General features: G+C 38.3%; 3 protein-coding genes across 7 annotated transcripts; all 3 read right to left on the bottom strand.

Annotated features, from left to right (window-relative positions):
- Positions 1-43,169: 43,169 nt before the first annotated feature.
- pdcd10b (programmed cell death 10b) lies at positions 43,170-48,541 on the bottom strand. The gene is made up of 8 exons (XM_056743973.1): positions 48,383-48,541; positions 47,637-47,797; positions 47,438-47,491; positions 44,865-44,982; positions 44,572-44,698; positions 43,975-44,053; positions 43,727-43,809; positions 43,170-43,622 (listed from the first exon to the last, which is right to left on the bottom strand). The coding sequence occupies exons 2-8, from the start codon at positions 47,724-47,726 to the stop codon at positions 43,541-43,543; spliced, it is 633 nt and encodes a 210-aa protein (XP_056599951.1). The 5' UTR covers positions 47,727-47,797; positions 48,383-48,541; the 3' UTR covers positions 43,170-43,540.
- A 362-nt stretch (positions 48,542-48,903) lies between these two features.
- On the bottom strand, positions 48,904-57,844 carry golim4b (golgi integral membrane protein 4b). Of its 5 annotated transcripts, XM_056743915.1 has the most exons (14): positions 57,454-57,844; positions 56,313-56,387; positions 56,103-56,152; positions 55,929-56,015; positions 55,176-55,326; positions 54,822-54,904; positions 54,646-54,729; positions 51,379-51,421; positions 51,085-51,303; positions 50,817-50,890; positions 50,111-50,221; positions 49,748-49,801; positions 49,580-49,669; positions 48,904-49,480 (listed from the first exon to the last, which is right to left on the bottom strand). In XM_056743915.1, the coding sequence occupies exons 1-14, from the start codon at positions 57,638-57,640 to the stop codon at positions 49,442-49,444; spliced, it is 1,347 nt and encodes a 448-aa protein (XP_056599893.1). In that variant the 5' UTR covers positions 57,641-57,844; the 3' UTR covers positions 48,904-49,441. The 5 variants fall into 5 exon arrangements, with proteins under 5 accessions (XP_056599893.1, XP_056599889.1, XP_056599891.1 ...); XM_056743911.1 differs by having other exon boundaries at positions 51,085-51,421; XM_056743913.1 differs by having other exon boundaries at positions 50,817-50,872; positions 51,085-51,421.
- Positions 57,845-58,513: 669 nt separating this feature from the next.
- Positions 58,514-62,783, bottom strand: ptx3b (pentraxin 3, long b). Its single transcript, XM_056743925.1, has 3 exons — positions 62,500-62,783; positions 60,687-61,205; positions 58,514-60,206 (listed from the first exon to the last, which is right to left on the bottom strand). The coding sequence occupies exons 1-3, from the start codon at positions 62,624-62,626 to the stop codon at positions 59,593-59,595; spliced, it is 1,260 nt and encodes a 419-aa protein (XP_056599903.1). The 5' UTR covers positions 62,627-62,783; the 3' UTR covers positions 58,514-59,592.
- Between the last annotated feature and the right edge of the window lie 3,373 nt (positions 62,784-66,156).

Raw genomic sequence — 66,156 nt, 5'->3', positions numbered from 1 at the left:
CATAAAGAATGATCGCTTTAGTTGGTCCCAATATGGCTTTCCTATTAGTTCAGATCTGCTCGAAATGTAGCCGGTCGACGAACAGGAAGCCCAAGGACGCGATTGTGAAAAGAGGATGGCGTCAGAGCCACAGATCGGCTCTTATCGCTCTGACCCTGTTTACTTTTGCTAATGTTATACTTGGCAGGTTCCATCCTTCACAGGCCATCCATCATTTACACAGTCTGATGTTCGTAACTGCATTTCTGCTGCCGGCATCCGAACCCGCCTGTCCTAGAGAGAGGCTTCATATCCACCTTTCCTCTGCGATAATTCACAAAGCTTTTGTCCGAAAGGTGAGCACAGACAATCCTCTTCATGCCACTCCAGTAACCCTCATTATACGCCTCTGCCACCCAATCCCACGGACGGGCCAGCAAGCTGATCTGGTATGCAATGAATGCGATGGCGGGGCAGTCAGCTGCCCTGCTTCATACGATCGTGCGCCTCGCCAAGACAAAAGTGGCATTTAACCAAGAGACAATGAACGAAGAGAAACGGGCAAACGCGAAAGGATAGCTTATGTTTAATGGTTGCTGGAATCGAACTAACCGGCACTTACTTTCTTTGATAGTACTGTGTGATTTTTTTATGGGAGCGCTCTTAACATCAAGTGGCATCATTATGAGGTTAATAATGACTTTTCAAAAACGCTCTCAGAACAGCCATTCAACAAAACAGCGGTGTAATAAATTCCGATCACGACATATGGTCACAATTGTAAAAAAAGTTGGTAATGCACCACGCCGCAGATAATGCAATCCCAACACGTAAATGAGCCACAAAGTACCTGCGGAATTTCAATGCGACGCAATTAGTCAGCGAACGGTGTGCGCCGCTGCTCTCTGACATTTGCATTTTTACTAGAGACTGTGGCCTTTTCCTCCGGCTGTCACGCGTGTATAGTGTCCGCTCAGACGTGCCGTCAAAACCCCTGTCCCTTGGGGAATTCAGGGACACCCCAGTGCAGGCAGTTGTCATTTTGCTTAGTTGAAATGCTGGACAGCTTGGACATGGTTCAAGTGTTCTGTTGTCGTCAGTGCTGTTCTTTCCCGGAAATGTTGTACCAAAACGTTTGTACTTGAATATATTTCACCATGACATGAGTTAGGCATGTTGTGTGTTGTATAACCTTCCAATACTGAAATACCGTTTTATATTGACCGATACGTCTGGGGTATTATGTTTAGTGATATTTGCTACGTGTGGTATTTTCTTTAACCTTTCGCTATATATTGAAGTTGTTTGTCTGAGAAAGAAAGCAGAGCTAGAAATGTCTCAGGGACATTGGGGCAGGGATAGAGAGAATGAAAGAAATGCAAAGGGTCTTTAGAGTGCAGAAGAACTCTGACGAAGTCCATCGAGAATTTGATGCTCAAATATTGAATTTCCTTAAAAATATGAGATAATTTCTCAGCAAAACTACCGTCTACTGCACATCCTACTGATACTATACTTTACTTTATTTCATGCGACTGCATTCCTGTCTCACTCTGTTGTTTCCATCGGGCCCTGCATTGTTAGATCATCTCACAAATCATGCCTGAACGATGGACTGCGGTTGCAAGCGTAGAAAAGATAAGAGGATATTACCTCACGCCATGTTGTGAACTTCTTTAAATGTGCGAGAGCAGCCTCGTGTTTTGTATGCGGCGCAGGTGCAATATCTCTGTTTGAAGCGCCTCTGACACCACGCTGAGAGCTTTGTCTTGGGAAAAGAGTGGAGGGTGCTGTCAAGGCAGATCTTTTCGTTTCGCCTTCCTACTTTCTTCATCAGGAATTAAAGTGTGCCATCGAGGAGAAAAGTTGTGTTTTATTGCCACTTTTATGCTCGGTAGCATCTTACAGGAATTGTGTTGGGCTCTGTCCGTGGTGCTGAAGCATTTTCTGCAATGGTGTCTGCTGCGCTGTGCAGCTTTTGCAGCGCGCTGTTTTCCCGCAGCGAGAGCTGTTTTTGTGCATTTCAGGATGTGTTGAATCCAGCACACGGCGATGCAGCCATCAGCACTGTCGCTGAAGTCCACCATCTGCTGTAGTCCTTGGACGTTTACGAGAAATCTGTCAGCGTAATTGTGTGTTTGTCTTGGCTGGGAGGACATTGATCTGACCCACTGTATCTAACCGAGCAACAGTCACTGTCGGGGTAATTACATGTTTTCATTAAGAAAACTTGATGGGCGCGCAGAGGGCAAGGAAAACAAAGCAAATTATACGTCTGCGTTTGTTTATATATTTATCTTTCAAGGATTTGGAAGTAATGCTTTTCAAGCGTGATATCTGCCATGGGCGTTTCTGGAAAAATCACTGTATAAAGAACTTTAAACAGCTTTGAGATTGCTTTTAAACTGGGCTCCGCTTTTATTACGCTGATCCGTTATTCTCAGCGGAGAATTCAGCTCAACATTTTAGCCAGTAGCGTGTTTCTTGGGAATATCTCTTACCTGGTGAATAAAACCATTAATGTCTTTTTTCGTTTTCGAGAGAACGATACAAATGGAGATGCGCTCAAAGTCTCATTATTTTAAAAATAACATTTAAAATGCTGAAGTTGACACAGATGTGTTTGTGCCTGTGTCACAATGAGCCGCTTTGGGCTGGTGGGAATTAAATAAGGGAAAAGAATAGAAACAGAAGTAGAAAGGTCTTTCGTATCACGTTCAATCCCTCCTTTTATTCCATCAATTTTAATAATGCGGTAATGATGGAGTTTAATCTCATAATATAACACTAGTTTCCACATTAAGCTAATTACACGAGGTTCTGCTGAGATGGATAAGACCAAAACTGGAGGTGAAATGTACAAGCCTAACATTATCTTAATTATTGTTTTCCGGAACGACAGAAATAGTTTTCAACCTGGAGCGTTTCTGGATGATAAGGCCTAATAAGAAATACAATAATCGGGACGGTTTTTACATTTTATATTGGATGACACAGTGTGATTACAACTAGAGGATAATTAGAGTTTCGTTCCCTACCGGCACGCATAACTGAGAAATGAGATCCAGGAAAATGTCCTTCGTCCATTTCGTTTTCGCCTGAAACATACTGTATATGTGGAGAGACACTGTATTTTTTCATTTTCCTCCATCTTCCTTGGTTGAAATGAGAGTGCTGACCCCATTAGATAAAAAATAGAAGAGCGGACAGACTGCGTTCATTTCGAGAAGAGTGATTAATTACAGAGACAATGAAATATAGATCATACCGACTACGACTCCAGCCGGGTTTACTCAGTGTCAGGCTCTTCCAATTTTGATCAGAGGGAGAGAAATTCACCGGCGAGCTATTTGGCACAGGTTTCCTGATCATTAACATTCTCTTCAAAGAGTCGCGGGGGAAAAAATCATGCGGCTTACCGCGAATTCAACCCAAAAAGAGAGCGAACGCAAGCTGTGACTTACAGTGACATGCTGAGTTAGATTTATCTCGGGAGATATTTTGTTTTTGCAGAGTGTCGCAAGTCATCTCGAGCTTGTGGCTCGTATAAATGGTGTTCAGAAATGAGATCTCGGAACCAAATCTGAATGAACATTTGCTTGGGCCGACAGACCCACGAGGCGAACGAAATGGAAACGAGAGGACCTGGAAGATGAAAAGCCGAGAGCTGATATATTTTGGACGGCTGAGATAAAGGACAGATCATTAGTCAAGCCTCTTAATATAACCACATGCACAGGAGTGCACAGCACTGTCAAATGTCAGACGTTTGAGATCTATTTCCACGTTGTGTGTACATATTTCACAACTCTTACTCTCATTTCACACTTTAGAGCTCTCTCTCAGCTGTGGAGGTGTGACCTCTAGCTTGCACTAATTAAATATTAAGGCGTTTGTGTGTGAGTGTGTGCGTGTGTATTTGCCTTATACTGACAACGTGCCTTTGGGGTGTTCTGCTTTTTCAACATTTCGGTTCTTCTGTGCTTTATTTTTTTCTTTGTTGCTGTTTTTTATTTATTTCTCATAAAAAACAACGACTGATGTACGATATGTTTTGAAAAGCACAGTGAAATGCAATAGATGCATCTCTGACTGTTATTCAGAGGCAGATGGGATCAGAGTTCTGATTGTAAATAACACGCTAGTACACACTTCAAATCTAAGCACATGCACGCTTCACTTAAATGCACAGTCAAATATTTGCATGATTACATAGTGTTTACTTCACTTTATAAAATGGACAGCTTCGTTGTTAGTGAAATAAGGAAAACAAAACAAACAATAAGATTTCTTAACATTAATACATGTCTTAGCTAAACATGAATCAACAACAAAAAATATAGTTTTTTAGTATCTAAAAATATTTGTTGATGCTTGTGAATGTCAATACAATTGTTCACGTTGGTTTATTCTGCATTAACTTATGTTAACTGTTACAACTTTTTATTTAAAGAATGTATTAGTAAATGCTGAAATTAACATCAACTAAGATTAAAGGAATAGTTCACCTAAATGACGTGAATGCTAGTAACCAAAAAGTTCTTTGATCCCATTGACTAACATAGTAGGAAAAATACAATGGTACTCAAAAGTGCCCAAGAACTGTTTGCTGTCCTACATTCTTAAAAATGTCTTCTGTGTTCGACAGAAAAAAAAAATTGATTATTAAAACTAATATGGAAGTCAATGGCGGGCAAGATCTGTTTGGTTATAAGCATTCTTCCAAATATCTTTCTCTGTGTTCATCAGAACAAAGACATTTATACAGATTTAGAACAACGTGAAGGTGAGTAAATAATGACAGAATTATCATTTTTGGTTGAGGAATCACTTTAATAAATGATCGATTCTAGTGTTATGGGTGTGACATCTTGAAAATGTACATCACAGTCAAACCTTGAATTATAAATCCTCAGAGAATGTATTTATTACAGATATATGGAAGAATCTGTTTATTTTTTTTTACTAAACATCTGATGATAAAGTCCAGACATCAGAAAAATATCACACTATAGATAAGATAGATAGTTTTCAATTCACAAGTTTTTGAAGAGTTAAATCCATGCGTTATGAATGTGATTAAAAGGACGCACATTTTTGAGAGACAACATAAATTAATTTGCCCATTTATATGAGGAAAATGGAAGGTTATGGATGTGATAATTCACTTACCTGACTATGAAACACTATATAAACAAACAAGACTTTAAAAACTTTAAGACAGACTTTACATGTGTATTCAAACCACCAAATATTGACATCTATCAGAATGGGGAAAACCTTTGGAAAAAACATCTTTAGGCTGATGTATTTTTTAAGTGATAATCCACCCCGAAATTAAAATTCTGTCATGATTGATTCACCATCTTTCCTTTTTAAACCTATGTGACGTCTTTCTTCAGCATAACACTAAAAAAGATATTTTCAAGAATGTTAGTAACCGAACAACGGCGGTACACATTAACTTCTACTATACAGACACATAAAAAATGCATGTGAATGGATGCCTCCATTGTTTGCTTAGCAACATTCTTCAAAATATCTTCTTTTGCAGAAGAAGGAAAGTCACACAGGTATAAATGACAAGGGGGTGAATAAATAGACAGAATTTCATTTTTGGGTGAAATATAACTATAAGTATTGTTCTAAAATGTAAGTACTAAACTTTAGACATCCAAAATCACTGTTTTTCAGGAAATGGAAAAAAACATTGTACTTTTTAAATGATGAATACTGTGTTGACAAGCACTTTTAATAAGTTTTATTGGTTAGATATTTGCAAAACCCAGTGACAAACATAAAGGGTGAGTTATAATAATGATTTTGGAAGAATAATAAGATATGGAGATACAAGGTTTCAGAAGGACAGCAGCGAAATGTGTTACCAAAAATAGATTTCTGCAAGGTTTATACACTTTCACTTAAGGTAAAATAGTCTTTAAACATAGACTTGGGTGGGATATGTAGTATATTGACAGTGTACTCCATAAGTGGTTGAATAACTTTAAAATGTATACGGGTCAAAGACGTTAAGATGTCTCCATCAAAAGAAATGTACAAAAGTGATTTTATGTCCATAGAAAGCACATTAAATGTAAGTATAATGACTACTTTACGGTTTATGGTAAACCCTAAATGTCAAAATTTTGTTGAAATAATGTGACATTGTCATTTAGTGTAACAGAATATTTCTGTACAAATTCAAACAACATGCTTTTTCTGACTTGTACATATTAAAATATATAAGAATAAGGGAGCATATTACAGTTTGTTGTGCTTTAAATGAGTAAAAAAATCGGTAACACTTTCCTTGAAGCATGTGTGTATAATGCATTATAAAAGTAGATTTAAAGCATTGTAAGGCACCCTTTAATGCATTGTAATGTCTTATAAATAATTGTTATTACAGTTAATACCTTATGACACTTAGCAATTCATTGTTACACAACACATTCTTTCCAACTACATATAATGCATTACAACACACATTATAATAAATTATAATGCATTTCACCTTTTAACAACTCTTTATAATGAATTATAAATGCTTCAAGAAAAGTGTTAACAAATACATTTATTGACAAATGGGCAAAACATAAGAAAGTGGGGTGAAAGTCATTAGTCTTTTAATATGTCATAAATAGATTTTTGTTGTAAATATGCCAGACGAGATTGTTACACTTAATGACATTTTAGTAAATCAGGGGAAAATGTATGATATTTATTTTTTGCTCAGAAAAAACAAAAATGCAATTAAATTAAACAGAAAACAATTTAAAGCAGTATAACACCTATTGATTTTATGCTTAAACCCTTATTCGTCTTTGACCCATAAGCAATTAGATTAAAAACGTCTGGCTGTAAAACACAGTACCTCAAACAACTGGAACAAACCCACATAGTGAATTATTGGTTTAAGGACTTTACGGCAGAAACTAGAAGGCTATTGTGCTAATTGCTTTGTGTCAGAATGATAATAAAAGAAATGAACGGCGTGCTGCAAAACACGCTCCTGTGCAATTAAACACGTGACATTTTGACTGCTTGGGTCTTCATTAGGCTTTCTGTCAGAATGGCACAAAAACCTCTCATCAGTAAGCGCGACCCCAAATACTGATATAATAAAGCACATACTGTACTGCTAATATGCTTTCAGAGTCAGGATTAAGAGTTTGAGCTACAGTATACTTAAGCCTTATCTGGCCCTTCGTAAATCACTATGAAGAAAATTAACCCTGAAATATCATTGTTAATTGAATTATAGTGATATATTCCATTACATTGAAATTTTAGTACCATGCTGGATTTATGGATTAAACATTAGTATGGTATATATGGAGTATAATGTCAGCCTGTAATGTATTTTTGCGAGTCTAGTTGAAATTCTGCGCGGAGCTCAGTCCTGGAGTACAGTGAAGTGAGCAGCAAAGGTGAAGCGCTGCATTAGTTCGTATGAATTCTTTGGCTAATGTCTGCAGAATGCAGATGACGGTTTGATGGTGTCGGGGGGATGAGTTTGCATTATGACTGAGACTTCGTAATGAGGGTGAAAAGATTGGTCGTCCGCTCATTACATTGAAACGTTATTTTATTCAGGGGGTCCCATAATACACGACAAAACCTGAATGACTTCCTCACTTTTAATGCATTGCTGTATCTATGGTGGCAGAGTTTAGTCAGGCTGTATTTAAAAGACCCATCCTCGTTTTCTCATAGCGGTGTAGCTGATGGTCCAGATTATGACTAGTCTCAATTGCAGAACGGTTAGTTTCGGCGACATCAAGGAATCTTCTCCACTCTTAGGCTTCCTGCCAGTCGTCTCTTAACTCAGACTGCTGGAATAACAGCCTCGCAGTATCAATTATTCCAGTCTGTTTCCCAGCCTGACACTCGCCATTATCCTCTCAGATATCATCGCTGTCATTGAAATGGAGCCAAGGCGGAAGCGTTTGTCTACCTGGGAATTTGCGCCTGTTCAACCCTGACATGGAATGGATGCACATATGTCACATTAAAATGATGCCTCGTCTATCCAGCCCACGTGTTCTGTAGCCTTTCTTCAGCAACATGTTCCCTTGTAATAATGCACAGAGTTTCCACTTCGTCTAGACTTTCCTGAAGACCGGGGATAGGGGGTCAGGGGGCCAAATCCCTCGAGTTCAGGTAAGGTGCCTGCTGCCATATCATAATGTTGCGCTCTGTGTGATATTCCAACCTGATCTTACTGGAATTCGTTACTGTTTTACAAGGTGGCTCATTTGTATGAATTTGTATGCTGTGAGTTGTGTTAAGTAGAGATGGGTACCGAGAAACTGTACTTTTTTTGGACAGGTACATAATTGGGTCGATACCAGAGTATCGATAAGATTTGTGACAAACGATACTGTAATCGATTCTTGCGATTGTTTTATCTCTTTTTATTCGGGGGTTAAATGGCGAATTAGAAGCTGCTGCCTGTCAATTCCATCAAAGAATGATGTCCGAATGGCAGAAGTTTGCGCAACGTACCTGTGATATCTAGGGCCATATGATTTCCACGATGAATTTGTAATCTGCTTGTTTTACGTGTTTATGAGTGAAAGAGTGGCATGGTTGTGCTTGTGGAGCTTACCGGGTCCCCATTTCACAGCAAAGAAGCTTCCGTCAAACACCCCTTTGCGGCATACCGTAAAAATAAAAGTCCTTTATTTGAGAACAAGTTATAGCATTGTTTTTAAGAATTTGTTAAGTATATTTACTTACTTTAGTAAACGGAATTAAAAGTGCTCATAAAATTATGAAAAATAGCAAAAATATTACTTGCTTAAAAAATTGTACTTAAATTTATGTAGACATAAAACCAGAAGTGAAAAAAGAGACTTGGTTTACCAGCCAAATAACCATAGTGATGTGAAGTAAATATGTTGAATTATATTATGATGTGCTCCTAGGCACATGCTTAGTGCCGTAAGTGGTATGTTAAGGAACACACACACGTTTGGTTATGTGGCATTTTCACTTTGCTCAGAAGCATTTGCAAACTGCAGTTCTAAAGCTCACCTGTAATAAAAACATTGAAATATTTAACATCTTATCACATCATGTGTTTTTGCATCAAATTATAGAGCATCGTATCGATAACAGTATTGATAAGTACCGGTAACAAAGAGCAGTATTGATATTGGTATTGATAACAATAAAATCTTTCCTCCGGGAACTCATTTAGACATCTAGAAGATGTCTGTAAGATGTTTATGATTTAGAATGGATGTAAAGCTGCTCTTTCTAAGATGTTTAGCAGATGTTATTAAGCAGCAGATCTTCAGATCTTTAGCATATGTATTTCAGACGTTCAGACGTCTCCGAGATGTATTGCAGATTAGCAAACTATGTATTGCAGATGTAAATGTAGACATCAAATAGATGTAGGTCAGATGTATTGTGCTATCTGGAGTGTACTTATATTTACTTGTTTTCCCTTGAAAAAGTGAAGTAAGGGATTACTCTTGATTTTTCTGTAATTTAATTACAGTTACTTCTCATGTAATTAAACTAAATACTGTGTGTAATATATGTGTGTGTAAGAGTGGAATTGACATTGAAATTTAAATTGTAACTTTCAAATCTGTGCTTTAATGTATAATTCTAACATTTGTAATACTTTGGTAAGTTAATAATACTACTAGTAGTTTTATATTATTTATCTGAACAAATTAAGAGCTGTTTGGGGGGGGCACGGTGGCTTAGTGGTTAGCACGTTCGCCTCACACCTCCAGGGTTGGGGGTGCGAGTCCCGCTTCCGACTTGTGTGTGTGGAGTTTGCATGTTCTCCCCGTGCCTCGGGGGTTTCCTCCGGTTTCCTCCCCTGATCCAAAGACATGCATGGTAGGTTGATTGGCATCTCTGGAAAAAATTGTCCGTGGGGTGTGAGTGCGTGAGTGAATGAGTGAGTGTGTGTGCCCTGCGATGGGTTGGCACTCCATCCAGGGTGTATCCTGCCTTGATGTCCGATGACTCCTGAGATAGGCGCAGGCTCCCCGTGACCCGAGATTGTACTATTGAGATTGTACAAATTCATACGATTTAGTCAAAATTAGCGACATCGTATAATTTGAATGTTTTTGGCGTGAGATCGTGTTGGATATTCAGACAGAATTTTTTGAGAACACTATAAAAAAGAAATAATTGAGAATACATAAAAAGTTACGATTGTTTTTCTAATCAAGTTCGTTATATAAACGTTAAGTTTGTTATATTATTAGAACAACCCGGGAAGCATGCTGGGAACGTTCATAACTTTTGTATGTTTTTTAATTGTTTGTTGGGTCACCAAAAAGAAAATGTTTAATTCAATCTTATCTAGTATATAACAATCTGCTTTGACTTAAAATAAAAAACGACTTTATTTGTTTGCGAGAACATCTAGATTTTTAACGGTGCGACAAAGCAGCTCATAACCTGAAAATACACAAATTCAGTTGCTCAACCCCAAACCGCTCGATGACTAAACAGAATCTGTTAGATGAATGAGTGACATGTTTTCCCAATGCTAGTTTCTGATCTGACTCAATTTCTATTCAGATCGAAGCAGCTACATAGTGAACAGTAATGTTTACTCCAACATTTTGATACGAATTTCACGCGCCAGCGCATTTTAGCCGAACTGACCTTGACTAGACTGCATGAAAAGAAGATGACAGTGGCAGCTGTATGATACGCCGTGGTGATGTCTTCCGCAGTCTTATTTAGGCCTGGTCCCTGAAGTCATTTGCAAGGATAATTAGAGAGGTACACGAATTGTATCTGCGGAGCTTCTCCACCCGTCCTTAATAAAATATGAAGTTTTTAATGACAGTGTGGTGTTATGCACAATTCATTATTCAACGCTTTACGTAACCTTTATGTAAATCCTAAATTAAACCCAACTTCAATATAAGTTTGAGGGACGGAATTGAATTCATGGTTGTTATTGATGTGGGTTCTGATTCGGAGCGGGACGGCCCGAAGAAATCCAGTTTAGAGGATGAGCAAATATGAAAGACGGCCCTGTGCGAAGCCCCAGCGCAGATGAAAAAGGGGAAATAAATCATTCAGTGGAGTTTGTTCATGTGCTGGGTACATAAATCCCTTCAACGCAGATTTCGAAAGATTATGGGTGTAGTTCAGTCATGTTTCAAAGCCTTCCACCTGGATACCAGATTTTGATACCAGAGCGCATTTGCATATCCCTGACAACAACACGGGGAGCTTGTTGTTTTAAGGGAATTAACCTTTGATGTTAATGAGGCGCGTTTCCAAAGCATATTACAGCGCTGGTATCTGAACTCCGCGCGCTATCAGCTAGCATCAGTCGGCGCAAAGCAAACCGTTGTCGGTATCTCTCTCTCCCCGCGTAAGGCCACTAGCCAGGTTTTGTATCCCACGAGACCGAGAGGGAAGAGTTCACTGAATTATGGATGTTTTACAGTGCCAGGAATTCTGTGGAAATATTCTGCAAATAAGCTTTAAATCACTGCAGTGTCGACGGAGATTACCTCGCAACCATTGAAATGCTGAACATGCAGCCAAAAACTCTGCAAAGCCGCAGAGAAAGTGTTCGAGGGTGATTTTTGCAGGCGGCGCGGCAACAAAAAAAAGCTAACGCTAATTTATTTGTTTGCTGAGGATCTAGGGCAGTACTAGCCCAAACCAATTAAAACCTTACCAGGGTTATTAAGGCGGAAAGATTGAGAGGAAAAATGAATGAGGTACATTCTGTCGATCCTTTAGCACGCTGTGTAATTATTTGTTTCCTGCATTCAAACTCCTTTCACTGGAGGAATGACTGTGGTTGTTTGCCCGAGCGTAGCTGTGCTCTCTCCACAGACTTCTGCTGCCCATTGTTAGACAGACAGCCACAATATGTTCTCGCCACAGGCCACCTTTCTTCTCCTATTGGGCTATTCCTCTGCATCACTGTTCCTCCAATGGCCCAGTTTGATCCTCAGAGATGTTTTGACTTCATGAGAGAAAAAAGTAAAGCTGTATTTTCAACAAATTTGGAAATGGAAGAATTTAATTTGCTGTATGCTGGGTTTCACAGAGGTAACATTCTCCTTAAAGGGACAGGTCGTGCTTGCACTCTTGAGGAAAAGGTGCTTCAGAACCTTTTGGTTCCACAAAGAACCTTAAACATCGGAAGAAACTTTCTGCCTCACAAAAGGAAAAATAATTATTTAATCAAGATGTAATTTCTTTATTAGAAAGTCTTATTTTTAGACAAAAGATATAATGAAATTTCAGCGAATTTGTGCTTAAAACAAGCAAAATATCTGCCAATAGGGTAAGAAAATAATCTCGAATTAAGGTTTACCTTTTTTCTTAGTCACTAAATTCAAGATTATTTTTCTTACCTCTTTTGCAGATTTTTGCTTGTTTTAAGCACAAATTCTCTGACATTTCATATTTTTTGTTATAAACAAGACTGGTCACTTTTCTCATAAAAGAAATGACATCTTGATTCATAATTTTTTTGCCATTTTACTGGAAAACAAGACAATACACTAAGTGAGAAAGTAATTTTTGCAGTGTGAGCTACTTGAAACCTAGAACACAAAGGAAAATATTTTGAGAAATGTCTTGGTAGTTTTATGTCTATACAATGGAAGTCTATGTAGTTTACACTGCAAAAATTGTTTTCCAGAACGAATGTCTAAGAATTCTTTAATCAAGATGTATTTTCTTGATAAGCAAAATGACCAGTCTTGTTTTAAGACAAAAAATAAAATAAAATTTCAGCGAATTTGGGCTTAAAACAAGCCAAACAAATCTGCCAATGGGGTATGAAAAATAATCTTTCCTCTTTCGGGTCACTAAATACAAGTATAATTTTCTTACACCGTTGGCAGATTTTTTGCTTGTTTTAAGCACAAATTTGCTGAAATACCATATTTTTCTTCTAAAAACGAGAATGATTTTCTTAGATCATTTTGCTAAAAGAGAAAATGCATTTTGATTCATGAATTTTTAACCATTTTTACTGGAAAACAAGACAAAAGTACTAAGTAAGAAAGTCATTTTTTGCAGTGTGAGCTACTGGACACCTGTATACCACTCTCTCTTCTGTGGAACACAAAAGAAGATATTTTGAGAAATGTCTTAGTAGCTTTGTGTCTGTTCAATGGAAGTCGATGTAGCTTAGTGTTGCTCGGTTATCAACGTTCTTCAAAATATCTTCTTTTGTTTGGAATGACACAATGACAAGTAAAGGATGAAAAAAGTTGTATTTCCAGGTGAACTTCCGCTTTCAATGTACTGTTTTGCCTTCGAGAAACAAATCCGAGTCCAACATTTCTTTGCTCATATCGCTGGTATTTGTAACCCCGCATTGCCATGTGCAATACAACATTCTGACATGGAGCAACAAAGAGACCGCTTGACTATAGAGGTAGGTACTTTCGCTAGTGAAGATTTCTCCCCCCGCTGCTGCAGTGCAGAGAAAGATCCATCAAGACTGCACTTGATATGTCTATTTGCTATATTGTTCATACCTATTTCATCATCACGGCCACCACCACAGAAATTGCATCATTTTTTCTGCTGAAACGTTTAGAGCCTTTGAATCCAGTACTGTTTTCCTCAGGTAATTTGCACCAAGTATAACTGCAGTCCTTATTTTTAGCATTTGTGTTTTCGATTTCATTTCAACACCCAAACAGATTAGCGAGAGAGAACATCTTATAGCATTCGGCTTAATAAATGCAACGCTATTGCAGCGTTCCAGCACAGCGACTATTTGAGAGTTTGCCATGAGGTATATGGTGAAGTTCAGAGAACTCCACGAGTTGCTTCACACAATGACTTTCGTCGAGATTCATTGAAAATGACTTCGGCTGAGTACAGCCGTTGCAGACACAATGTCTGTGCACTACTGTAATTATCATCCGCTGATTTGGACCATGCTGTACAATTTACTCTTTCTCTCCCCCCCCTCACATCCATTATTGTTGTTTGGTAAAGTAGAAATACAATTTCACAGCTCAGAGGCTGGGTCACCACTGGAATTGTGATTAATAATAATTCACAGCGACTCGGTCCTCATAATTACTCTTTCCTAATTGTACAAAATATTAACACATGACATACAGACATTAAGACGTTTGGAAAAGACGAGTGCTAGGATTGTCCAGTACTTGTGAATTAAACGGAATGATGTTTTAGGAAATGATTTGGTTCATGACCTCTCATGTAACTCCAGCGTTATGGATGTGACATAGAAACGCTCAAGAAAGTATTTGCTACCAATATATTGAACCATCTGTTTATATTTAACTGAACCCTTGTTGAAAGGGTCTTAACGTCAGAAAAATATCAGTCTGTGCACAAGTCTTCTATTTTAAAAGAGGAAACTGTGTTATGGATGAGACAAAAACAGGACAACATTTTTGCAAAGAAAATACTTTGTGAGATTTATTAAAGTGTGACTATTACAATGTCCTTAAAACGACATTTCATGGAGTGTGTAATGCTGCTGTGTGTGAATGTGAGCAGTCTGCCAAGTTGTAAAACTGAAAGTGAATGAAACACAAAGTTATTGGATTGGGGAAAAGGAGTCGACTCCGAATCACGCGAATCGAAATTACGAGTCGTCTGTCGATCTAATTTCAGTTCCAGGTCAGATTTGCGACACTCCATGTAATGCCCCCCTAGATCCATTTGCAACACGGCACGCTGAAGACCAATCACAGCAGACTAGACCATCTGACCAATCAGATCGGAGTAGGCAGACAGAAAGGAGACAGATGATTCGAGGAACAAATCGTTTGAAAGTCAGTCAAGAAGTGAGGTAGCAATAACTGCCTAGTATTAGTCAACAAAAGTGTTTTTACATCGAGTATGTATATAAAGTTGTTTTTGGATACTCCATAAACCAAAGTAGGACCTTAAAACTCACAAAGTATTTACTCTTTAAATGTAAAACCCATCAAATGGACAAAGGATGCCCCTGCAAAGACCATAAAATAGGTAATTTAATTTAATTTTCATGTGTCGATTCATGAGGAATATGTGCCGCTAAGAATGTGATGATCTTGAAAATTGCACTTACCTGACTATGGAAAATTATGCACTATAAATAATAAAAATGCTTTAAAAACTTTGACACCTCACATAGGTATTTGAACCACTAAATGTTGACATCTGTGCTATCAGTATTGGAAAAACATCTGGTAAAAACATATTTTCTTCGTGGTAAGGTTGACATTTGCATGGAATTTCCCATACCATTTGTGTACAAATATTTATAAATCAAAAGAAATTCCTATTGAATTATTCAAAAACATTCACATCTTAAAGGGAAAGTTCACTTTCTTTCTTCGACAGAACACAAAAGAAGATATTTTGTTAACTGGACCCCATTCACTTGCATTGGTTTCGTGTCCATACAATAGAAGTGAATGGGGCTCAGTGCGGTTCGGTCTCCAACTTTCTTCTAAATATCTTATTTTGTGTTCTGCGAAAAAAAAAGAAAGAAAGTCATAAAGGTTTTAAATGAGAAGAAAGTGAGTAAATGATGACAGAATTTCTACTTCCGTACTTTGAGGCCTTTCCGAGAGAAATGGAATTTCTAAAGATAAAAATGGTGGGAGTGGCTTTTGTATTTCTCTGCCATTTCATTGGATGTATGAAAACAGTTGTTGCATTTTGAAATGGAGGTGTCAGATGACTGACAGGAGTTACCGAATGCTCCGCCCGAGCCGTCGAACACACTTAAAAAAAGAATGAACCACATTGGTAAACTATTTACACTAAACACAGGAATATTTCATGAAAAATAGGCATTGTCATTTTTTATTTCGAAGGTACTTTAAGCTGTGACCCTTATTTATCCTCTATTCAGATAACAGAGCCAAAACCATTTGGCTTTCGGGTTGCTTGATAAAGTCCTCAGTGCAGCGAGTTTAGTTTTGACACTAAAGTTATTCATTACTGCATCCCAAATTTGGTAATTGACCGTGATGCTGTTACATCGCCAACATCACAGTCTCACTTCAACACAGCGTCAATGTACATGAAGTTCAAACACTTATTTTCTCTGTTAGTTCTGTCCTGTCGCTCATCCCTGGTTATTCTTTCCCTCCAACAATACACCGAGGGAGAATAATCTGATTCTTTACACAAGCAAGCAGCGTTTATTTATCACGTGACCAGTGTTGCTTGGCAACGCAAAGCCTTCAGTTTATCCACCAGCACAAGTAATAAATCCATTGTACAGAAAAACAAAGTCGCTTCCAGAGATATGCAAGGCATTACATTTGTTTCTCACTGCCACTGAGCTCGGTTTAACATCTGATACAGAATTATAACCTTCATAATGTAAACTGTGTCACGTTTTCACTGATATATTCTTGTTTTGCTTACAGCATCGGAAGAATATTGAAGGGGGGGTCGAAAAAGAAATGGGGGGACCCGTGTTCTATTAGATGCACGAATTTGTGCCTTCAAACCACAAAAGTTAGATTTCAAGTTCATGGTGCTTATTTTCACCTGCCGGTAAGGAGACGCTCGCAGTTATCGTTCACCTGAGGAGGGAACCATGGCAACTAGACCGCCGGAGCACTTTTCATCCATTTCGGGTCATTATCGGATGGAAAGCAGAATTACACACATACTGCATTATTTGATTAATGTCGTTACGTTTCACTTTATTACACATTTGCATTGCACAAATAAACTTTAGTATCTTTTTAAAAGTACCGATGCGTTGCTGACTATTCTAAGGTCGGCAAAACCAATTGAAGCTGTGCGAGATGTATATATATATCATTGTATAATTTGCCGTCCGGCTGAAAGCACACGGTTTTACGGCACAATCGGCTCTGTGTTTCAGTCCGTAGATTAAAGCAGAATGGCTCTGTTATCAAAGATCTGCCTCTTGAGCTCTGAATGAACGTTGTCGACGTGGTCCATCTATCAAATCAACAAAACGAGTTTTCTGTACGGGAGCCACATAGACACCTGTGAACCTGAGAGCAATCCAGACTCTTCCAATATCAGATAAGAGAGAAACAATAGCTATCTCTAGATACAATCTTCCCAAAGTGGCCACTTGATTTTTTTCTGATTGCCCCTGTGCTGTCTGCCGAAGGACTGTGTTGAGATCCTGTCACCGGCGTGAAAACCCCCTGCCAAAAAACAGGTGGACAGAGGTCATCTTGGCACTAATCTGTAAGAAATACCTCTGGATATGGGGTGTACTGTATATTGCCACGTCAACCGCAAAGAGCGAGAAAGAGAGCCGGCTTTGAATGTTTTCTGACTCCCAGCAGTTTCTCTACTTCTCGGCTGCGCACATTGGGAAACGCGATCGAACGTGACCTTTTTCCTACACAGAAGTGGGAGTATGTTTTTGAAGGGTTCATCTCGGGGCCTTTGACTTGATTACTCAAGCTGTGTTGTTTGTGCTCGCCGGCACCGTAAAAGACGGCGAAACCTGGAAACGCAGAGAATCTGAGAGACGCTATTCATGTCGAGGGAGCGCAGGTCATTACAGATCAGAAATGCGTAGCCAATATAACTGCTGAAAGAAAACAGGTGTGATTTGGTGTGCAACACTCTGTAAATGAAATTGAGTCATTTGGAAGCAAAGCGAGATGCTAAGCAGACGACCAAGGCGGAGATGAGCAGTCTCGACCTTGTCTGCGGGTCTCCGGCTGCCAATGCATCTGAGGTCGGAGGACGGAAGCGTTAAGTAGGAGGTCCCCACAAGCCCTTAGCTGTGCCGGAGAATTCACAAAGACGCTAATTGAAAATAATGCCTCCTACCTGTATTTCATTTATTGCTTTTCTCTCCTGTAGTGGTGTGGCGGGTTGACGTCGTCTGCATGACTGTCTGCCCGCAGTGATTAAAATAATGATCAATCACGGCGCGCTGGATGGGCCCTCATCACGCTCGCGTTCCCTCTGGGGCTCGAGCGCATCGACAGGCGCGGTTGATCCATTCACTAATGATTCAGAGCCGAGTTAGAGTCAAGACTCATTACGATAACACACGATGTGTTCTTTGATGACATGCTATTGCTCCGAGGAGCAGTTATTGAAGAAGCCCCCAATGAAATCAACCGCCAGACGCCATGTTTGTGCGTCATGATGGTGCAACCTTGAGATGCGAAGGAGAAAAATGCGACATGAAAAGCTGCGTGCGTTTCTGACTCCAACGCTCATTCTTCATCACACACAGCCACGGGTCTTTCCTACAGTACTTGAATGTACTTGCTTTTTATTTGTCAATGAGCTGTCTCTAACACTGAAAGCATGTAAAGGTGGTGAAGTAAATTGTTTAAACTTGGTGTTCGCAGAATAAAAAAAGAAAGTTTGCGTGACTTGAGTTGGTTTGTGTATTTATCAGAGCTAAACGTATCCTGAGTGAGCGAAGATAAAATGTTATGTTAACTTAGAATCTGCCATGTTTAAATGAAGCTATTTCTAATAGGCTTTATCAACTTAAAAAGTTAAAATGTAAATTGTATCTGTAAAAAACCCAACTTCAAAATGTTCTCTTAAGAAAATCAATTAAGTTTCTCGAACAAATATTGCATGGATTTATTATTTTGTGTAAACTGAACAAATAGTTGCTGAAAAAGATAGTTTTGTTTACTTTGGACTTCCTTTGGATATTTGAGGTTTTGTTCAAAATGTGGCAAAAAGTTTGCCCTACTTAAACTCTGAACAAACGAAAAGTTCCCAAAATGCATTGCGACATGTTAAACATCTTACAAATAGTACTGTTTTTGTGTTTGCAAACATTACTTATTCTGTTCTTGTTGTTTGAAAATGCTAGTTGCCTCATGTATAGATTTTTTTAATGAATGATGTGTTTTTCCAGTAACGCAGTGCTCTACCTGTTTAATTTAACATGTACCAGAAAATGGCTTAGTGTATCAAATAATAATAGTTAAGTGATTATTTTAAGTCGCGAAACATTTTCTTGCATGACAGGACAATAAATGACTCCATTCAACAACACAATCAACAACTGTGTAAATCAAACTGGTAAACTGTATTGATGATATCCACAATTATTCATGCCCCAATGCATGCAGGGAAGAAAGCAAATTGAACGGAACCACAAAGCCATTTTTCATTGTATATGGCAAAAAACCCAGATAAGTCTAATTTGCCTGCTATGCTTGGTTTGGTTTGAAAAATTGGAGCGAATCATAATTGAAAAGCTGCAGATGCGTAACTTGTGTTGTTGGAACATGTGTAAAACATTTAAACAATTAAATACATATTTTCTTACATCTAAAGCGTTATTTACTTTGGGTTACTCCACCCAAAATTTTAAATTCTTTCATGAATTACTCATCCTCAAGTTGTTTCAAATCTGTATACATTTCTTTGTTCTGTTGAACACAAAGATGTTTCGAAAAATGTTAGCAATTGACATTTCTTGATACCATAGCAGAAAAAAACTATTGTATCATATTTTAGTTCTGTTGACACAAATGAAATATTTTGAGGAATTTAGGACTCGTTCTTTGACTACCATTTTTAATTTTCCTCAATGATATCCCAGAAATGTCGGTTGCTAACATTTTTCCCAATATCTTTCTCTGTGTTCATCAGAACAACGCAATTGATAAAGGTGGAACAACTTGAGGTTGAGTAAATGGAGAATTTACAATTTTGGGTGGCCTATCCCTTTAATAAGATTTTGACAGGACAGCAAGTCAGTGCACATGCTCAAACATCCATGATGCTCACATGGATGACAGAAGTTGCGTTTCCAATTCGCAACAATCCCCACAAATTAAAGTGTCAAAAAAGGTTAATGTATGCTAATGAAAAAATGCTAAGTCGCATGTGTGTGCCATTCATGTACCGTCTACATCAGCATTCTCCTTTAGTACTACTCGCTCTACCTCTCTCGCGCTCTTTTATTTATTCCTTATTTTATGCAGGCGAAATGTGTGAAGCTCTAAGCTCCTCGTGGCCGCAGCATGTGCGAAACGATAGCAAATAAATCTGCCATAGATTCTACAAACCATTTAGGAATCGCTTTGGAACTGTGTACATTGCATCAACCGTTTCCCATGAACCCAAAGCATTAGATAGATAAATCCAGTTCTCCGAGGAAATTTACAGACCAACTCACCGCCTCATTAACCGACAATCTGTAAAAAAAGTATAACCATAAGCTTACAATCAAATTGTCTGATATTTTTAGGGAAGCTAAAAAAGGCTCTTCGTGTACGACGGATACTTTGTTGTTGTCCCCGCAGCTTGCTTGCATTGTAGGGATGATGTGTACTGCTGTGTGTGTACAGCTGTGTTGCTTCTGTTTCGACATGACTCCAGAGATGTTGCTTGACAGTAACCTACTCCAGCATTTCTAACATACTTACAGCAACCAAAACAAAGAAACGCACGGAGATCGATTGCGAGTATAAATAACGCTAACTAGCCATTTGTTGAGGTGGCATACCTGGAAACCATCATTCACTTACTATTGCACATTAAGTCAATACATTCACATTAGTCCGATCTATCGTCATTATCATCCGGTGTCAAGTGTGAGGTTTAACCTCCGTAGGCGTGAATTACCCTCCATACGTTTGGGTTTCATCTTAATTCGTTTACGTTATTGCTAATTCGTTCAGGTTTGTCTTTCACATCTTTTGAAGTCGGCTGATGGAGATATATATCGGCTATTAAGAGTGTAACTGCTTTCTTGCATCGTGCATTATGTGATTTTGCTTTGACATTTTGCTTTGTGTTATCGCCATCAAAATGACAGTATGATAATCTATAACCGTTCCTCCTGGGACCAGAGAAAAACAGTATTTTCCAGAAGATTCTTCTTACCGTTTCTAACTCGCATCCTGACTGTTGTCTCTTACTGTCTGAGCTTGTACGCATTTAAAATCATTAAAATACTTTAATTAAGCTCAGCATGCAATAACAATTTCTGAGTGTTTAATTAGTTTAATAGTTTTGATTCAGATGTATTACTTTACAACGCTCATCAAGGATGAATTACATTTCCTATTTACCAGCGGCTTTGACGTCGCATTCTGCAGAATAAACGCATGATTACAGCATCAATAAAGGTTGTGTTATATCGTTTGATTTATCAAGCTTCAAACATGTAATGATGCCCATGGGGGTATTAAATTGAATTTTGACCAATACAGCATCTGTTTCCATTCTTTGAAAAACAAGGAATAATTCACCCCAAAATAAAGATTCTCTTATATTTCTCATACACAAAAAAGGTGCATCTTCGAAGCCAAAGAACCTTTAACATCTGAAGAACCGGTCTGTTTCACAAAAAGTTCTTTGAAGAACCTTTGACTGAATGGTTCTTTGTGGAACCAAAAATGGTTCTTCTATGTCATCGCTGTGAAAAACCTATTAATCACCTTTATTTTTAAGAGTGGAGCCGGTTTCTTTAGAGGAACACGCCTGGCCCGAACTTCCGGTCCGTGTTTGGCTATAATATAACAATTTATTCTTTACTTACTGTAAATGGTTTATTTAAAAACAAAGTTATTCGAGTGTGCTGTTAGTATACTTGTTTAAAACTTAAAAGAAGCACGTATAATTTCAGCCTACTTCTTATTCACTTATTTTTTAGGTGAAATGACACTTAGGTGTACTTAATCGACTTATTGAATCCTTTACATTTTTTCACTCCTTTCTATTAATTACTGAGAGAATACTTCAAAGTGTACTTTAGTAACTAAAATGTGCTATTGAACTAGTAAACTATCACTTAACCTATGAGTCAAATCGTAGTTACCGTGAAAACGTTAAACAAAGTTGTAAACTTTGTACTCAAAGTTTTACAACTTTTACACGTAAAAGTATAGCCTATACTTACATGTACTGGTTAACGTACTTAAAAACATACTGGTACTTTATCCTTAAAGGGATAGTTTACCCAAAAATGAAAATTCTGTCATCCTTTACTCACTTAGATTGTTCCAAACCTGCATGGACGATATTAGTAAGATTGTCTGTAACCAAACAGATCTCATCCCCCATTTCCTGCCATAGTAGGGAAAATAATACTACGGGAGTCAATGGGGAATGAGATCTGCTTGATTACAGACTGTAGAAAGGTTCATTAAAAGGAAGGAAGGAGGCTGGAACCGGAAGACAGTAAAATCACTTTAATATAAAATAAACAAACAAAAACACGAAAGGAAAATGACAGCTGGCGAATAAAACATAAATACAAACATATTTACCTCTCTCTTCGACGGTCCGGTCGCTTATTCTCTTATAAGCTCCCGATCTTCTACGTGATTCTAGACCGGTGTGCCTACTGCTGGCTCGAACCACGGTCTCGCCCCGCCTACTCCACTACACAGACATTCTTACAAATATCTTCCTTGTGTTTAGAAGAACAAATACTAACATATTGAATCCATCACGAAAGTAATCCAAATGATTCTAGTTGGTATATAAATGTCTTCAAAAGCCAAATGATTCATATTTGGAGATTTTTTGGAGAAATGGAAACTAAATATGGCACGTCGATAACCTCAAATCTAATGTTCTCTTGAATAAGTTGCATGTTTCACGCTGTAAGTCATATACATTTGGGATGTCGTAATAGGGTGCGTAAAATGTGAGAGAATTATAATTTGTAAGGGAACTATTCCTTTAAAGTTCAAAAAGAATGTCACTGAACTAATTTGCAATTACACATTTTATCATCGGTAAAGTGCAATAAATCCCACAAAAAACCTGACCTCAGTCACTGCGCATAAAAACTTTGATCAAGTTAATTTATGAGGATTTTTTGATGGATGCCTTACAGTGGGAGGAGATTTAACAAATAGTGCTTCAACGATTTCATGACAATTATATTGGATTACTCTTTAGCATGACAATGCGGTCTATGAGTCATCACGGTTAATTAATGCCTCACAATACCCAACGTTGTATCACGCCGCAGGAAGTCCAAGACTTCCAAAAGAAGTATCAGATGAAGTATTCTCCGAAATACCCGCTTTTAAATAAGCATTCACTTAAAACAGAGCAAAATGAGATCGTGAGAGAGGGTGAAAAGAGCGAGACGGCTGAAACCACCGCTACACCATTGAGCAAAAGGCCTGTTTTGTATGTACAGACACAGAGCTCATTACAGAAGAGGCAGAAGGCAAATCCTTCAGTGCCCGTAGGCAGGGATTTACTGAGGAGGAGATAAAAGCCGGTTCATGATCTCAATAGAAGTACATGCTTGGTGACTGCACTTAAACACTTCATTGTTCTGCCGTTCGGTTGAAACGGTGTTTCGACTGAGAAGTGTGAACGTGATTGTTTCTGTCAAATTGAGGAGAAGGCTGTTGCTGTGGAAAACGCACCGGGAAAGTTAAAGGAGTAGTTAACTCTCAAAATAAATGTTCATGATCATTTACTCACCCCCATGTGATCAAAGATGTTTATTTGTTTCTTTAGTTGAAAAGAAATGAAAACATTAAAACATTCCAGCATTTTTCTTCATATAGTGGACTTCAATGGACTCCGAACGGTTGAAGGCAAAGCGAGCATTTGTGTTTATAAAGCATATACAATTTATAAAATGACCGATTGTTTCGCTAGATAAGACCTTTATTCATCGTCTGGTATCATTTAAAGTCCTTTGAAGCTGCACTGAAACTGTCATTTTGACATTCAGCCGTTTGGAGTCCATTGAAGTCCACTTTATGGCGAAAAATCCTGGAATGATGACCTTCATTTCTTTACGACTAAACATAAACATCTTGGATGACATTTTTTTTTCAGTGAAATACTCCTTTAAAGAGTGTTTCATACACATGCAAACGGTCATTGTCAAAACCTTGTGTGTGATTCCAAAATGTGTGACCTCTAGTCGTACAAACACGATTCATTAGGGGTTCAGTAAAGGCTTCTGCCTAAAATTGCTGCGCCAAGTCGATTTTTATGCATTTGCATGAATACGGGGCTTATTTTTGCTCCCTCATCCACCGCACGCATTGATTCCTAGACGCGTTCGATTTGCTCTCCTCGTTTTTTTAACTGTGCGAGCTGTCTGTCGTCCCTGGATGGTTCGGAACGTAGAAGCACATCAAGGCGAGCGTGCGTATGTGACAAATATCTGCGTTCAACTACGGCGGAAGTCATAGCACTCGTGTAGGCCTGCTGCACATTTTCCCCTCGTATCTGATAATATAGACAAAAATCAAACCTCCAGTCTTAGGATGGGTGAGAAACAACAATTAAACCGATTGTTTTCCACCATATTGTGCTTAATACGAAGAAAACGAAGTATAGGGGTTAATAGGCCCTGCCACAGAGAGCGGTCACGTGGAGTCGTAATTGTACATCCCTCACCGGTTTGGCATTTAATATTTGTAGGCCATTGGAAAAAGATGGAAATTAAACAGTTCGGATTCATTAGCTCGATGTGTCGCGGCAATGAGGAAGTAATTAAAGCACTACATGCGTTACGGTGCTCCACTTAAGAAAGAGGCCACGTTCTTTAAAATTGTGCCGTAATGAAAAACAGATCAGCGGATTTTTGGAAGACACAAGCACTCCAATACTTGCATTGGTCCTAACGTTATCCAATTTGCAATAAACACACAACCTTCTTCATCAAAATGAAGAATTGAAACGAGCTAACAAAGCGCTCCGCTCTCACCCAATAGAAATCAAAAGTACAGACAAGAAAAAAGGGAAGAAACGAGGGCATGATTTCAGGCTGGGGCTGAACAGCGTTTCGCATTTCCACCGCATCTTATTTTTTTGTTTATTGAAGAGGGCGAAAAACTCATTTGATGGATCGTAATAAACCTCCCTGTTTCTTGAATACACAGATCAATTATCGACTGGGGAATCAAAACCGTAATCTTTTTTACCTTCCTTGAGCGTTGACAAACAAACAAACCTCTGTCTGGGAGTCCAGATTTAAAAGAGGACTATGATCGCAGAGGTCGAATTGAATTCGTCTATGTGCATCTGTGAACACTTTTTTCCCATCTTCATTGTGTCACGACTGTTCTGTGTTTTTCCTCCATCTGTTGCCGGAGAGCTTTAGCGGCTTCACCGACGTCCACCCTTGTTCTGACCCGACGGACACCGAACGAATGAACACCGCGGTCGTCTGAAACGGTTTAGCACCTACTTACTTAACCGAGCTTTTATCACGTTACAACCCATCACGCTCGCTGAGATCTCAAAACTTAGGACTTTTGACAATACCTAGAATAACAAAATCCACCAAAGGTGGACGAGCTTTCTCATACGTAGCACCTAAACTCTGGAATAGCCTTCCTGATACTATTCGAGGGTCAGACACACTCTCCCAATTTAAATCTAGATTAAAGACACATCTTTTCAGCCAAGCTTTCACTTAATGCATAGTTAATGAACAGCAGCTACGCTAATTATTCTCTTTATTCTCTTTCCGCCTCTGCCTCGGGATGCCCATCCCGAGGTAGGAAGAAGTTCCACCATGTCCAGACGACCGACAGATGCCCATCCCGAGGTAGGAAGAAGTTCCACCATGTCCAGACGACCGACAGATGCCCATCCCCAATTTGAGATTACACCAGATACAGCTGCAGACTGACTGACCATCCCAGCTCCATCTAAGGCAATTCCACCAGCTGCCAAGAGAAATATGACCATCGGACCATCCCAGCTCAGACCACTACATCCCCAACCAAGAGCAAAGACGGACTATTTGTCTTATTAATGCTGAAGTTACAATATTTGGTATTAAATGCTAAACTAAAATCACATGTCACCAGTCTGAGTGCAGCTATGACACGTCAGAGGGGATCTGGCCCTCCCGGTTGAGCCTGGTTTCTCCCGAGGTTTTTTTCTCCATTAATCAATCATTGGAGTTTGGGTTCCTCGCCACAGCAGGGCAGTGTTGGCCTGCTCACCGGGAGACTGCATTCATTCATTTATTTATTTAGAAATTAGATGTTATTTATTAGAATGAACTTACTCGTTGTATAAATACCATGCACTGTGCTGTGTTTTAACTTTTCTGTTTTTCTTGTTTGCCCCTGTAAAGCTGCTTTGAAACAATACACATTGTGAAAAGCGCTATATAAATAAACTTGAATTGAATTGAATTGAAATGAAACAAGCATCAGACTAGGTAAATGGCCGGATGTGATGTAAGCGTGAATTGGAGTTCAGCAGGTCCGTGACATCCTACAGCTCCAAGATATGACAAAAGCGTGTATGCGGTAGCTTGGAAACAAGCTCAGATAAGCTCTGGGAACTGTGACAGCAAATTAGCATTGTTCAGCTGTATAATGCTGTAAATCATGCACGCCCCCCCGCCGATGCCTCGCTTGTGTGCTCTCTGCTGAATTCATAAACACAGACGCTTGGCGGAATTTTGAAATCTGCCTATTTGATTAACGTCAAAAGACAATAACCATCAATTTCTTACGCGGCGTCTAACTGACAGCGAGCTGCCCGTAAGCAAAAATATTAGATTTCTTATTAAGCAGCTGCTTACAGGAACTGTGGCACATATCACGGTAGCTGGCAGCTTGTTGTCTGTTGGTAAATCTGTTATTACTGTAAACAAGTGGCAATCGCGACGTCCTCCGGAGAAAACGCAATCCGAGCCGAACTTCGCGACCTAGATTGCTTAAGCATTTGCGTTCGATAAAGAAAAGAAAGCGTGCGTTGGTTTTTCTATGAACTGGCTTTTCTTTAAACCCGGTTGGGTAATACGAAATCTGATTTATTTGATCAATTATTCTGTGAATCAGATGTAGAGTACCCCATTGGCAATAAACAGTACTGTATGAGTTTTGAACAAAGAGGAATAATTATTGATCGTATATCCACATGCGGGTTTAAGCTGGAGCGGAACGCCTATCAACGCCTGTCTGTGGTGCCGCAAGAACAGTGCTGAGAAAGTCAATGAGGGAAAAAGAAAGCGAGAGAAAGTAAGAGAGGATGAGAGGGCGCACGAGAATCGACTCCTCTGTAAATCAATTCTCAGACAGGTTTCTCAACAGGCTGAAATCCTCTATCATCATGATGAAGTATGAAAACACAGAGGAGGAGAAAAAAAACGCAACTTTTGTCAAGTCTAACACATCAATAAACTTTCCATATTTCTCTAGATAAGAACACCCGCACGTGTGAGAGATGCATGTGGTCTGAGGTACGGCAGATTGGAGGCATGGCATTCCTAAAAAAACGTATTGTTTGTGGTCACGGTCACGGTTTATCAAAAAAACATTTCTTACACCAAAAATACATGCATTAAAGAAGCATCGCTTGCGATAATTTATCTGGTTTCCCTGTGGATTACTTTACGAAAGAGAAACATCTTAGAGAGTTGAGATCAAGGGTATGCGAGCGCCATGTGCCAAACGCCGGGTTTAGCTAATCCTGTAGCATACTATTTTAAAGAGCGTTCTCATCAAATATCTCCAAAGCGTATTAGTCGGGTTGTACTCGACGGATGTCTTTCTGTGGTTTCTGTAACCTTGTTTACACCTGTGACTGTGAGTGAATTATTATGTGCAGCCATTCACTTAACCAGAGCATCACACCTGTGGGCGAGTTTTGTTTATATCGTATTGATGTCTGACGAAGGCCTCGCAGGAAGGCGGAATATCTCAAGGACTTTTCATCCGATTAAACTAAAACGATTCTTTCATGCAGAATAAATGGCGCATTGAAATCTTGATGCATTGATGGGATTTCAACTAAAACAGGAAGTTCGGGGCTCACTGAATGGCTCCTCCCCTTTTAAACAGCCAATAGCATGCACTTTACCTCACAGGCTGGAATTTGAATAACAGCTGAAGTACGTGATGATGTCATAAAAATCAAAGACTCATACTGCCAGAAGCGAGAAATGTACGTTTTGAATGAACGTATCTTCTAAACGCGAATGTTGAAAATGTTTTGGAGCAAACGAGGTAATAAACATCTTTGAGGGCAATATATTAAAACTGAATCCAAAAACCTTCCCTTTATATTTCATGGGGACCTTTAGGATACAGTTTGTAACCTTTTGTCCTTTCTATCTCCATCTCTCTTTGAAAAATAATGTGTGGTTCACTTGCCGAGTTTATTTCTATGGGTCATGACATTGTGACCCAACAGCTAAACTTAAAAATCAATATTGTAAAGTTTGTGTAACCAATGTTTTATGTACTTCCTCAGTATTAGTTTATTTTTACTCACAAAAGTGGCAGATTTCAGCTTTAAACTAGGCTAAACATTTTTATTCTTGGCTCTGCCTCCTCCGTGGTTATTCGAGCACTGTCTTCTTCTTGCCAACGATCCATCCAGCATGTCCATTTTTAGGACGATGTTGCCCGAAACTCATCTCCACTTCTATTGTTCAGAAGAACTCGAGAAAGTTCACACTTTTAGGACGCCGCCGTGGCTTGTATTCCTAACTCGGGGGGGAAACTGAATCTATTTGGTGAAAATGAGTCTCCCGGAGGCTGCAGATGGCTCTCGCCGGGTGACATGCTTTTGATAATTGCTACTGCGGAGAGGCCTAAGGTTACGGCAGAGTAACGGAGCATTCGGAATGAGAGCCATCAGAGTGCTTTTCATTAGCCTCCTCCAGTCTCCTTATCAATTAGCTCTTTTAAACCGCGCATTCACAAAGCTATCCAGACGCTCGCTGAATGCCGAGCGGGACGTGAATCCGTGCTATCGTCGAGTACCCTCGTCAAGAAAACAGCCAGACATCTCACCTTTGCAGAGAGTTATTCCAGCGGGAACGGGCTCACGTTGGAGCCTTTTACCTCGCGGTTGTCTAATTGTCGCGATTACGCGTCATTAGTTATGCAGACGCGATGGATCGACTTTATCGGCTCGGAAAACACGGCGAGGCGGGAGTCTGAGAATGCGAGTGCGTTTTTGTCCCCGCCTGACAATGAGGTCGCAATTACAGATTTGCCATTTCCAGCGACTCCCAAGCCTATTGTTTTAAAAGGTGGCGAGGCAGTGATTGATGCGGATGTTGTTGTAGCTTTAATAGAAGCCCTGTCAGCGGCGGTGAAGACGTGATGGCCGCATTGTGTTCGCCAGGGTATCCATCTATCAGATTGTCATATTGTGGCATGCCTCGCGCCGATAAGCTAATTGCCTTTTATCAAATAAAAGAAAGCGAAAATTGGGCGATCGATAAGACCTTCTTTAAAACCGCCTGATTGCTTAAACATGGGGGAGACCGTGTGAACGCGTAGGAAGATATTAGAAATGTTTGGAGGGAATAATAACTCGATGTGCTGATATAGTTAGCGCTGAAACGGATCTGTCGTACACGCAAGAGGTTTCATTTCACATTCAAAGCATGCGTGACAGGGAAACACGGCGGGCTCACTATGACTGAAGATGACCCCTAACTTGTCTTATTTGTTTCAAATTGGGTTCCTCCGTTCTAACACAATAACTCGTGATTATAACCAAAATGGTACAATGCATATCTCACGTAAGAATGAGAAACAAACACATATGCACACGCCGTTGCTTGCGTTTTCGTAGCCGACAACATTTGGATAAGAAAGGATTAGTAGGATGTAATTATTTCGCCTCGGCACCGGACCTCTAGTCACGGCTATAAGAAGATGCGGCAATGAGCTAATTTACAGTATTGTCTGAGGGCCTATCATGGCTTCTTATTAGGCTCCGTGGCAAATCCTGAGCTAAATGATCTGTGTCCGGCCTTCAGAGAGAGAGAGAGAGAGAGAGAGAGAGAGAGAGAGAGAGAGAGAGAGAGAGAGAGAGAGAGAGAGAGAGAGAGAGAGAGACCACATCCTGCAGCAAAACTTCTGCCAGCGTAAATGAGATGCAACATTTGAAGAGAAATCCTCTCCTCCATGTGAATAGAAACGCAGGGACGTGCACACTCGGCCGCCCATGTATGCGCTCATCACAAACCAAACCCTGAGTCATCCGCACGCAACACCTGTAGAAAGACAACTTGTAGTTTCAAAAGACGTACAAGTTATAGATCTGAATATGTACCACATTTACGTCTTGGAAGGTCCACATTTAAGTTCAGTTTTTGGTTGCAAAAAACGTTCTGAAGAAATAGGATAACCGATGAGAATGTGTTGGTTTGAGTGTGTATTACTGTTTTTTATATGGTAACTATTGTATTGTGTTAGCAAATTCTTTCAGTCTGTGAAACATTAACGTTGGCCACCAACACCGTCATGAGCATGAAACTGTAGTGATGAAAGGGGTGGGGTTTAGCAGCATGGAAGTTTCTCTAATAGGTCAAATATAATTGCTGTGTCCGAAAACGGAGGATTTGCTGATTGGAATCAGCTGGAGGGCACTGACAAGTGTAAAACAATTATACAATTAACTATAATAAAAAATATATAATACGGTAAGCTACAGAAATAGACTAAAAATGTACAAGTTGGGAATAAAGTAACAGTATGATGGCAGTTGTTTTCTTCTATTACGAGATAAGATAACAGATATGACATAAGGTATCATTCTATTTTTAAATATAAGTAATATTTTTTATTAAATAAAATAAATTAATTCATAATAAATACATATAAATAAACATAATAGTAAGTAAATATATCAAACAGTTGTTTTGTTCTCTCTATAATCAACTAATACAATCTGACAAACTGTGAAAAACAATTGTCAGTTTTAGAAAACAATTCATAACGCTACACGTTTATTAATTGGTAAGCGTCATGTTTTTAACCAATGTCAACCTACTGTCAGACGCAGGTTATAAATGTCAGTGTCTGAAAGAGTTTTTTTAATTTTCTTCTTCTTTCGCCTTTAATCGACTCGGATGTAATTTGCTTTATAGGGAATATCATTTCTGACAAAGCAAATGTTTCCAAGTAATAATTTTTGATTTTATAAAGCACTGGACAGCATCGACCAATCAAAGTCATGTACGATTATTAGATGTTCAGTTTATTTATTCATTTCATTTCAGATTTCTGGGAACAAAGCAGAATTGTGAGAGATCTCTTTATAAGAAGAAGGCATTTGTCCAGAATCCCGTCTGGTTTAGTTTACTTTTATTTTAAAATCTTACATATATATATATATATATATAATTTAATTTTAAAGATATTCGTTTAACATTTTGATTGGATTACAGATGTCCTGTTGGTGGTATTTTGTACAAATGTTTGTGTAGTGTTAAAAACTAAAACAGCAAGTTCTTCTGGACCAGCGTTGGATCAGCATTGTTTACGTTTTCAGGTACCAATTCATGTAGTTATTATATTAGAAGATTATATATTTAATTAACCGTCTCCAATGAAGAAATGTCCTGGTAATCGAACGAGTTCAAGGCTTCTATCGGTGATGGATGGTCCCCTTAAGAAAAATGTGTTCATGTGTAATGCTATCTTGTATGATTTAGTTAATAAATATGATATATTGTGTTAGTTTTAGCAATCAGCATATAATGTTTGGATCTACATAATAGCATATTTAATATTCATAAATGTTTATAACTTCGGTTGCAGACTCGCTGTCAACTTGCTCAAGTGTTGTCAGACTAGCTTTGATTCTTCCAATATGGCGGTTGAATTATGTATAGACCATTGTATTGGACGCGCGCATCCGGCCCGAGTTAACTTCCAGTCTAATGCTAGTGACTAATAATATAACGATTTATATTTGATTTAATTTAGATTAACATTTCATTTTATAACAATTGTATTAAATAAACATTTTGATGAATTTTTTTGCATATTAATTTGATTAAATAAACAATTTGTTTGGGTCGTTCAGCTTAACGGCAAGTAACGGTACTTCTACTGGTGACCCAAAACAATACAGGCTAGGCCCAATTTTATCTTGCTAGCTAATCTAATTTACTTGTTATTTATTTTGCTTGTTATCCGAAATTATCTGCGGGGATTTTATTTCTTGGGGATGTGAACCAGAAGTTGAGTTTAGGCCACAAAAGTGCCCATACACGGTTACATTTGTTTAAGTTGTTGCTTTCGTGTATCGGCCTTCCATTGGTCACACGTCATCACGTGAAACAAATTCGCAGGTCAGAGTTCATCAAACCAATGCCTCGTATAACCGCCACTTTCAATACAATCACATTGACTTTAAGCCAAAACCTACAGTTTATCACATAAATGCCAGATCCACCTAATCACTATGCTAACATTTGCAGCCCCAATTGTGCCAAACACAGAAGCGTTAATTAAGCTAATGTTCTTGCAGCAGACGCACACAGTCGCACATGCAGTCACGCTGTGGGAGTGATTTGTACGGCACCATGTGGGGCTCTAATCTGCGGGTTGCAGCGGGACCTTTACAGGCTGCTCGCCGGGCCCGAGTGGCATGAATCAGGCCCAAATTCAATCACTCGTCCAGGCAGGCCCGAGCATTTCCAGCAGGCCTCCAAATGCAAGCAGACGCCTTGGGACTCGGGAAACGGCGTCAGCTCCATCTGCAATATGGGTGAGGACAAGTCGGTGAGGGAGTTATGAGCATTGCCGTCTGCCATCTCGCACATTAGTGTCACAGCTAAACTAAATAAGGACTCTGGGTTCGAGTGTTTAGCTGAGGAGTAATTTAATTTAGGGAACAACGTGGCGTTGTAAATCACCACGATGAGACGGCAGACTACGGTCGGAGGCGAGCGTTTATCTCAGGGCAATGAGGAGCAGATCACAACAGTTGAGTTCAAAATAAATCACGCACAAAGATTATATTTCTGCAGATAGCGTTTGGTTCTCTGCTGTTCTGTCCGCAAAAAGCACAACGGAGAAGAATGTGGCTGTGCGACATTCATTTTTCGAGCGAGTTAACTTTCATCCGGTCATCGTTGAGGGATTCTGCGGCGGGTTAGAGGCGTGGAGCGTTGCTGCAGAGAGCACAGTATTAACCGATTGCATCAACTAATCCTCCAACCTATTTGCCGCGGAATATACAGAGCAAGACACTGGAGAACGTACGCGCGCCCGACTCAGTCGTCTGTGAAATTGATAAGCCACAAGAGATCGACCAATTCTTGCGAAATGTGCCGAGCCACAAACATGCATAAAACACAGCAGAAGGCTGAAGAACAGAAAACCAGAAGCCATACGTGTCACCATACACGGGTAAATTGTCGGCACATCTCATGGAAATATAATTCATCATCCCCGGCTTCAGTCCTGGCATATTCATTTTTCTCTCTTCTCGCTGTGAAGGATTGATTGTAGGCATTGCGATAGGGTGCATAGGTTGTCCCTTGAGGCCAAACTGACAAGATTGTATCTCCCATTAAAACCGGAATGAAATGTCCTCACAATGGAAGAAGAACCTTCTGGGAGTGAAATCGAACGTGGAGACTGTGGTGCAACCTTTACAAAAATAAACATACTTCAAGTTAAGTTCAAGTATATTTTGAGCATACTGTAGGTGGTAAGTACTAACATCAATATATTAGTTGTATACAGGTAAGTGTACTATTTCAATACTACTTGAGAATTAGTGTATACTTTTAAGTACACTCTATATTTTAATACTTTGGTATATACTACACAAGCACTAGTTGACAACTATGCTTTCGTTTGTACTGCAAGTACAGTATAATTGAACTTATAAATATAATGAAAGTGTACTAGTTCAAAACGTAAGGTGATTATACATAATACATTATTATATTCTTACTACACAAGTATACTTAAAATACATTTTTATTCTCATCTATTTAAATATACATAAATGCACAAAGCAAACACTGAATACACCTTTATCTGCTATTAATATTTGTTGATCATCTCTTGTGGCAATATTTTGTGGTCATCTTTATCCAGAGGTGTAAAGAGTACTTGAAAAGCAGACTTAAGTAAACAAAGATACCTCGCAGCGAAAAACTCACCAGTCACCAATTCCTAAACGACTTCAGTAAAAGTCTTAAAGTATCTGAATTTAAGAGAGCTTGAGTGTTTTAGTCATACAGAATATAGGCTCAAAGCAGCACTAGTCCTCAACACTTATGAGACGTCTCGGTGAAAAACTCGAAAATTATTAAATCATAATAAGGCAGAACTCCTTAAAATGGCTACAAATCATGTCCGACACCGTAACCTACGTCTATTACACACTCCCAAGTCTCATTGAAGCTCGAGTGCTCTAAAGGAAGACAAAATCCTTCAAAAAGGTCTCTTCAATAAAACCGATAAATAAAATAATGGACATGCTGGTTTTGGCCTCATCGCCAGCTGCATTTCCTCATTTCACAAATATAACACCAGCTATTGACATCTACCTGATACTGCACTCGTATTCACATAAAGAAGCCCAGTTTACTAGTTTTAGTAAGTTTGGGCAAAATCAACAAGATATATTATTTTTAATGCCCTGTAAATGGCAATATTCATTATTCTGTAGCAAAAATAAACTGATGCAAAAAAATGCCATGCAAAATGTAATTTGTAATTGCATTAGTCATGACAAATGTGACCTTGGACAACAAAACCAGTCTTATGTGTCATTTTTTTTAAAATTGAGAATTTACATACTCTGAAGTTGTTAATCAGGGGCAATGTGACAGGAAATCCACTCACAAAAGGAAGTTTTTATAAATTTAAGGTAGAAAATTAACTAAATATCTTCACAGAACATGATCTTTACTTAATATCCTAATGATTTTCGGCAAAAAAATCGATAATAATGACACACAATGTATTTTTGTCTTTTACTAAAAATGTTCGCTACTTAAGACTGGTTTTGTGATCCAGGGTCAAATATGTAATACAGAGAAAAGATTACATATACTTGTTCAAAAATGTAATTAAAATGATACTGAAATAAAGTAACTAATTACATTTACTCCAATACTTTACAACACTTTCTATGTTTTTGTCAACTTTACAAAATGCAAACAATTTTTAAAGCATCTTCAACAATATATTTGACTAAAAATATCAATTATCCAGGACATCACTTTTGTCCACTTCATATGTCGATGAAATTATTATAAGTAGGCCGAAAGGCTAACAGGACTTAAAGTGTGCTGGTGTGCTTCTGAAACCTTGTATCTCTTTTGACATAAATCATTATTAAATGGCAAAATCGGCAGTGTCAAAAAATGTCAAATTAACACTCACAATTTATACAGTATAAATCCACGCTATCGGAGTGTGGAAAATATATACACTGTGAGTGTTAATCTGACCTTTTTTAATACTGGCGATTTGGCTGTGTATAAATCACCCTTCATATTTGCAAATATCTACACCACACAGTATTTAATCATTTAAAAAGCACAGGGTATTTTCTAATCCCTGAAAAAGAGCAAATTTTGACATCCAAGATTCGGAAGGACAGCGACGATATGACTCACGCTGCAAAACTTTATATGTAAAAATAAATGAAGAGGAAAGGCAATGCTTACCAAAAACCTTACAAACAAGAAAACAATCTGTGGTCAGAATTGATCTTTGGTGCAAATGGAGTGTAGTTAGGGGGTAGAAGCTTTAGCCGCACAATCAGTCCGAGGGTTTGTGATGCACTGCTCCGTCGGGACCTAATTTACAGAGAGAGGTGCTTCACAATACTACACAACGAAAGCCCGACAAACAAACTACTTAGCCATTCATTTATTCCAGCACTGAAGCACAGGAGACACAACTATTTTCACTTTTTACCTTGTGCATCAGGAGCACAGTTTCAAAGGCAAAAGCCTTTTTCTTGGCAGAGAAAATCAGCATGCTAATGATTGCATTCGTGCACATGCCTTCATGGATCTATAACTGTAAACATTGATATCAACTTTGAATTTGGCTTTAGCGGTCTGCCACTGAAATACTGTGTGAACAAAGCAATGCAGTGACACGACAAAGCGATGTCGTCTTGAATGTTTTCTCCCATATTAAAAAATATTATAAAGTTATGTAAAAGAGGCTCTTCGTTCTCTCACAAATCTGTAGCCTCGGCGGTGCTTCGAAAGGGAATTTTCCTCCAAATACGGCTCTTGCACGTTTGAATTCACAGTAAAGCTGTCATTCATAACCGCTCTATGAAAAATAATAGGGTGGAAGGGTTTGGGAATATCATTCAATTTTACAGCCCATCACGAAAGAGCGTTCTTTTTTATTTATTTCTCTCACTGATATCAATCCGTCTGCCCGGTCGCTCTTGCCGGTAACACGCGATAAACAATATCAAAATGCGTTTTTGCAAAACAGGAAGGGCAGGAATTGATCAGACTTCTCCATTACAGGAGCGAACGGCGGGCTGGTGAGAGAGGAGGGGAGATGAAAGAACATCAATGCGCAGAAAATGTGCAAAGCCACAGAGAGGCACTGCCCGGCATAATGACTCAGCTGCCGCGCGGGGACCAACAACTTTCTAAAGCATCTCAGACATTAAGCAGAAAGAGGAGGGTGCTCCCTGCCCGCTACTCTGACTGTAGGCGATGGCTGATGCAATTAAAACCAGCCCACGGATCTCTCACAGAGGCGACGAGGAGCCATATCGTGCTGGTGCTGCAAGACCGACCGGGGCCGGATCTACAATTTTCCAGCATGCATAATTAACACGCATTACTAATTCATACCTAAAGTGCTTCCCATGTAATCTACCGCAGTTGACTTTAATTAAACACATGTACCTTTGAGCGATCGGCAACTGCGCCAGGCGCACCCAACGCGGTCAATCGTAATTATAGATACAAAATTTGAATTAATCTCGTGGCGTTTTAATTACATCAGATGTATATTCAATAATATTTCAGATGAGGAAAGCACGCTCGGGTTCTTGGGAGGCGGGTAAACACGGAACCCCTTATCAACCAGTGCCATAAAGTATAAGCCGAAACTCGTAAGCAGTTTGTAACCGAGCACTGGAGATTGCAGAGAGCCCGGCTGACCTCTGACCTCCCCTGCAACACGTTATTAACATAAACCTTTCAAAGGCAAGTCTGGAGATTTACTCCACTGCGCTTTAAGCGCAATAACGAAACCCCAGTGGGCCGGCTTATGTTGCCGCGCGTTATCAGACAGCTGACCGACTGAAATATCAGTGTTGTGACCCACGCTGGCCCTGCATTAGTCTCCTCGTGGACCGAGTCGGGCGAAATGGAAAACTCTCTTCGCCAAACGTGATGAAAGACGGTTCTCGCCGCCAAATGCATTCAGATCCTCTCCGCTGCCCGGGCTTGTAAAGGTCTTCGCACCTGAAAATTCTGTTGTGGATGCTACGAAGGTACAGTTCAGGGGCAAATTATGGAGGTGTAAGAAAGGCGACGCGGGAAAATAATACGTCTGTTCTATAGCTGCTCAAACATGTACTTTGACACAATTACGCGGCGCGAGTGAATTTTCACCCTCCGGCTACGCCGTTGTGACAGGTGGGAACAGAGCCGGCCAGAAGATTGCCTCACAAGTGCTCGGAAAAAGTGACAAGCCGCTAGTAGCGTAAAGTAGTTGATCCTTCACCGCCGAGCAACATCTCCAACGGAGTGACTTCACCGCCTCTCAGCATCGTTTTAAGACTGTACTTGGATTTCGCATCATAGACTGACAAAATGGTTTTAATTGTGGTAGTAAAATGCAGACTAGGCCAGAAAATGAAAAGCCTGTGAGGTTGCTCATAGCGTCTCCCAGTGCTATACTGGCATCCAGTGGCTGAGATGGGAAGATTGTGGGAACGCCTACAGCAGTTCTGCTTCCTCGCCCTGACACGCCAACAAATTACCCTCCGTTACACATTTATGGCCGTGTATCGCTTTTTCACGCCTGTGGAAAGAAGCTTGAATAATGCATGATTTATTCAAACTTGCTCAGCATTTTAAATACCAAACCTCTTGATGTTCGTGTCAACCAGCCACAAACATGAAACGAAATTCATCTTACACGATATCAAAACGATAACCATGGTTTTATTTATTACCTTGAGTTTAGAGCGGCACGGCGTTCATATTAAACAACACTCCGTTGAATGTAGGGTACGTTGTGCTGAGAGAGGGTACACTCTGCTATACGCTTGTGTATTCAATTACCTCGCCCCAAGTTAATCCATGGTTCAACAACAATTTTAATTTCATGGAAGGGTACACAAACACCTGGGGATTGAAAGATTTCTGCATTTTAATGACCCGGGTTACAGTAGGACACCTGCCGGACACTTTTGCTCCCGCGCCCTGGCGAAAATAAACAGGCGCTGGGCAACATGCATCATGTTGCTATGATAACTAATGGTGTGAGGAGGCCTCGCTTCTCCACCCAAGTGCTCTCTCCATCAGTAACATCAGCAGGGACTCCGCCGTCTCTTTACACATCCTGCTGAGAGAGGCGGGGAGCGTTTCATCTAAAAATCGATCTGTGATTGAACAGAGGTAACTGACATGAAATGTTGGGATAGGAATGATTGAAACGCATCAGTGGTCAAGCACATTTGTATTATCCTTAAGGAAGGCATAACACCTCGGATTTAGGAAATAAATGCAAGTTGAAGTCTGATATCCCACCTCTGAAAAAGGGTCGATGAATCAACCCTGTAAGATCGACATTTCACGGCACGACCAAGACGCTTCCGGTGAGATTAGCGTGGAATTTATGTGAAAACGTTAAAACAAACTTTAAAGCATTTTCAAATCATTTAAAACAAAGTATCTTCTAAGCTTTTATAAGACATTAAAGTAACACATATCGGTTTGGGGCTCTTTAGTGCCGTGTCATGTGATGGGAAATTATAAGGTGCACGCACACACACATGTTTGCACAGCTATCTTTATGAGGACATACATTGACGCAATGCAATCTCTAGCCCCTTAACCTAACCATCAGAGCGGAGTACCTGACCCTAACCCTCACCCTAAGCATAACCTAAACCTAATTATAAACCAGGTCTTGACCATCAAACTGCCCTTTATAGGGGTCAAAGAAAGTTAGGACCGAAACGTCCTTACCTTACTCTCTCAGTCCTCATTCTGCTGGTCTAAAACTCAAGATAGATGTACAAGTACACACACACAAACACACTAACACACACACAGAAATGAACTGGTAAGGCTGAAACAGAGCAAGTTTTTAGAATGTATTAAATAAAACCAATAAATAAGATAAAAATACAAAAGAGGCCCTCTCTCTCTCTCTCTCTCACAAACATGCCATTACACATTTTCACTTTTTTTTACAACCAGATGGCTTAATCTGCCTTTCAAAAATAGGATTTTAACTGCCTGGTATCTGTTTTAACCTGAAATAATGCATTAATAAAAAACATCAAAAACAATATTTGAAAAAAATAAACCAAATCAATTAATTTTTTTAGTGTTTCCAATTTTCGAAAAATTAATAACAATTATTGAACACATATTAATTAGTACCAAAAAATTATCTCAAAATGCAAAATAATTTTGTTTTGAACAAAAATGTATATATACATTTTCCTGAAAAAAGTTAAAACGTGTGATCCCTAAAAATTTCTACATAAGCTACAATTGGTTCAGAATTCTGCGGCTCGTGTTCTTTCTAAAACACCTCTACTCTGCACATTTCTCAAGTTCTCCAGCAATTGCATTGGCTTCCAGTAAAGTATTTAGTCGATTTTAAGATTCTGTTACTTACTTCCAAGGCACTACATAATCTTGTGCCCCAATATCTTACTGAACTGAACTTTAACTTCCCTTGTGGCACCTCGGATTCGACTTACATTCATGGGTGCGAGATCTTTAAGCTATGCTGCCCCTCGCCTATGGAAATCAATTCCCTTAAAAATCCGAAACAGTAACTTTTCGACTTTTAAAACACCCCTTAAGATGTACTTTTTGTTTGTTGTGTTTTTTGTCTTATGCAGTGAATTGACTTTTATTTTATTCTCTGCCTGTTTGTGAGGTGACCTTGGGTGTTTTGAAAGGCACCATTAAATAAAATGCATCATTATTATATATCCGTTAATGCAACTTTTCTGTGGAACCAAAAACAAACTTTAAAGGGATACACCACCCAAATTGCAAATTCTGTAATCATTTACTCTCAAGTTGTTCCAAACATGTATGTGTTTCTTTGTTTCGCTAAACACAAAGAATGTTGAAGAAAGATAATCGGACAAAGTTTGCAACTTTCACTTCTGGGACGTCATTGAATACCATAGTAAGAAAAATTATTGTATAATTTCTTGCTCTGTTCGATGCAAAATGAGATCATTTGAAGAATTTAGGAAAGCAAACAGTTCTAGGCCACCATTGAATGCCACTGAATATTTCATAATATGGTAGTCAATGATGTCCCAGAAATGTCAGTCACACTTTTCCAAATATCTTTCTCCATGTTTATCAGAACAAAGAAATGCATACAGGTTAGGAACAACTTGGAGGGGGGGGGTATTTGTGACAAAGTATCAATTTTGGGGTAGGGTACCCGGTTAAAAATGCTCTGGGAACCAAAATTTGTTCGCTCGATTTCTGCTTTGTCTCCAATAGAACATTAGAAACATGCAACATTCATCTAAAAGGAGATCCACGCAATTTTATTTGTCTACATGTACAAACTATCATTCTGATATTACAAGAATGCGAACGAAAACAAGGCTGTTCATAGTACAGGCTCATTAAACTCAACTCAGACCATTTTAAATGCTAATTCTGCGCCGGCTTGTGGGCATTCTGCATTAATGCCTGCACTTTTTCCTGAATCCAGAAGACCGGAGAGCGCCTCGCATGAATATCAAACATTGTGTATAAATTAAATCTGAGATTTTGACTGGAGTGACTTTGAGCGTCTGATTTAAATTTAAAATTCCAAATGCAAAACCCACTTTAGAAAATGAAACAGAATTTCTACTTTCGAGCCATCAACTCTCTCAGTTGTTTTTATTTTAGAGCGAGCACTTATTATGATGAGAGCTATTAAAGGCAGCAGCCGAGGAGACCATGTCAGCTGGGTTTCTTATGTCAAAAAGTCTGACCAGTGGCCTCTCTCGATAAAAAAAGTCTTTTCTGACAGGTTCTGCTGATGCTAAAAGGTCAGACTGCACGCTGTTTGACCGCATGTTAGCGTCACTTTATCAGACACATGGACAGAGGCCCTGCTGGACCCTTCACTAAAACACCGGCAGTCCTCGGTATTATATTGACAGATGGGGAAAAATGTATGAATGCAATAATCGACGCAGACAGACTTCCCTGCTGACATTTCCAATCGATGAGTCTCTATAACTGATCAATCTGCTTCCGCTGCAAACTTTCCCAGACAAAATAGTTTTTACGAGACGAATCGCTGAGCCTAAAAGGGCATCATTAGTTATTAAAGCAGAAGCAGCAACTTGTCTGTGCTGGCCTTGGGCGTTCTATTTAGAGTCTGTAATAAACGATTTGCTCACCAGTAACATCTGTCGTCCCGCCTTAGTCACTTACGGTTTTATCTCAAGGATTTTCTTACACACAAAACCTATAGAAGAAACTGTGTATGGGATGATATATATAAGAGATGGTTCACCATTCTGTGGTACACAAAAGAAGATATTTTGAGAAATGTCACAGTGGTTTTGTGTTCATACAATGGAAGTCAATGGGGGCCATTGTTGTTAATGTTAACACATTCCAATAAATATCCTTTTTTGTGTTCTGCAGAAGAGAGAGTGAGTCATACATGTTTGCAATGACATATGGGGGAGTAAATGATGGAAGATTTACTATTTTTGGCTGAACTATCCGTTTGATCCTAGCACAACAGCAACACTGGCAAAAACGTAAATATATAATAACATAATAAGAGGAGCCATCTGTTCTCTATTTGTTGAGTTTTATTCATTGTTAATCTCTCAAAATTAAAGCTTTTCTGTAGCTCAGTGGTTAGAGGATGGTGCTAGCAACACCAAAGTCGTGGGTTCGATCCCAGGGGATTGCACATACTTAGAAACAAAATGTATAGTATAATGCAATGCAAGTCGCTTTGGATAAAAGCGTCTGCCAAATGCATAAATGTAATGAAGATGTAAAACATATCATTTTTGTCAACTGTATACTTCCTTCCTAAAAAATGTGTATAGATGAGGACTGTCAAACGATTAATTGTGATATATCGCATCCAGAGTAAAAGTTTGAGTTTACATAATATATGTCTGTTTACTGTGCATATTAATCTTGTATTTATAAACACATGCACATACATGCTTATATTTTAGAAAAATATAAAAATCCATAAACATTTATATTCTGAATAATTTCAATTATTGATAAATATAATGTTTCCTAAATATATATGGATACACGTCTATGTTTTAATAAATACAAAATTAAAATGACAGTACACAGACATATAAACACAAACTTTTATTCTGGATGCGATTTGTTAGAAAGCCCTAGTATAGACTGGTATTTTTCAACAGATGATTTAACATATTGGTAATAAATACATTTTGAGAGGATGGAGTTTTGACTGCAAATGACACATGCATAACGCTGGAATTGGCCGTCACATTTCTTATGGTTTGCTGGTATATGCCCTAATACAAATACAGTCAAACCAAAATGTATTCGTAAACCAGATATTGTTTGTGATATTTTTACTATAGTGGATGAAAGACACTGTAGTTCATTTATGTAAGTGAGGATATCAAAATAAAGTAAACTGTGACCCATTATACCCCAAAAGTTTTTTATCCAGTGGACTACCGGTCAGATTCATAAAACTTTGGGAACAAATTATTCAGACACTTTGAACTGACCATGTTTTTCTTAAGTGTTTTACATACACCTAATTTTTTTGCATTGCTTAGCATATCATACACAAGTTTTATTTAATTGTGAACTTAAATGTAACAGCTACTCAATCTAATTCATTACATTTCTTTTTATCAAGGTTAACTGACATTATCAAAATGAATTTTTTCTGATACCATTTAACTGAGTCCGTCATATATTTTAAACATTTTTTTAAACTAAAGCGGATAAACTGTTATAATGTGAGAAATGTAAGTTCCATGTCGGACAATACTTTTGGCCACAACTATATATTCTCCTTTTTATTATTTAATAAAATTATTATACAAGTTGGTCTAAACAATTAGATTATACTCATCCCAGTACACCCCGTTCTGTCTTTAGACAGACATTACATAGATCATTTAATATCCACTTAAACACAGGGCGAGTCCAAGGCCTCTTCCATTAACTGTGCTTCTTAATGTACATTACAGAGCAGACGTCATAAAAGCCCGTATTGAACTTCCTTTGTGCATCTCTTGGGATTTATTCAGCGAATAAACCAAAAGCTCCCAGGACAGAGAATATTAAAAACGTCAACATTTGGAAACTATTTATTGAACATTTATAACCAAATATCTGTTAAATACATAATTTCTCATTCTTTATGCCTCTATGTCAAAGAATACCAATATTTACACTTTGTATATGGAATGTTGCGTGACACTTTAAGGCGCGAGTCTTTTGGCTTTCATTTGACTGGAACAACAGCGAGAGAAAAGCTAATGAAGCGGAGTCGTGAAATCATGATTATTAAGTAAGGAGAAAATTTACATTTTGTCGTGAACTCCTCGATTCCAAGTTCCTTCAAATGAAGCAAAGTTTATAAATTATACTTTTAAAAAGACAAAAAAATGTATGTTACATTTATCTGCTTTCGCATCCTCGCATACATCACAACGTTGTCTCCTATGCGACAGTTTTGAAGGTTTGCAGTATCAAGTTTGTTTGATGGATAAGCCTGTTGGCACTGATGAAGACGTTTATTGCCCTGCGAGTCAAAAAGAGAAAAGTCTTTGCATAGGATTGTCATAAATCAACAAACAGATGTCTATTAAACAAGCATTATACATCCATCACTGCCCGCTTGCTTACTTTCCATCCTTGAAGTATGTTTTCAGCGTATCACTGAAGCTCTTGGAGTACTTCACAAACTCCTTTTTTTGGTGTTCGAGAGCCTAGAAAAAGATTTCCGGTATCAACCGCTTGTATTTAGAAAGCTATCCGAGAATGATAAACCTCAGTCATAAAAATCTAAATCCAATGGCTATGAAAGTCAGATACACTTCTGCTCAAACTTGCTGGCTCTACGAAGCCGTTTCTGAGAAGTAAAAACGACTTACCCTGCGATTCTGATACTGATATTTCTTAAACACATTGTTGACTGTGTCCAGCAGTTCCTTGATAGCGCTGGCTATGTCTCTGTGGAAATCAGTGGGAGGTCAGAAGTGATGAATACATTTATGAACGGTGTATCGTCGACTCAGCAGTCAGACTGTGGAGAATCGCTAGATAATAGAGTCCAGTCCCATTAGAACGTCTACAAATCTTTCACATTTTGGCATCTGCAGAGGTCTGCGCATCCGTGTCATTGTCAGCTATGTGAGACTGCGAAGTCGATTTACTGCTGGCTCAACCGAGTACAGCTAAAGCTCTAGACTTTATGCAAAGCTATAAGGAGGAAAAATCCATAGGCTCCAAGAGATTCAGACTGCAGTTAGTGGGTGATCATTACTGTAGTAAGCACTACTAAGTAATTATACAGCAAATACTTTCATCTTAAGTGACTTGCGTGTGGATTTGTAACGTGACGACTCCCCTGGAGAAGCCCGAGGCTAAGCCTCATGCGCTTTATAGGGTTGTGACCCAAAAACATAAAACTCTTTTATTATTTACTCAATCTATTCAACTGTTCCTTCAACGACAAGGAAGATACTCACTTTATGGTCTGTAGAAAGTGCACCCTGTCGTTGATCTCGTACGGGATTTTGCTCAGGATTTTTTTGAGAGCTCTTGCTTTCTCGTTCAGGTCGTGGAATTCCTGCTCTGGTCTTTCGATCATGTACTCTGAAACATGTTAGAGGCGGACACACTGTCTTTTTACACACCGCCCGGTTTCATCTCTTTATTTGCAGATCTTTATTTCGAGTGTTGCCGAAGTTCATTATAGAATAACCCAAAATAAGAAGGTATTATAGACCGTATGTAGCAGAGACAGATGGTGTTGTCTTACCCTCCACATCCTCTGCTGCCATGCGCAGAAGTGACTCTGTGAAGTTGATCTCCACATTCTTCTTCTCCAGTATCTTCATTATGATGTCCTGAGTGAGTCCTGGGTTCTCCTTCTCTGCCTTAGAAAGACGCCATGGAATAAAGGATATTACACTCATGTCACAGACTAAATACATTGTTCATCATGAAAGCACAGAATATTTGGGACTCTGGACCACAAAACCAGTCGTGAGTAGCAAGGGAACTTTTTAGTAGCAGCCGACAATACATTGTATGGATCAAAATTATTACAGAATTTTTCTTTTATGCCAAATATCCTCAGGAAATTAAGTAAAGATTATGTTCATCAATATATTTTGTACATTTTCTACTGTTAATATATCAAAATGTTATCTTTCGGAGTGCATGCAGCAAAATGGCGAACGAAAAAAAAAACAGAAACACGTCTACAAACTTCACTCGGTGCTGCCCGCTCTTTGGGAATTACCCACTCAAGTTTGGTATCGACGTAAAGCTTAAAATTTCAAAAGCTCTCATGTTCATCTACACACCACCACATCATTACAGCGGTGATACAATAAAGAGAGTTAAAACAAACCCGTTTCTTCTTAGCAACGGGTGGCAACAGCGCCTGGTGTGGACATCCTTACAGGAGATTTTCTCAAAATTTAGATTTTTTGCACCCTCAGATTAAATAGTTTCTCGACCAAGAGGCGACCTTCCGATCTCTCTCGTGAAGCCAACACAGAAGTGACTAAAACTGCAATTCATCGACTGGTTCCAAAAGAGAGCTGAATCTCTTTGAGCCCCATGTTAAAATGGGCAACTTTACAACAGAAAAAAACTTGTTTACAGCCTTGTACAAAAATAATGTTGTCAACTAATAATAGCTTATTTTACCTTTCATGACAACTGTAAGAGGGGGAAATTCTTTATAACTCATCCATTTTACTTCTATTAAGCCTCAAAATTCAGCAAATTAGGTTGAGTGACAAGTGGTTTCAGCAACCAGCTGCCTGAGCTCCATCCACGTCACGCTTCCTTGCGATGCGCAGCTAATATAGGTGCGACCGGCTCCACACATTTTAACGAAAACAGCTCCACTGAAGCCTATGAGTGACGTCACGCACACTGCATCCATGTTTTATACAGTCTATGATCTCAACCAAATACAGGGTTTATACAGAAATCATGGAGTTAAACGTAATACTTTTAATAACCTTTTTTTAAGACTCTTTCCATACATTTTAAGACCTCATCACTACTTTTTAATCGGTTACATTGGCAAAACTTTAAAGGGCTAGTTTCCCCAAAAATCATCAACCCTCAGGTTGTTTCAAACCTGTATACATGTCTTTGTTCTGTTAAACACAAAGAAAGATATTTGTAAGAATGTTAGCAATTTTCAGTTCTGGAACATCATTTATTACTATAGTAGGAAAAGAATACTTCAAATCTTTTTTATTCTGTTGAACTCTGACGAGGCACCATTAATTTTGTCCTACTATGGTACTTGATGTTCCAGAACTCAAAATAACATTCTTCCAAATATCTTCCTTTGTAGTAATCAGAACAAAGTAATTTGAACAAGTTTGAAATAACATTAGGGTGAGTAAATGATGACATCATTTTTATTGTTGGGTTAACTGTCATTACAACTGTTAACTATTTATTATATACAGATTGTAAGATCTGTTTAAGACTAAACAGTCTTAGTTTGTGATGACTCCTTATTAATGCAACATTATCCAGAAGGGTGTGAACGAATCACAAGATAATTCATTGAGTGACTAGCCCAATTCAAGGTTTATATGACAAAGAATCGAGGCTACGCTAATCGCCTTTCGATACATAGACGGTAAACCTCTCGGTTATTCCAAGTGACGGTCCTCAGCCATGGTTCCACTTCCAACTCCTCATCCTCCAAAAGTTTACACAAACTTGCATTTTCCCATTAGCCAACGATGTTGTTTAACAACCAGGTGTTAATTGACCTCCCACTATTCGCCTACACAATAATACAATTCTGGCAAACTTTAGCATATATCCTCTTAGGACAAATATGAAAAGATGATACACAATTTAATACACAATTTTTTATACTTTTTTAAGGGCCTTAATTTTCTCAAAAATTACTAAAGTTGATAAATAAATTTAAAGACCCCGCGGACACCCTGAAATAAAATCATTTCCAAACAACCCATACATCAATAGAAAGCTTATTTATTTAGCTTTCAGATGATCAGATGAAAAAAAATATCTATTTAGAAAAATTCACCCTTATGACTGGTTTTGTGGTCCATAACATTATACTGCTTTCGGATGTTTTGGCATTTCATTGAGGAAACTGAGCATAAGAATTGCACAATATATCGCCCAGCCAGAATACATTAATATAACTACAATGTGATATAAATCATTTACAGTAAAGTTATTATCACTCATCGTGAAACTGGTTTTTGGTCATACCGCCCAGCCCTAGCACTAAATTCCTATAAACACAGAATTATACCATCGCAGAACTGGCATGAGTGATGGCATGTCAAATCAAATGGTGATGCGTCATGATCTTACTTTTATAAATGCCGCCCGCAACGTCTGTGCCGCTGACAGATTTATCCTTTCCAACTGTTAAACAAAACAAACTTTACATCAGACAATACACAATTTCATGCATAAATCTCTGTTGCGTAACGACATTACCATGCAGACATGTATTACTGAATGTACACATAAAGCACTGGCCATTCATACATCTGATGACTGCCGTTACCTCGCTGAAGACTGGATACATGACTGCGTATAATGTCATAGAGACTATAGAATTGGTCTCAGCTTCATTCTTTATCTCTTCCATTGTCATCCTCAATGGAGAGCCCACCACAGGAACAAATAGGCAGTGAAGCCACACAACTCTCAGATTCCTCAGGAGTCCTGCAACCCATTTAACAAAATAATAAGTTAAAATGTACACACGAAAAACACCTTTAAAGTAAATCTCGTCAAATCATTCACTGTGTCTCATCACATGAGATCGAAGCTCTGTATAGGGGGACGCTGCACCTGCCTGCATTACACCTGGTTGTCTTTATTAATGTTCCAATCCATTGTGCTACAATATTCATTCACACTGTTGTGACAAGTCATGTACACCTCGACATTATCTTATACAACCTCAATTCACGAAAAAGCACGACAGACAGTGGAGTTGTTAATGGATACGGCTGTTAGTTTCTTAGCATGCTATCCCGACCATTAAAACATGTAACAAATACTAATGTCATGTAGTCTCGTTATTATAAGACACAAACATTATTCTGTTATCTTGTGAGTTTAGGTTCTAAACGTCAAAGAGATTTTTTTACAGGACTCTTTTTTAAGGCAAATCGAGCTTTGCTTAACGCTACTGCTCAAATGTTTTCCAGAGTTAGCATTCAAGCTAACTCACAGCCCGTTCAAGTAAACAGACAAACGTCTGACGAGGATATTATTTAATAGATACAGTTTATATAGAAATACCTCTTCTTCGTCTGATAATCCCACAGTGCAGAGGCAAGCACTGAAAGCTTTCGTGACGATTAGCTAGACAACTTTAGCTTTATATTTGTTTTCAACTTCGGAAGTCGGAAGTTTTCTGCTCGAACTGCGAGAAAGTCGACGACTTCCGTCTCGGCGGCCAATCAGATTGCACGCACTCTACGCGAATAAGGACCTCTTTTTAACTATATTACGCTAAGAGATATATTTTTATAGGTTTATTTACAAAACAACACAGAATGTTTAGTTTGGATATTAAAATAAAGCAAACAGAAGACAAAGGGAAAATACGAAAAGAACGAAAAATTTTGTCTGTGAAAATATATTTTCCTCTATTTTTATATTGATCCTCCATGTTAATTTATTCCTTTATTCTATTTGATGTTATCAATGTAAGTATTGGTATATATTTGTATACCAGTTCAAAGTAAAAACATTTTTAAACATTAAAAAAATCATTTTATTTATTTATTTACCTGATGGTACTGCTTAGAGTTATATAGTGTACTTCATAGAAAAGATATGCATTCTTAATTCATTTAAAATGAATGAAAAGAAAGAAATATAAAAAAGTAATTCCCTCAAAAGAAAAAAAATCCTTTGAAAATTGTTATCAATAGATTTCGCAAAGACACTAATGAGGGATATTGTAACAAAAACAGAATCACTTACAGTATACGTCATTTAAATAAAATGCCAGTCATATTGTCCTATAGTAAGAATGCATTGAGGTTTTGACAATTCAACAAAACCTTACAACATCATTGGATGTGCATTAGTAGTCACTTCTTAAAAGTTAGTTATTACGGTTGTATTTCCAGTTATGTTACTTGCAAAAAAAACTTGATTTAAAATAGGGTGTTCCGGCATAGAGTGTTTTGATGTTATAAATTCAGTATATTTAGTAGGTTTACTGAAAGTCAAAAATAAGGTGCTAAACCACCCAGAAGACAGATAGATCCTCTTCACATTTCAGAACTGGTTTCCTTGTTCTTCATCCTCTTATATCACTTTTTTGGGGAGCTTTCTTTCCGACCGGCATCAGTTTTTGCCTCTGTTTATGGTCAGGCTATTATGGCCCTGTAACAATTCAGTTTGAAAGTATTATGACATGTATCATGTTGCATGATCAAAGTACAAAATGTATAGTGTTTAAGCCATCTTGAGCATTTGACGGACCTCTGTTTCATCATGCTCGGTGTAGAGATTTTCTACGTTGTCCTCCTTATCTGCTCTCTTCTCTCGGTTATGCACCGAGTCCTCAACATTCTAATGGAGGTTACAGGGCGGGTGATGAATTTTTTATCTCTTTGTCACATCAGTCAATCAATGCATGTGTTCCCTCACCTCATCGTCATATTGTTCATCAGGTTGGTCCTCCTGCTCTGGACTTCCTGCCACCTAAGTAAACAAAAACAAGATACATTTATAACTAAAAAGCCACCTTTGTTTTTAATTGCGTATTTGCATTTTTTATGCAATGAAAGTAAATGGCGACTGAGGCTTTAAACTGTTGGAATGTTACTAACAAAAGACAAAATAAGTCGTATGGCTTTTGCCTTCTGTCAGATTTTACTACCACTATTAACAATAACTTTGTGAGTTAACTACAGACTTTTAACATAAAATACATCCCTACAAAAAAAGGTCAGAGGTCAGTATCACTGCATGCCATGAATAAGCGATGAAGAGCTTTTCCTGTTCACTCACCACAAGCTGCTCGTCCTCTTCAGGCCTGTCCTTGTTCACATTGCTCTTGTACGGTGTGTCTTTTGCTTCTCTGAATTCAACTCCATTCAGATTCATGTTCAATTCAAAGTTCTGCACATAGGAGTCATTGTAATAGAAAATAAAACCCATTAAAAGACACACAAAAATCTCAATTAGTCATGAAACTCAATCGTAGTATTGATTCAACACTAAGGGAAAATATGTGCATTTCAAATGACACCAAAGGAGAATATATTGTAGTATACTGTAGTTATTCGGCTTAAGTTTATTATCTAGTTTATGACTCTGTATCCAACTCGTTCGTGCAGGGTGCAAGTGGACCAAATCACATTTTTGATACAAACCTAATTTGTTGTAGTGTGAACACAAGCATCAATCTTTTCAAATCAGATCTGGGACGCTTTCATCTTTAAGAATCGGCTAAAAAACACATATCTTCATTCAACACCTGACCAATTAGTTCTGACTTCTGTTTCTTTTCTACTCTCTCTATCCTTAAAGAAATACAAAATCCTTTGCTTTGTATACTGTGGTAGGCTATATGAGACCAGTATTTGCTTATGTTGTTTCAATTGCTTCTATTGTTTACCTCATTTGTAAACCTCTTTGGATAAATACGTCTGCTAAATGACTAAATGTAAATATGATAAATGAGAAATAAATAGATACATTATTACACACCCACCTTGTCATGATGTTGAGTGTACTCTTTGGCATCATCTTGTCCATTTATAACGTGATCTGCAATGACAGCGTTCCCTGCATTTCAACAGAAATATTCTTAACAGAAAAGTAAACAATGCTCACATTAATGTCCTATATGAATGCAAAATCTGCAGAAATAAAGCCAAAACGATACAAAAGCTCATAAGTAAACTCGACTATATACACTTTTGTGTCACAAAGCACTTATCTTAACAAAATATGGAAAAGCTCCAAAATATTTTCCTTACCAACAGTAATAATTGGATCTGAAGGCCAAAAATGTCCTTTAGTAGTGTGGAGGGGCTCCGTCTGTATCTGTTTCTCCAGGGTTTGGCTTAGCGTGTTGTGATGGTTAATGCCCAGCTCTTCTGGGTTTGATAAGGAATGTTCCAGCGCTGCCTTTTTACTCTCATCCTCTCCTTCTCTCTCCTTTGATGTGCTCTTTTCCTCTTTCTTTCCTCTTCCCTCTGCAAAAACATCGATTTGATGAGGCTGCTTCACTTCCACTTTGGTCTCATTGTTATTTTCAATTTCCGACACACCTTGAGGGGAAAACCCTTTTCCTTTTTCCTCAAATCCTTCCACCTGTAAAGGAGAAACATCCGTATGACCAAAGTGTGGAGCGGCCTGATAATAATATACAGGCAAGCGTTAACACATTCACTCGGCCTCATATCTTTCCAAACCTTTCATTGTAAAATTCAGCAGAATGTCCGAGCTGTTGTCTTTCACGCAATGGGGACATAAAAGGACATAAAATGCCCCATAAAACTAATCCTTTTACACTATAGACTGAATCACATGTTTGTGTCAGGAACAGAAGTTAATAACTGAAAATCACATGGTTACATTTCTGTGATAATGACATTCAATTTTAACTTCAAGTGTATGACGGCACGGCTTTGATACTGTCTATAACTTCATCCACATAAGACACAAAAGTGAGAAAGTGTTGAACTATATTTGATTTACTCATGCAGGGGTTTAACAGATTCGGAAACGGCCCTTTATACTGTAGCACCTTGGTCACCCCAAATAATGAAGAACCACTGATGCACCAAGATATGGTGCTATATAGATCTAAAAGTGGTTCTTTCTTTCTTTCGTAATCATAGGGAACCACTTTGAGAACTATAAAGCACCATATCTTGGTGCTTCAGTGGTTCTTCAGAGGTTCTTTGGGTTGATCGAGGTGTTATATAGGACCGTTGTCATGTAAATAACGTGTTAAACCCCTGTCTGGTTCTTCTATATAGCACCTCAGTCATCCCATAGAAACCCCTGAAGAACAACTGAAGCAACAAAATATGGTTCTATATATGTTCACCAAAAGTGGTTCCCCCATGATTACGTGCCAAGAACCACTTTTGGTGCCATTTAGCACAATATATTAAAGTCATTTAATGCCGAGGTTTTCAAACTAGCCCTGTGCCCTTTAGATAAAAACTTGAACTGCAGTAAGAAGTGAGAATAATTGAAAAGAGGATTAAGATTCGGGATTAAGCTATTAGTAATGTGAGAAACATTTACACTCTGAAAATAAACTGCTATATAGCGCTATATATATATATATATATTTTTGGTGCTTCAGTGGTTCTTAAGCGGTTCTTTGGGATGACTGAGATGCTATAAAGTGGTCATATGGGGCGAATACATGTTTTTCTGTGTCTTTGGTGTGTTATAAGTTGCCCATGCATGCAAAAATGAAAGTGTCAGAACAAAAGATGCATTCAATCTAAAATATCTAGAATGCCCACCCAGACCTGCCTGAAACGCCTCATGTAACAACACAAATCTACGTCGGTTCGTGGCATGATTGACTAAGACCGCCCAAATGTATACACAAGTAATGTGGGCGAACCTGTCAGTTCAATTGCTTTCGTACCTGATGTTCGAAATATTGTAAGAGGCGTCACATTTCCGTCACACGCTTGCAGTGTTCGACCAAATAACTGGTTAACTGGCCAATCATAGCACACCTCGCTTTTCAGAGCGATGAGCGTTTCAGAGAGGCGGGGCAAAGAGAAGATACAAACATGCACGGTATGTGGAAAATACAGCGTTTTTGATTGCATTACATCTAAAACAAACACTAATATTCGATTTAGCCGTGACATATGACCCCTTTAACAGGTTCTTTATATGGAAACGGGGCTATTTGGCACCTCGTTCCCCCCAAAGAACCTCTGAAGAACCACTGAAGCACCAAGATATGGTGCTATGTAGCACTAAATTGGGTTCCCTTACGATTCTATTGTCTGTTGTAAGCTAATCCATCCATACCCACTCACAATACAGAAAGTCTAATGACGTTTATGTCATGTGCATTACATTTACTGATGTACCTGATTTGGCTTTATATCCAGCTCCTCATATGGGCTGTGTCTGTGCTTTACTGTCTTCAGTATGGGGCTGTAGTTGGGCTCTGTGGCAAATTTATGATTTTTTTCTGCTTGTCCTGCACTGGAAGCTTTATTGAGATTCTCCTTTAATCGCCTCAGCTCATCCACCTGAAGCTTTATTCAAACACTGAATAATGACGGAATTAAAACTTCTGAAGTGATACTTTGTGATGCATGGGCTGGGTAATAAAAGTCATATCCAGTAGCCTGAGACCTGACGCTATTGGACAAAAATCCTAAATCAGCACAGAGAGACTCTAAAACAGCCATGGAGAGGTGGTGAATTCCTAATGTGAGATACTAAATGTTATATATATTCAACCTTCATAAATAATTGTTATAATTGAAATGGCAGAGTTTCATCTGTTTTTGTTAAAGAGGTCCTGCAAATATCAGTACTTTATAAAAACTTCAAACTTTACTTTTACAAAATACAGCCGTATATACGGCCAGAATTGAGTTACAATTTGAATTTTTATTTCAGTCTTTCTGAATTAACTTTTTATACTGTTTAGGTTAAATTATCCTATTTGTTTCATTCTGCGAAGTACGAACAATATTTCTCCCACATTTGAAATAAAAAGTTTGCATTTGTTTGCAGAAAATTTAAACTGGAGAAACAGGTCAAAATAACAGAAAAGATGCTCTGTATCTTTTCAGACCTCCTACTGAAAAAATATTCACTTTTAAGCAACACGACTGTAATATTTGTACATGTATTTAGGAAAAGTTCAAAAATATATATTTCCCAGTTTTTCGTGTGTCTTGCTGTCAGTCTTTCACATTGCTGTTTGTTGACTTTATGTCACTCCTGAGGTTTGATTTTGTTGAATTCAACACATACCGGACTGGAATGGTCACAATACATCTAGAAATGCTGATAAATAAAAATTGCAATGGTCTCCTAATTATTTCCGCAGCTGTTCAGTAAATAAACTATCTATATACAGTATTAAATATAGCAATATAATATATATTTTATATAATGCAATGTTACTAAAAAGATGATGTTTGCAATGTAAGGTTAGAGCGAGCAGTTTTAATATTAGTATGTGTGTCACAGAGGCACTTGGTGTTTATTATGTTCAATCAGACATCAATGTTAAAATATTATGAGCAACATGCATCATTCACACAGGGTCAACCATCAGGGTGAAAACACATCTGTAGTGATTACGCCTCAACCTGCACCCGAAGGCATAGAAAAAGATCTGAAATATGAGTACAGAATGCATAAAAAAGGATAGCTACTTTGTTATATACATGTTAAGGTTTAGTACAGAGATCTGTGTTTAAAGCAAATTGCTGGCAACATATACTAGAGTTGTTCTGTTGCATGCTGTAGCATGCAGAATGCGATGTACTCAATGAACCAAAAGCATCGGTCAGAGGTGAACTGAGCATTACCTGCGCTGCAACAAGTGCATTTTTATGGTCTTCTAAAGTGAGTGTTAGATGATCTTTGGAAGCCCTCATGTTTATGTGCTGTTCCTGTGATAGTGAAAAAGAAAAGGATTGGCCAAAAGAAGAATACACAGATACCATATGCAAATGTAACCCCAAATAATATTACATATTCTGACCCGCACATCGAGCAACTGTGTGTAGATGTCTTGATGAGCTTTCCTCAGTTGTTTGTTTTCCACTTGAAGGTTGTACGCATTCTCTGTGAATGAGAAACCAGCAAACGTGTGAGGTGCATTTTAAATGGACAGAAATACATCTGAACCTTAAATCCAGAGTCTAAACAGAGCTGTATGTAACAATTCTGGGTGCCATAACTCTGTATTGATCTGGGCTCCCTACATTAATAATTCAGTCAGTAATATTGTGGGTCTTCTGCACCTTTGGACCCTGTAATTGTTTCTATTTTTCTCCAGTAAATAAAGCCTGACTCTCAATATATAAATAATATTAATATCACTGTGGGTGGTTACCTTTTAATCTTGATATTTCATCTACTTTCTCTCTCTGCAGGTCATCTAGTTCCTGTCTGTGCTCATCCAGAATACGCTCATGGTTCTCTCCTTGATTCTGGTTCTTCTTCTGAAGTTCATAGTATTGCATCTTTAAGTCTTCATGCTGGGACTGACCCAAACACAAGACAAAAGAAGACATTACCCCAGGAAAGAATTATTATTATGTTTGACATCATACTCTTTTACATAATAATAATGTCATAACATCCTACTTAAGTATTAGGGTATAAACGGTAAAGAAAACTGTAATGTTACAGAATTTTACTGTTATATTTTAAAGATTTTTTCAAGTAAACTCTGTCGTTCTACCAAATTGTACTGTTTTTTACAGATTACAGAAATTACGGTAAAAATGTAAAATTACGGAAATAGAGTGCAAATTTACAAGATGGGTGTAAAATAACATGAAAAACATGTAGTTTTACGTGAGAGAAATGTTCCAGAAAATTATTGTTTTAATTATTGTTTAAAGTGTTTTTAAAATACGGTAAAAATGTCAAATTACAGAAGAAGACAACTAAAACATGTAATTTTACGTGAGAACCTTTCATTTTATTTTCTGCCACTCAGCTGCCAGAATTTTACTCTTTTTTACAGGATGTTTTTACAGTGTATACTTACAATTGATAAATTACATTTCCAAAGCAAAAAATTGCTTACAAAAGCTTCTAAAATGCTTTTCGACAATGTCCATTAGTAAAGCCATCTCACCTTCAGTATTTGGTGCTGTGTCTGCATAACATTCAGTCGACTGGTGGAATCTTGCTGTTTCGTCAAGAACCATAAGTTATTATACATCTTATAAGCACAATAACAGCATCTCAGTCAATTCTGTCATTATCTTACGCATTATAAGTAAGCTTACGCCATGTGTTTAAGCCTCACCTTCTCTTTGTTGAGAGCCTTTTGCGATTCCCTCTTAAACACAAGGAAATCTATGAAGTATTGAGATTCAATATATGATTTATTAGAGCAATGCAGAACACAGCAGTATGTCGAATCATTATATGTCATTATCATTATCAAATCACATCCAGATTGAGTGGCTTGTGTATATAAAGAAATCAATGCTTGTGATAATGAGCAGGACATTACCCTCTTCAGACTTCTTATGCTCCAGTCTCTCTTTCTGAAGAGATTTCTCCAGTTTAGAATGATGCTCGTAAACCACTGAAAGGACACGAGAAGAGAGAAAGAGACTCAGAGAGTAAATATGAATCTAGCAGCCTTTTGAAACGGCACAAAGGCGTGAAAAATCTCAATGTTGTGTTACACAATGTTTCTCAAAGAACCCCATTCAAAAGTTTAGAGACAAGACACCAAATGCCACTGACTGATAAAAAGCAAATAAAACCCAAGGACGTTGGGCTGCAGCTTAGTTAATAGAGCTTTGGGTTAGGAACGCAAAGGTTGTGGGTTCGAATTCGAATGTAAAATCTGTGTGTGACTCAGAAGAAGATATTTTGAAGAATGTTTCGGTGGTTTTGTGTTCAACCTATAGTCAATGGGGTTCAGTGTTACCAACATTCTTCAAAATATGTCATTTTGTGTTCTGCGATAACTAGTGCGTTTTTTTTACGGTCTCAACAAAATAATATGAATAATGTAGTATTCAATGTAAGACATGTTTTCTCCTTATATTATTATAAAATGGTTCATTTTTATAAGGGTTATTTCACCCAGACGTGAACTGTAAACATTAGTTTATGAACCGCAAATAATTGTATTGACTTTAACCACCATTACAGCGATAGTTCTCCCATAAATAAAAATCCTATCATCATTTACAAACCCGCTTGTCATTAAAAACCAGTACGACTTTCTTTCTCCTGCAGAACACAAAAGATATTTAACTGGACCCTTTTAACTTGCACTGGTTTTGTGTCCATACAATAGAAGTGAACGAGGTCCAGTGCTGTTCTGTTACCAACTTACTTCAAAATATCTTCTTTTGTGTTCTGCTGAAGAAAGAAAGTCATATAGGTTTGAAATAAAAGTCATACTGGGAGAGTAAACGATGACTGATTTATTTTAGGGGTGAGGGGGTTAAGCACTTTTACAAGGACTTATACAAGCTGAAAAGTACAGACTTATTATAACAAATTGGTAACAATTTACAATAAGTCAAATAACATGGTGAAATGAACAATAAGGAGTATTAACGAACAGCTTAGTGATTTGCTGGCATTAGTCATTGAAAACACAAGAGACTGATGTAAAGAATGCAGTGCTTTACCTTGCAGCTGTGCAGACAGTGACTCCTGATGCTGCTGGTACTGTAAAGCCGTCGCCTCCGTCTTTTTCAGCTCTCTGTGCATCTCATACGAGATCATCAAAGCACACACTGTCCCACAGATGAACAGGAGAAGTAAAAAAGACTGAAAAAACCTTCTCTGTCGACTCGAACAGATTCCTTTCCCCATCTATTTCTCCTCTCGAGTACAGACTATGTGCCATGTAAATGTATTTACTGCGCACAATGATCCGTCTGTTTATTTTTCTATAACTTCTGTCGGAGCATTTTCCCCCTCAAGTTCTTTTCAGGCTTGCTCTTTTCCAGACGGAAAATGTAGGTCCGGCTGGCTATGAATAGACTGTTTTCTAAACTTTCATACGTGTCATTGAGAAAGCAGCATCATTATAGTTTGTGATGGTCAACTCCTCCCTTTTGACTTGGCTACCACCCAGAGGTCAGTGCGCAGACGTGCACATTTCCTTTCATGGTCGGAAAAATGAAACATGTAAAAGAAACAGTTTTATTGTACATTTGAAACTCACTCAGTCAATAATGTGCACATTTAATATATTTAACATGGTTTTACACTGATTAAAAAACCAAGAACCATAGGAACATTTCTGTTTAACAAATGGTTTGGAGAGAAAAAAACGGGTAGTTGTTTGGGTAACCAAAAATAGTTTTTCCATGGCAATTGCTGTGGAAAACCCTTTTAAAGATTGTAACCTTGTGTTTTGTAGAGGATTTTTAGTTTTAACACCATTTGTAACACTTTTGTTTTTACATCTAATAGCTGAACATGCGAGTAGGTCTATTGTTAGTCTAGGGTTTTTTAATTTTAGTCTTGGCACGCAAAGGGTGCAGCTAGTGCATACGTTTAAGAATGACTAATATTTTAGATTATACTATATAGATAATATAGGTGATATATAGAAAATATACATAAAGTTGGAATTTGGGACTTTTGGAGTCATAACATGATTCTCATTTCTTATTAAATAGTTCTATAAAATGTGGTGAATTATAAATAAGAAATTAGTTAATGACCCAGACTTTTGAATGGTGGTGTATGTTATATACAGTGACGTTATACACTCTTACAAAAAGGTGCTTCAGAAGGTTCTTCGATGCCATTGAACAGCGGTTCTCAAACTGGGGGCGGTGGCCTCCTGGGGGGGCCAATGTGGTTCCAGGGAGGCCACAGATTTTGTGGCATTTTAGAAATATGGATATTTACCATAAATTTTGTGCATTCAAACATCTAAAAGACAACGCCCCCTACCAAAAGAATTGATGTTTTAGCATTGTTTAACTGAATATTTTCTTGGTTTAATACAAATGTGAGATTTTAAGTCTTTATTTGGGGGGCCGCAAAGCAATGCACTCTACTCAAAGGGGGCCTTACAACAAAAAGAGAACCACTGCCATAGAAGGATCTTTTGGTTCTATAAAGAACCTTTAACATCCGAAAAAAGGTTCTTCAGTTCAGATAATAAAAAAAAGTATCAGAGAACCGTTTGCTGAATGGTTGTTTTGAAATCCATTTGATGTGTTATTTCATGTTTGAGTAGCTGGGACTTTTAAGCACACGCCTTGCTCGAGGTTATTTTGATCTGTTTGTGGTCAGACTGGAGGAACTGGCAATACAGTCAAATTCCAGCAACACATATGCAGCAAAAAGCCAAACGAACATTGTCAACCCCTGCTAAACAACACGAGAGGAAAAATCTGTTTCAAATTACTGGTGAACAATGTAAACAGTCATGTCCGACACGGATCAGTCCAGACTCGCCCCACCTCAAATCATTCAAATGTATGTTTTGGGACAACAGAAAAGCTGTTCTGCTATTTGTAGCTCATTAATAAGGCTAAGTGACCCAAACCACTAACATTTATTAGCTTTCGACACTTTCAACAAAATTTTGTGGCGTGTCAATGCAATTGTTGCAATATAAAACATTCTATTAAAATGAGTTTTGTGTCCACTGTTTTAAGTTTTGATATCAGCTCCCTCTGTTTGGAATACGCATCTCCAACGCAGTATTATAAAATAGTGAGGTCAATACAAAAACATTGATAACATACAATATAAAACAACTTAATGTACAGAATTGAGTTATGAGAATATAGAGTTCGGTATCAGTTGACATATTGAGCTCCTCCATGTGGAATGATCTCTGACACGCCCCATCCGATCACATTCCCACGAGTATCACATGATCCCTCCGGATTGGCCTGCTCTTTAATCCTTTCTGGCTCCAGCACATGGTCCCACACGTTCACCCCTGTCATCTTTCCGGTGAAAGCAACCGATGAGTCCAAATCTTTATAACTCCCCGACCGGCTGTGCTCCTGTCCGAGCAGGATGAGTCCATCTCCGGGCAAAACGTGGCCCTCGGCTATGCCAGGGACGCTGGCCACTTTCTCTCCGTTCATCCACAAAGAAGCCAGTCCCTGTTCTGAGCTCCATGCGGCACACACGTGTACCCACTGCCCATCTGTTACTATCCCATCAGCTTCCACTAGATGGGTCTCACCGCCCACCGTGAGCATCAAAGAACGCTTTGCTATGAGAAGCTGGAGCTCTTGTGGGATTTTCTTAGTGCCGTAAGAGAAGAGCACAGTTCTGTTCAGTGCTTGGGTCACCTTTGCCCACAGGCAGATTGTGAGTGACTGTGAGAATGATGTGGATGGTGTCACCTCTGCAAAGATGTGTTTGGAACGCATTGGAAATAAAATTGCCATTTCGCAGCCTTAAACAGAGAAAGAGAGAAAGACTTTTATTATGGAGCCGACTCAAAATGTGTTTTTAAAGTCCCAGTGAACCCGCAGTTGCGATCGTTTTTACTTCTTTATTTTGACTCGTTTCCGATTGAAATTGAATTTATAATGAGGAAAAATAGTGGGAGTGGCTTTCTTCCCTTTCTGGTTTATTCTTTTTCTTTTGTTTGGATTTATAAAACAGCCATTGGATTTTGAAAGGGAGGAGTTTACGGATGCTCCGCCCAAGCAGTCCAACATACGTCATCTAAGATGAATAGTCATTACAGGAAGGAAGTGCATGTTCAGATTTTAACTAAGGATTATAAGGGGAACAGAAATTTGAAAAAGGGAACGACCCATTTTGATAAACTACTTAAAATAAACGCTGCAATATTTCATGAAAAACAGGCATTACCATTTTTTATTTCACTGGGACTTTAATCATATTGGTACCTTAAGCTAAAACACACCTGAGGGGAGAGAGCGGTGTGCGTTTGCTCTTTGGGAATGAGCCAACTGCATATGTATCATTTGAAGGGTTCTCTCGAGCTTCCCTCCATCCGTACCGCTTGACTCTTGCTCTTTTGGGTACGCGGGGAAAGCTTTCATGTCCACCTGACCCAAACCTGCTCTGCTCTCAAGTTTGGTGAAGCGGGTGGCTTGGTTCCTGGCGAATTGGATGAGCTGCTCCAGTTTGTCACTGTTTTGGGCTTGATACTTATCTGCGACCTCTCTGAGGTGCTTCACGGCTTGCTCCAGCTTGCGGTTCATCTGCTCGTTTATACATTTGCAGGTGTTCTCTATGGCTTGGACGCATGCTTTGTTGTTGGAAATGTGCTTGAGCTCTTTCCGGATGACGTCCACATGCCCCGCCATATCTTCAGTATGTTGCAGGAGCATGTTGTCTTTCATCTCAGAGTTTTCCAGCATGGTAAACAGGTTATTCCAGCGTGTGAGGTCCTGTGATTGACAGGGGGTTTGGCTGGGTCCTGCAGTAAGAAAATGCATATTACGCACATGATGTGATTTCAGTCGGCTATTAATCTTTAAAATGGAAAGAAAAAGCTGCACTAAATCGGGTGACGGGGTAATGAAAGATTTGGATCTGGAAAAAATCTGATTTTCCCTGAAAGAGAAAGAAGAGCAATTTTATACAATCTAGCAACCATTTTATAAGATTGCTTTAATGATAACAGTTCCAGTGGCTAGTTCAATTGGTCCCTCGGTACGAGTAGAAATTTAATTAATGATGTTGAGATATCCACTAATCCAATATCCTTTCTTCTCTCTCACTATTTTTTACTATTATTTTTGCCGACCCACTGTTATGTTATTGCTGGACATTATGGGAGTTATTCTGAGAGCTTATTATCATGAATGAATGAGTTTTGTATTTTTGTATGATTTTTAGATTCATATTGAGCATTGATGCAAAAACAAGTTCATGAACATGAATTTTGAGTGTTTTTGCTAAAAATAATCCAACGTTTTTGATAGTTGATTGAATATTAATAATGTAAAACAAAGCTATTACAAAATGTAGACATGCTAAAAAAACGGCCAATCCTGTGCATGTTGAGGGGTTACAATTTCGATAAAATAAGTTTAAAAAGAAAACACATGTTAACGCTCTGTGTTGGAGACTTGAATCTCCCGAAGGTACAATTCTACGTTTATTCACACATCTGGCAGATACTTTCATCCACAGTGACTTCAAGGTGAGGTATACATTTAATCGGTTCATGCATTCCCTGGAAATCAAACCCATGATTTTGCTGTTTCGACCACTATGCTCTTCTGTTTATGGTAAATGTTTTGCTGTTGTTTAGCACTGGCGCAACAACACTATAGTAACTAAACTAAAAAATTAAGAACCGTGTGATGCTCATAAGCATAGACTAGTTCATTTGTCCAAGCTCCAGATTTGCAAGATAATGTCAATGACAAATTTCATGACACCTGAAATTACTTTCTACATTTTTTGTAATTTCTAAAAAGGTATTTGAGTTGTGAAATGATGCTTTCAGAGTACTGTGCATTACAAAACATATCATTCAAATGCAGTTAAGTAAGTTTTTGCAGTAAATTGAAATTAAATCTTCAGCCTTGTAAATAAAGAAGCTTGACGCTTTTTTAAAAAAACGTATAGAATAAAAATATGGTGCACGAGGTTAGTTCACAAATTAGTTGACATTGTGTTTCTTAAATGAGAAGCACACATCATTTCGTGTAACAATATACATAAACAAATAATGAACGAGAATTCAAAGACAGCATACTTACTTGGCTCACCAATAGAGATTGAGTTATAATAGGAATCTTGATACTCCTCTCCATATTCATAACTAAACACATTCCCACTCAAAATGCAGCACAGACAGAGGGCCAACGCAGCCCCGGGTGCATCCATTCTGATTTTTATGCCGGTGTGTATGTTTGTCACAGTCACTGAATGCAGATTATTTGTTAGAAAATCAGATGTTCCACAGCCGCTATCTCCCTCGTGGCTTCTTCCTGTGTTGATACTGAACAATCCCTTCACCTCCGTCCCTCATCGGGCATTAGATCGGCATGGAAACCCACTGAGCGCGTGTCTATCCAAGCAGGTTCTTTTAAACAGAACTCGGGGAAGGAGTCTCACAGTGTGAGTAATGCTTTGCTGGAGGTGGGCAGTGTGTGTCATGTTCTGAAATGTCACAATCCCTGCTGTTGGCTGAGCAAGAAATCGTTGTGGGGTGTGGAAAAGAAATGAATGAGAGGGGCTGGGTCTCCCCTTCACTTAGAATTCTGCCTCAGGTCAAGGAACAAGGGTTGGAAGAGGTACTTGCACAAAAAGATGGTGTAGAATAGAGTCTTAAAGATAAGCTTGAACCACTATATGTTTGATGACAGTATGCATATAACATGTCACAATGATGGGCTGATGTAACTTCATAATGCTGTTCAGCAGATTAACACACTTGAGCTTCCAGCACTTTTTAACTGGTCCTGTAAATATTAACTTTGGTTTTCTTAGAGCGTTAACTTTTTTCTGACTTTAGTTTAACTGATTGTTGAAAGAGAAGAAAGCCTTTAAGAACCAAACCAATTGAGTTACTTTGAAATTACTTTAAGCGTAGCGACTCGCTTTTTAGAACATAGGGACAAACTATTAATAACAATCGACAAAGAGAACCATACAAAATAATCCATTTATTTAAAGAATTTATGTCTCGGCTAGTTTTCAGAGATTCATGTATTGTGCATTGTATTGCCGTTTTATTCCATACCAATATGGCATGTTTTCCTGCTATACGTGTGATATTGTTGATTTAACTGTATAAAAATGATATAATATAAAGAGATACTTGACACAAAATTTGAAAATTCTCTCATCATTTACTCACCTTAGCGTTGTTCTAAATCTGTAGAAATTTCTTTGTTCTGATGAACACAGAGAAAGATATTTGGAAGAATGCCTATATAACCAAACAGATCCCCCCCCCCCCCCCTTGACTCGCATAGTAGGAAGAATTGCATTAGGATATCTTTTTGTTTGTTTGTTCTGTTGAACACAAAAGACATTTTGAAGAATGCAGGACAGCAAACAGTTCTGGGATTACATTTAACTACCTTTGTAATTTTTATACTATGGTAAAAAGAATTTACATTTTTGGGTTCAGTATCCCCATAATATAATATAAAATAATACAACATTAACATAACATAATATCAAAACATTATACTGAAAACTTGGAAGACAAAGCAAAAACGTATGCAGTATTATGGTGATAAAACCAGTTATTTGAGAACTGTACATGTTCAAAAGTATGTTTCTCAGTATATATCAGATGTTGTCCATTTTGAATGTTCCACCCACTGTTCACGAGTAAAGAGAATTTAATGAAAAGTAAGCAAATAATTTATTGAAGGGTGGACAAACTTTTGTAAAACAGAGCCACACCACATAGAGTAATCTCCCCAGTCTGGGGTGTGTCTGTAGTTTCCAATATGCTGTGTTTTGAGAGTGACAGAAATAGCATTGTTTTAATATGAATTTAGTGTCTACTCTGGTGTTTGGCATGTATTTAAACAAAATGTTGTCTGGGACTTTGGAATAAAAAAAACGGCAAAAATTAACTGCATTTATTTGTACACTTGTTTTGAACAAAGATTGTCATGATTCTCGGTGTGGGTGAGGTGAGACAGAGGACCCAGGTGCAGACAGGGAGGTAAAGGGGTTTAACAAGGGTTTAAATAAACAATAAAATATAAAACAAACACCCACGAGGGGGTAACATAACAAAACACGGAACAAGAACAAGGACTGACTAAACTTGGACTTGACATTAAACTACAATAAACTAGACTACATAACATCAGGGACCAAGAACTCAACCACATAAGATAAAAGACTAACACAATGATCAAGCACAAGAGACACGATGTCAATATAAAGGGAACAAAATCAAGAGGGGACAGGTGCAGGGAATAAACTAATAAACACCAACCAGGAAACAGTAGGGCAGGAACAATGACAAGACCGGGGCGAGAGAGAGCAACAAATAAGTGCCAAAATAGTCTCTCTCCAACATAAAACAAGAGATCCTGTCTGATTCCACCTCAAGACCAAGTAATACCTGACATAGTGAGGCGGAATCATGACAAAAGACATTTTTATATAATGGACTAAAATCTCAGCCAGCTAAGTCACTTCCGCTCTCATAGCGCTGAGGTAATTTGTCAACAAACAATAAAAAACGTTCAAATTTCAGCATACCGAGGGCACCATGGCTGAGCATTGCCTCTGTGATCAAGCTTTGAGAAAATACTTTACAAAAGTTGAACGTTTCGTGTCATGTACCCTATGTGGATCTAGCTTGAAAGCCTTTCCCCCTTTGGGTTGACGATGTTCTGTATGATGTAATATTTGGATAACTCGACTCACGTCATTGACAGTAATGTTGAAGCGACCGAGTGAAAAACATAATTGTACCCTGTGGACTCTTTACGCACGCCAGATGTAACTGAGCTGGCTGAGACAAAACGCGGAAGCATAGTTTAATTTGAAATAAAGATAAATTATGTTGCCATTTAATCAATGCATGAAAAATATTATTTTAATGTTCATTTCAATGTCATTTTCACATTTAATAGACATTATTTTACTCTCCTTTTCTTTTTTACTCAGTCTGGCACATTTAGATGTGTACAAAGTCAGCGGCACAAAGTTTTATTGAGCTAAGGCGCGATGCTTAAATCATGAATTTGTTCCACTATCAAAATGAGCTTTCACCAACCAGACAGCCTGACCCCTATGAACTTGTTAAAACTCATTTTAAACTTCAAGTTTTATTGTTTCACAAAAGAGTATAGATTAAAAGGGGCAAGTTGCTAAAAAATATTTCTGGTAAGTAAAGAAATGTAGATAAAAAGATAAAAAAGTACAAAGTTATTTTTTACGTGCAAAAATATGTTTTCATTTGTTGTGATTGACCCATTATTGTAATATTCACACAACCAATAAGTATTTTAATTTTTTTATTCTATACTGTACTCAAAAGTGCAAACAAAAATATGCACATATACTAAACATATGCTCATAAAAAGCAACCTTCATGAATGCATTGATGTTTATACAACGGTTTGGGATCCCATAAACAGAATGGATTTTTTAAGACTTTCCTTAACCAACTTAAGCAGTGTCTGTTTTCCACACTTAAAAACGACAATTAGAGAAATTCTTAGAAGCAGTCATTATGCTGAATGTTTGTGAAATCACATCAGTGTTTTATCATCTGCTGCCAGAGCAGAAGCTGAGATTCATTCTCCTTATTGTTCCTGAGAGTTTTACCTTCATGTTACATAGAAATCTGTGATCACATGTGATTGTGAACTGGTTCAGGACTCAGAACAGAGAGCTCTCTGTCAAAATAAAATTGAGAACATGTGGCGATGGAA

This window comes from Triplophysa dalaica, chromosome 3, assembly GCF_015846415.1.
Source record: "Triplophysa dalaica isolate WHDGS20190420 chromosome 3, ASM1584641v1, whole genome shotgun sequence".
In the NCBI taxonomy this organism is placed as follows: Eukaryota; Metazoa; Chordata; class Actinopteri; order Cypriniformes; family Nemacheilidae; genus Triplophysa; species Triplophysa dalaica.
Note: the sequence above shows the minus strand (reverse complement) of the source record. Positions and strands in the feature narration are given on the sequence as shown.

Coding starts and splice junctions, on each gene's coding strand:
- pdcd10b (XM_056743973.1), bottom strand. CDS start 47,726: ATGACAATGGAAGAGATAAAGAATGAAGCTGAGACCAATTCTATAGTC. Junction 44,983..47,437: donor TGCGGGCGGCATTTATAAAA/GTAAGATCATGA, acceptor CGTCTTTCTAAG/GCAGAGAAGGAGAACCCAGG. Junction 44,699..44,864: donor GGCAGCAGAGGATGTGGAGG/GTAAGACAACAC, acceptor AACATGTTTCAG/AGTACATGATCGAAAGACCA.
- golim4b (XM_056743911.1), bottom strand. CDS start 57,640: ATGGGGAAAGGAATCTGTTCGAGTCGACAGAGAAGGTTTTTTCAGTCT. Junction 56,153..56,312: donor GCATAAGAAGTCTGAAGAGG/GTAATGTCCTGC, acceptor AATACTTCATAG/ATTTCCTTGTGTTTAAGAGG. Junction 51,422..54,645: donor ATGCACTTGTTGCAGCGCAG/GTAATGCTCAGT, acceptor TCTCCTTTACAG/GTGGAAGGATTTGAGGAAAA.
- ptx3b (XM_056743925.1), bottom strand. CDS start 62,626: ATGGATGCACCCGGGGCTGCGTTGGCCCTCTGTCTGTGCTGCATTTTG. Junction 61,206..62,499: donor AATCTCTATTGGTGAGCCAA/GTAAGTATGCTG, acceptor TTCTTACTGCAG/GACCCAGCCAAACCCCCTGT. Junction 60,207..60,686: donor ACACCGCTCTCTCCCCTCAG/GTGTGTTTTAGC, acceptor TCTCTGTTTAAG/GCTGCGAAATGGCAATTTTA.